The sequence below is a fragment of the Ascaphus truei genome, chromosome 7 (assembly GCF_040206685.1).
Source record: "Ascaphus truei isolate aAscTru1 chromosome 7, aAscTru1.hap1, whole genome shotgun sequence".
NCBI lineage: Eukaryota > Metazoa > Chordata > Amphibia > Anura > Ascaphidae > Ascaphus > Ascaphus truei.
In genome coordinates, this window is record NC_134489.1 from 99988901 (window position 1) to 100042885 (window position 53985).

At 48.9% G+C, this 53985-nt stretch overlaps 1 protein-coding gene and 1 long non-coding RNA gene across 2 annotated transcripts; one reads left to right on the forward strand and one right to left on the reverse strand.

Annotated features, from left to right (window-relative positions):
• The first annotated feature begins 25476 nt into the window (after nt 1–25476).
• On the forward strand, nt 25477–47900 carry LOC142499784 (sterol 26-hydroxylase, mitochondrial-like). The gene is made up of 9 exons (XM_075609646.1): nt 25477–25789; nt 36205–36395; nt 39732–39931; nt 41098–41295; nt 41920–42083; nt 42569–42735; nt 44018–44099; nt 45599–45799; nt 47265–47900. Exons 1-9 carry the CDS (start codon nt 25556–25558, stop codon nt 47400–47402), a joined length of 1575 nt encoding a protein of 524 aa, XP_075465761.1. The 5' UTR covers nt 25477–25555; the 3' UTR covers nt 47403–47900.
• On the reverse strand, nt 35742–42744 carry LOC142499788 (uncharacterized). The gene is made up of 2 exons (XR_012802740.1): nt 42529–42744; nt 35742–36446 (listed from the first exon to the last, which is right to left on the reverse strand). It is a non-coding gene; the product is annotated as an uncharacterized LOC142499788 (long non-coding RNA).
• Nucleotides 47901–53985: the final 6085 nt, after the last annotated feature.

Sequence of the window (53985 nt, forward strand, 5' to 3'; positions counted from 1 at the left end):
TTCCCACACATGCTTTAGCTAAGCTGAAACCTCTACCTTTGCAATGAATCTTTGGTGCGCTATGTTCACATAACACCTGTTTAATCATGATTTATTACCGTCTCCTCGGTGCACATTCTACCCGTACAGACCTCTCACATCTTACACCTTCTTTGCTCATTTCTGCGCACCTACCGAACTCTTCCTCCTAATATTCAGTGACTGCTGATTCCAGGTGCCCTTGCCCGCTCTTATTTGCACTTTTAATAAATGCACCTGTAATCCTCCCTACGCGGTTCTTAAGGAGTTTGCATCAGGTGATGCACATGGCTTGTCTCAGTCTCTCATACCTCGGGTGCTGGGTCCGTGCAGACTTGTCTCAGTCTCTCAGACCTCGGGTGCTGGGTCCGTGCAGGCTGGGCTCAATCTCTCAGACCTGGTCAGGGTGCTGGGTCCGTGCAGGCTGGGCTCAGTGTTTCATACCTCGGGTGCTGGGTCCGTGCAGGCTGGGCTCAGTCTCTCATACCTTGGGTGCTGGGTCCGTGCAGGCTGGGCTCAATCTCTCAGACCTGGTCAGGGTGCTGGGTCCGTGCAGGCTGGGCTCAGTCTCTCATACCTCGGGTGCTGGGTCCGTGCAGGCTGTGCTCGGCGTCTCATACCTTCGCAGGGTGCTGGGTGGGTGCAGGCTGTGCTCGGCGTCTCATACCTTCGCAGGGTGCTGGGTGGGTGCAGGCTGGGCTCAGTGTCTCATACCTTCGCAGGGTGCTGGGTCCGTGCAGGCTGGGCTCAGTCTCTCATACCTCGGGTGCTGGGTCCGTGCAGGCTGGGCTCAGTCTCTCATACCTCGGGTGCTGGGTCCGTGCAGGCTGGGCTCAGTCTCTCATACCTCGGGTGCTGGGTCCGTGCAGGCTGGGCTCAGTCTCTCATACCTCGGGTGCTGGGTCCGTGCAGGCTGGGCTCAGTCTCTCATACCTCGGGTGCTGGGTCCGTACGGGCTTGGAGTAGATATACTGATGGAATAATGAGGGTACCAGGAACATTTATAGTACAAACTTGCGCTTTATTAACAGCCGTTGATAATGCTCTTCACATAAAGACATTCGGTACTATATACACTTTAACTGGTGAGCAACCATGTTTGTTCTCTTTAATTCTTCCCTGGGCAATCCTTACTCTCCCATGCCAGGGAGGTGCTTGGGCTTGTTTCTGTTACTGTCATCTTAAGTGACCATCTTCTGCGTAGCGTCCGTAACTCTTTATCTCAACAGGACCTCATCTTAGGTTACCCTCACCACCATGAATGGTGGGAGCACTATCCTGGTGCAATGTACTTCGTGCTTCTCTTAAGCTCTCTGATTCAGAGACAACAGGGGGACTCCCAGCAGGGCCGCGCCGATTAGATCCCTGGGCTACTATTCTGAAAACCCCTATAAGACATAGGCTTCCTCTGTAGGAACCTGTCCGCTTCTGTACTTCCATGGCTATGGATAAGACACTTTCCCCAACTATAAAACAACAAACAGGGACAGGACATTACCTATACAAAATACACAGGTACATATACATACTGTATACATTACCAACTGTGAGGCTCCTCCAACTGTCACTCCCAGGAACTTAAGTTCAAGAAACGTCAGTCTCAGTATCTATACCCTGATAGTGACATCACTGGTCACCATGCATAGAGTGGGAGGAGGGGCTTCTTTCCTGCTACGTCACTCTATACCATGTGATGGGAGAGGAGCGTTACTCTGCGTGGGCCCTCACAGGTTAAAGCCCCTTAAAGCTGCAGTTCAAGCAATATCCTACATGTGCATTGTTTTAATAAATCAGTTCTGTACTATGATAAAATCCTTGTAGCATTTAAAAAAAAATTCAAAAACACAATTTTAAAGACATTTTGTAGGTATTATAATGTAACAGGCATTTCTGGTACTATAACATCAGGACATGGAAGAGAAGTAAAATACCAAATAGTGCAATATTGTCAACCCCAACAATGAAATCAATGCTGAAGGCTCTATAAAATTTGCACTCACGTGTACCACGTGATAGTAAGGCGTTGTAGTTATTAGAAGTTACCAACTTTAGTTTCCAGATAGGTACTCCAGATCCATAGAGAAGGAAGGGATATCCGTATACAAAAAAAGGAAAAAGCAAAATAGTATAATACTGCTCTTAATATTAAAAACACAAAGTATTTCACTTACATAAGTGACTTTGTGGTGAGCATTCAGACCACCCTGGGTCATATGGACAGACAATTGTTACTCACAGCAACAGCATCTGCTCCGCGGCCGTCACAGCATACACTGGGCTGATGTAGTTGTCCTCCACTCTGGATGTCACCAACAAAGTGCCACTCTGTAGTCAAATGATTCACCCAACGCGCGTTTCCACATAAATGTCTTCCTCAGGGAAGTAAGGGAAGAGCTAGGACTGCTCCTGGTGCCCTAGGCTGGGAGTGAAGGTCCAGGGACATCTTGAGGGTGAAGGCCTAAGCTCTGTGTGCTGTTCCTGTGTATGCTGTGAAGTGTACAGTGAGAATAAAGTGTTCCAGTTATTCAATATACCTCCTTGCCTGAGACTGAAATCTATCAGGGGGGAGAGTAAAAAGTTCTCCTGCAGGGATTTCACCCTATCATCACCTGGGGTCTGCACGAGATGGAGGCGCTGTCACCGTGAGTACGAATCAGTTATACCCCAGAAGCCTGTTCTGATATCCCTACCATCATGCGGGAGACTCAGGACAACTGTAAGCCAGCAGGTATGCACCACACACCATGTAGCAGCAGTGTAATCTCCCAGAGGCAGTGCTGTCTTAACACATGGGCACACTGGGCAGTTGCCCGGGGGCCCCACGAGCTTAGGGGCCTCACGCTAATCTATGCACAGACCAGAATTTAACACTAATTTTCCGATCACCCGCCTCAACATTCAAATCTCCCGCTAACTCGGTAGGAGAAAAATTACGACTTGTAGCGGAGAGTTGGCGGGGCCCAGTGCCCTGCTTTGCCCGGGGGCCTAGAATGCTGTTAAGACGGCCCTGCCCAGAGGGTTGGGGGGATGGGTTACATATATATTACCCATTGCATTGCAGTACTGTCCTAGAAAGCATGTTTGCGTATGTGAGACGATGCGTGCGAATATTCAGCCCGTCAGAGGTTTGCACATCCCTCACGCTGGAATATTGCTGCAGTAAGCTGCATCTATGTAATCATTTTTGTCATTTTCAGGTATATCCGTGGCGGTCTGCAACAAGTGGCAGGAGTTAGGGCGGAGGTCTGTGCGTCGGTTTCATCTGTGACCTTAAAGATGGCGTAAGCCTTTTTTAAGCAGAATGCCCAAATTCTACAACAGTACAAATACTCCTAATAATAAGCATGTCGCAGGCAGAAAAAATGCAGACCACTTTCTTGAGAAAAACTATATATATATATATATATATATATATACACACACAAACCTATATACATAAACACACAGTATTTATACTCTCAGTAAATGAGAAGTGTGGACACATTAATGGGGTCATGTATCAGCATAAAGAAAGTACCAAGAACATGCAGACTGTCCCACACGGGATAAAATTGGAGCCCGGCACCTGAACACCTTTATGCAGAATGCAAATGATCCTAATTGCTCCACGTGTGCCTTGATACATTCCCCTGTTAGCCTGTCACCAGCTTGTCTCTTCGGAAAGGATCACGGGAGGTGTGAATGTGGGAACCGACACAGACCCTCCTCTCGCCACTAAGCGAAATCCCTCCGTCCGGATCTTCAATGTGTTTCAGAGTCTGAACGCGGATGTTATTCGCGGAGGAACTTTATCAGCACTTGATGCCAGTGAATCAGTAGCATCTCATTGCTGAACCAGCCAGCAACATGTGTGGCCTGATCTGCCCCTAGCCCCTAATCTCTGCTGCTCGGGAAGCAACCCTTTAACCCACTCACCTCTGTGTATCATAGTTATCGCCCCTTGCAGGAGCATGCTTACCATGTCATCCTTATTATGATTGCTAATACCTGCTCGCTCATACCAGGGGGTAAATGAGTTACTGGGTTTTTCAGTTAGGCTTTAAATCCTAAATGTCCAAAGCTGTTACACATATGAATTATAGAGTAGTTGTTAAAAGTAGTGGAGAAGAGGTTACATGGCTAAATGCTTGCACTTATTGGTTACATTATTAAAGTGGCGCTAACCTTCGAAACATGGATTATCTGCTGGTGTTATGTGACTGCTAATGAAATCCCATCACAATCCATTTGGCATCAAAAGACCTCTGAAGGTGAACCAGTTATTGTTCTTTAATTCTATGGCCCCTTTTATAGCAGCAGCTATTATAGTTTGGGATCACCACTGTGCATTCACTATGACCACTTCTAAACACCCGTAAGCAGCAATGGACTATTCCTATTTGCTATCAACATGGGTTCAAGGCAAGTGGCTGTGGCTACTTCACAAACTCCCTGGAAAAGGTCTGTGAGTGGTATCTGGTTAAGGTTACTCCATGGGGCTTTGTATCAAGGGAGGTTATGTATCGAAGCCTGAGAGCTGAACACACACACCACACACACACACACACACCACACACACACACACACACACACACACACACACACACACGTGTCTTGTAGTCCTAAACAGGCCTCAATAAAAGTGTTATTGGAAAACCACACACATTTTTCCTGGCTCCTGGAGCACCTGGCAAAGGGAACGTGTGTTGGCGAAAACCAGATGCAAAACACAGCAAAGAAACTGCACCAGATTTAGCACCTGTTTTGCAGGCAGGAGACCAGGATAAATAAACTCCAATATCTCGTAGTCGACATACGATAGAACCAGGAGTTAAAGAGTAGCACTGGGGTTTATTTATGACCCTAGCAACAGTACTTTTTTTATTTACAAACTTACTAATCCACTTCCTTTTCAAAGAAAATTGTATATATTTTAGAAATCCTTCTTATTTTTACAACATAAATGTTTCTTTACATGCCCCCCCCCCTTTTTTATATATATGTAAAACATGTGACAATGTATCATTCTACATTCTCACCTAAGCGGGCGATTGTTTGGTGTTCCTGTTATAAATCTGTAAAAATCCTGATTGTGTGCCTAACTAAATGGCTGCCTTTCAGTTCCAATCAATCCTTCAGTCAGTGTAACTCAGCAGCTACAATGTATTCGGATATTACTAAGGTAACATTATCTATTGTTACAGTTTACAGCTCAAACTGCGGGGAATATTGGCAACTATTATCCAGTACTACAGAACTGATTTATTTTTAAATACAACTATAACTATAATTACAGCAGGGCCCTGCTTCTCAGCGTCCCGCTTTTCGGCGATCAGCCGATACCGAGAAGGGGGCCACCTTGTCTACGCATGCGCAGAACGGGTAAGTCAGAGGTCACGCATGCGCAGAACGAGTAAGTCAGAGGACGCGCATGGGCACAACGGAGGTCACGCATGCGCACAACGGAGGCGGCGCAAGCGGACACTGGGGAATTTCAGGTCTGCGCATGCGCACAAGCCAAAAATCGTCGGTTCCGCTTTCCGCCAATTTTCGCTTTGCGGCAGGGCCTTAGAACAGAACCCGACCATGCCCGGGGCCCTCCTGTATAACTATATATATATTTACACGATTTCACATGTTTTGCTGCTTTAAATCTTTCTAAAATACAGTCCAAGAAGCGTTGCCCTGATGTTTAATAACCGCGGATCTTACTGTATGAAAGTCAGCCACAGTATCACTGTGTATATCAGGAGGGCCAACTCCAGTCCTCAAGGGCCACCAACTGTCCAAACTTTCAGGTTATCCCAGCTTCAGCAAAGGTCGCTCAGTGGCTCAGTCAACGACTGCACAAACTGTGCTGAAGCAGGGATATCCTGAAAACCTGACCTGTTGGTGGCCCTTGAGGACTAGAGTTGGCCACTCCTGGTCTATATTGACTATGTATCTTCAAGGAGAAGGGCATGAAGGGTATAAAGATACTCGTTATCATTTAACAGTCTAGCAGGGGTGAGGCAAATACCGTATTCCTCTCAAATGTTAACTGCTGCTGGAAGTGATAGGATTAGCACCTTGGATAATACCATACATGTTACATAAAGCTTGGGCCCCTGCAGATGCACTTACCTGAATGCCCTCCTACTGTCTCTATACGTTTTCCCCATCAATTAGATTGTAAGCTCCTCGGAGCAGGGACTCCTCTTCCAAAATGTTACTTTTATGTCTGAAGCACTTATTCCCATTGTGTTATTTGTATTATTTGTTATTTATATGATTGTCACGTGTATTACTAATGGGAAGCGCTGTGTACATTAATGGCGCTATATAAATAAAGACATACAATACATACATACAAATGCAGGGACCGAGAGCATACAGTACAGACATTGTATAACCACATCGATATCTTCTGTGTATAGACAGTACTCTGAAGGGGTTAAAAGGGCTTCATTTGGTGGTAGAGATACCCACTAATGGACCACTCCACTCAGCACATTAAACAGAACTCAATAACATGTCTCAACACCTGCAAATATATCCCATTTTCTTCAGCAGTTCCATGGCTATTTATTACAAAGTCCTTAAAGTAACATGATATAAGTGTAATGACACCAATGCAGTATCACGGATTTCTGCTTTACAAATCTGCTCTTCCGACCGTACCTGTGGCGCGCCCTCACCCTCACTATACACAGGGATGCCACCTTCTACTGAAGGCCAACCCGGAGAAAAATGTTTTTAAATGCCGCGCTTACCTTCGGCGGCGTCTCCCGGCATCTTCCCCCTGAAACTCTTCTCAATATGGCTGCGCGGGGTGACGTGGCGCTGCGTTGCCGTGACAACGAGGACGCTATGTGATGTCACGCGGCATCAAGTTGCCATGGTAACGGGACGCCTTACGACGCGTTGCATCAGGACGTCACGTAGCGTCTTGTTGTCATGCCAATGGGCGTCACGTGACGCGGATACGTTGGCATGGCAACGTGGCGCCATTTGACCAAGCACCCTCTCTCCCTGCCTGTAAGTCAAACCTTAACACTCACCTCTTCAATGAAGCATTTCAATAGCCTAGGCTCGTGGCTACTGTCCCACACCCACGCTCACTCCAACTAACCAAGCACTGCCATCTCCTGCACTTAATCCCTCACCTGCTGTCTCCCAGCAAACCACTTAGATTGTAAGCTCTCCGGGGCAGGGATTTCCTTTCATACTCTCTCATTTTGTTTGTTGCACTTATTGTATGTATGATAATTTCATGTACTGTATTGTCTCTGTTGTAAAGCTCTGAGAACACTGTGGGTGCTATATGAATAAATATATACATACATGTATACATACAGTCATACATACATACATACAAGGGTTACCACCTCTCTTTTCTTATAGCAGAAACCATTGGGAAAATGGGTTATTTACACATTAATGTTATAGAACTGAGCTCTGCAGACATCTAGCACAGTACCACTACTTTCCTTCAGCCGATCGATAAAAGACACAATAATGCTGAAAAGTGATGTTCTGTCCAAGGGCATCTTATAGGGAGGGATTTTAGGCTAGGACTGTGACATGTTTTAATAACATGAATTCCTCCCATAAGAGGGCTGTTTGGGCTCTCAAAAGCTGTTCTTGCAAAGGGGAAATATTTCTCTCGCCACAATCTGCAAAGCATGGGAACACAATAGGAGTGAGCAAAAAGATTTTCTTTGACGCGCTGTGTTTTGGTAACCGGTATCACGCTGGGAGTCTGAGCACTTGTTTTCACGGGCATAGTGTTCCGTGTAACAGAGAGGCCTTTGGAATACAGATCCTCCTCATCAGTGCAATTCCGAGGCGTATCTGTATGACCTTGGAGCACACGGAGAGAAGGAGCGGGGGGGTGAGGATTGTGTCTTCCCATGGCCTCCCTTGCTGTGATCAGGACTTCCAAACATGTTTAACGCATTAGTCACTGGTTTAGGGAGGGTGTATGGGAGGGGTGGCCAAATCCAGTCCTCAAGGGCCACCTACCGGTCAGGTGTTAAGGATATTCCTGCTTCAGCACAGGTGGTTCAATCAGTGGCTCAGTCTTCGACTGATTGACCCACCTGTGCCAAAGCAGGGATATCCTTAACATCTGACCTGTTGGTGGCCCTTGAGGACTGGAGTTGGCCGCCAGTGATCAATAAGCGACACCTGCAGACCACCATATATCCAACCTTGGTGGGTTCCAATCATTATTACCCTGCGATACTTGTGTAGATGGTATCGTGCCCCTTTTCGTTTATGGTAGCAAAAGTGAAGCTGCCCAAAAAAGCTGCAGTCCCAAATAGGATCACAGGGGATTACTGGCAGGGACATGCATAATGGGTTAAATCCTGGCCATGGATGTCTATCTTTAAAAAAAAAAAATCTGATAACTGTAAATAATTGCATCTTCTAATAATTCCCAAGCAGAGCTGAGAGAAGATTAGTAAGGGACATCTTGGTATGTGTTACCTGTGAGACGTTGGCACAACATCAGCACTGTACAAAGACTGAGTAATAATCCCTGTTCTCTGAGGAGTCACCGGGTGGTCATATGCATCGGAAGAATCTGTGGTCAGAAAAGTCCGGTTCAGTTATCACGGGGGAAATGGGCTTTGGACCCCCTAGAAATGTAGTTCTAAGTTTGGGTGGCCCTATCGGTCATGGAGAAATGTAGCTTCATTGTAGGTTGGGGACAAACATTAAGGATCCTTTATAGATGACATTATAGTGCACAGATCATTCGAAACATTTTGAAGAAGAAACCTAGAACCCAATATAAGACACATACGGAATGTTCTATATATGCTTTTAACCAGACACAAAGAAAATTGTGCTGAGTAAATAGTGGCAAAACCCTCCACTGTACAGAAAATACAGTTCATGTCTCAGACGGGTCCAAAAACCTGCCTTTCCCCATTATCTCTTAGCAAACTGTGCTTCCACTGCAGCCAGGGATTCTGGGTAATGACATGCACATGAGCGCTCACAATGTGTCACTCTTTGCTTCTTATCTATTTTAACATGCGGCTGCCAGAATCGCTCTACCCCAGGCCTGCACAACATACGGCACGCTGCGTGACGCCATGGCAACGCGGCGTCGCTTTACACTGCGCGGCCATTTTTTCAGAACCTGTAGGGGAAAGAGTAGAATTTGCAGGGGAGAAGATGGATATCGCCACACCACCCTGCCGCACCCTGCTGCAGGTAAGAGTCGTGGGGGGAGGGGGGGAGGTTTTTTTTTATAACCCCGGAAATTAGATAATTTGAATTAAAGTGCGGCCCGAATCTGTTTTCCTTGCAGCAGTTTGGCCTGTCTCTCTTTACAAGATGTGCAGGCCTCCTCTTCTCTTTCCTAAATCTGTCTCAGCGTCTCCCCTGCTCAAAATCCCTCTCCTGGCTTCCTATCAAATCCCGTATCATACACTCCATTCTCCTCACTTTTAAAGCTTTACACTCTGCCCCTCTTAGCCCTAAATTCTCGCTATACACCACCCCGACCCTTGCGTTCTGCTCAAGGATGTCCTCTCTCTACCCCCTTTTGTGTCTAAAGCCCTCTCCCGCCATTACACTGTTCTCACCGACTGCCCCACACCTCTGGAATGCCCTTCCCCTCAATATCTGACTAGCACCCCCTCTATTCACCTTAAAACACACCTGCTTAAGGAAGCATGAGCAGCACAGTGGCTGATAATTAACACCTCATACATTAACCTTAGCCCCTTGCAGACGCACTTACCAGAACACCCTCCTACTGTCTCTGTACTACCAACAAATTAGATTGTAAGCTCTTCGGAGCAGGGACTCCTTTTTCCTAAATGTTACTTTTATGTCTGAAGCACTTCTCCCCTTTATGTGTTATTTATATGGTTATTTATATGATTGTCACGTGTATTACTCCTGTGAAGCACTACACTGGCGACACACTTTATCGCAGTGCGGCCAGATCCGCAAGCCGGGAGATTTCCCGGCTTGCTAGTGGCCGCCCCTCGGCGTGCCGCGCGTCATAGACGCGCGGTCACGCGTCTTCGGGAGCCTGCGCCCCCTGCACGCGCGTCCAGGGCTCCCCGAGGGAGCCCTGGTGTCCCGCGATCTGCGGGACGGCGGCAGGGGGTTCCGGGGGACCCGGCGGACCCGGCAGCGGGAGGGAGAGCGCCCCGATCGGAGGGCGCTCTTCCACTGCTTCGGCGCGCGCCCGTCACACTCGGGCGCGCGCCAGGCTACTGCTGCGGCACAGAACGGGCAAATGCTCGAATAAACTGTGCCGCAGCAGTATGTACTTTAATAGCGCTATATAAATAAAGACATGCATACATACATGGATTTAAGAGTATGCCTGACGCATTTCACAGCTTTTGCAGAACTGCCTGGGTTCAAAAAGTGCATAGCCAGAAAACCTACTCAGGCAGCTGCTTTAGACTTTTTAGGTCACATCAGTGGCCAGTTGGTTATTCTGGCTATGCAATGTGAGGCTGGTAGTGGCCACAAGAATATAGGCTTGTAAGAACAGTTGCTGTTCCCTCCGGCAGAATAGAGGTTAAAAAGGATGTGAAGGAAAGTGTAAACCAAAAAACCTGGCCTGTGTGCCTCACACATCCCCCGCTAGTTCTCACCAATCTAGAGATGAGAAAACAGAATTTCAGAATAAAGAAAATAGTCTATTTTTAATAAAGTGGGGTATACAAAAAGTAATCAATGTTTTATAAACTGCATTAGGTCATCACACCGGACAGGAGAGTGGGTTTGTCCGATTAACAAGTGACAGCAACGAAGAAGGATGAATACTCGACCACTAGGAGGCGCCTCCGACGTTGGCATCGTGCATATTACAGACACAGTTTTACTTAGCAGCATTTTGATAGCGGTGCAATAAAGTGAACGACCTCTTATAACACACCCAACACTACATTCAACTGTTGGCAAACCTAAACTTTCCTTTCTTTTAAGAAATGGGAAGTATTTAAAAAAAAAACTACTTTCCTATTTTGTTGTTAATGCAAATCAGACACAATGAAATGATGGTCGGGGTAACAGGGTAACTTCCCTGAGAGCTTGAACCCAGCACTGAGCAGGTTAATTCAGAGGACACTGTTCGTATTAACCTGCTCAGCTGGCTTGTTGGCTCCTTTACAAAGCCTGCAGCATTGGCGGCAGGGAGAATCTCTAGCACATGGAGGGTCTGTGCTGCCAGAGAGATCCCAGGGGAAGAGAGACTCTGTTCCAAGGAACACCGGTCCCTGGAACCCGCCAGAGGGAACACCGACCCTGGACTGACATGCAGAGCACCCTGCCTACAGGTCCCTCTCTTTGGACTGTGTCAATAGGTTGGTAAGAGACCTAGCCTTCCAGCCCTCAGATAGGGACTGCTGATTGTTGGCAAGTCCCCTTCATGGGGTTTGGCCTGGTTGTTATTTTCTGGTCTAGTTTTGGTTTTGCTGATATAAAGCTGGTTTCTGTTTAAAGCTGCTGGCTAACAAAGCCAGCGTTTATCTTCCCCTAAAACCATCTCCGGGCTGTTACCCTCTGCGCACATCTCCTACAGTCGGTAAAGCTAAAAATGACACGCCTATTGAACTAATTTGCATGTCACTAGCCAGATCTCCTGTCTATCTTTAAGCAACAGTCCCTAATTTTTTTTCCCCATGTACCTAATCTGTGGGGTCCCTCAGAGTTAATCTGGGATTCCTGACCTCGTTGGGACCCCCTGGTTCACCAGATATGTAATTTCTTGTTGTTGCCGGCGTGAAACCCCCCAAAAACACCAATATGGTCACAGGGTCACCGACAGAGTGTTGCACTTTTGTCAATCCCGATCATGTTTTAGTTTCTATTGGCAGCTGGAGTTAGGCTGATGCCGCCAGCATTTTGTGCCTAGTGGATAAAACCGCTTATATCTCAGGAACCGGAATTCCCCAGGATGTCGTAGGAACCATGGATCATCTCCAAGGGGCCCCTGTTCAGGGTGTGTATGTGTATCACCCAGCAGCGCAGACTTCTGCTTAAGTACTGTATGCTGTGGTAATGGGATGAAGGAAGCAGGTTCGGGAGGTTCATGGAACACATGTAGGGGTGGGCTCTCTCTTGGCTCTCCTTAATGCATAACTATAGTGTTACAACATAAATTAAAACACGGCGCGTAAAGAGCTTAGGCCTATTTTTTAAAGAGGGCCCTGCCCCTACATTTTCTTTACCTGAATGAGGGCCCCCCTTGAAGTGAAACTGCTGTATTCTAATAGTCGGGTATCCACAGGTGCCAATTTACTGGTCCTACGGGAAATTAAAATGGCTGCCAGATATCTTACCATCAAGCCAATCAGTGAAGGGAACGTGACTGTGAAGCGCAGCATTGCACTCACTGGCTGAGACAGTCAGAGCATCGAGACTCCTCTGTTAACCTGGCAGGATACCCAATAACTGCCGCTCAATTGGGGTGAGAGGGGGGTGGTTGCTGCATTTAAAACAGTGCTACAGGCAGTACTTCTGTACTGGAAGTAGCGTTGGATAGTGAAACCGTTGTAATGTGAGTCCCATGTTAATCAGTGGCGGTGAGCGTTGGATAACGCATTCCGGCGTCGAAAAACGGCCCTTAGGGTTGCATTGTAAAGCGTTGGAAATGCCATTCGTTGTAAAGTGAAACGTTCGATAACGAGGACTACCTGTTCTACTTTTTATTTAATGGCTCTTTTGCCACTAAGATACACAAGATCTTGATGGACCGCTCACTGTGTCACTGTAGGAAACGCCGCTATCAGTAGCTCTTAGGAGTCAGTGTAACACAGGCCTTGGACAGCCGAATACCTGGTTACAATTTGTACCTTTGTAAAAGGATTAGCGGATCGTTCTAATCCTACTTTAATCATCTAAGACCTCTGAGGAGGTGGTGGCTTCGGGCTGCTGAAACCTAACCCCGTTTCATTGCACTGCTGGCCGGTTCCAGCAACAAAGAGGTTAACGCTGGCCTCAATCAGAGCCAAAAAGGAACCGTTTCATTAAGAGAAAAGCCATTACTCAACCGCGGCTAATCTCCCGGAGCTTGTGTTGCTAGCAGAAGATAAACTGAATTGTTATCCAATCTAGGTGATCATGAATCCCGGCTACAAAGAGATGTAACCCATCCAGGGGGTGAAGAGGTGGGCGCAGCGGGACCGGTGCCTGTTTTATACCATGTCAAAAGCCCACAAGTATTTTAAAAATATCTTTTTCATTCCGTTTGTAAACGCGGGGAGCGGACGCTCGGGAGGGGGTTTTATTTCCTCTCACAAAAAAATCTTTGGCTTCTCCAAACCCTGCACAACAGGCTCGCCTAAAAAAGGGGAGAGAACAGGGCCCCGGGGGCTCTGTTCTCACTGCAAAACTACACACACTTTATAACTACACAATTCACCACAAACACAATTAGAACCCACAATAATCTACACAAATAGATTCCCCGGGGGACGTCTCGGGCCAAGAAGACATAAGGGGCCGGAGAGGTCAGGTTCTGACGTGCAGGTTTGGCCTGCCGGACCTCCTTCCCCACCCTCCAACTTTTTCTCACCCCCCCCCTCTCCCACCCTCCCTATCTCACCCCCCCCCCCTCCATCACCCCACCCTCCCCCATCCCTCTATTCTCTCTCCCCATCCCTCCATTCTCTCCCCCATCCCTCCATTCTCTCTCCCCACCATCCCTCCATTGTCTCCCCCATCCCTCCATTTTCTCTCCCCCCATCCCTCCATTCTCTCTCCCCCATCCCTCCATTCTTTTTCCCCATCCCTCCATTCTCTCTTCCCCCCCCCCCCCATCCCTTCATTCTCTCTTCCCCCCATCCCTCCATTCTGTCTCTTCCCCCCATCCCTCCATTCTCTCTCTCCCCACCCTTTCATTCTCTCTTCCCACCATCCCTCCATTCTGTCTCTTCCCCCCATCCCTCCATTCTCCCCACCCCCATCCCTCCATTCTCTCTCTCCCCCCCATCCCTCCATTTTCTCCCCCCCCCCCATCCCTCCATTCTCTCCCCCCCCCAATCCCTCCATTCTCTCTCCCCCCAATCCCTCCATTCTCTCTCCCCCATCCCTCCATTCTCGCCCCCATCCCTCCATTCTCTCCCCCCATCCCTCAATTCTCTCCCCCATCCCTCCATTCTCTCTTCCCCCCAATCCCTCCATTCTCTCTCCCCCATCTCTCCATTCTCTCCCCCATCCCTCCATTCTCTCCCCCCATCCCTCAATTCTCTCCCCCCATCCCTCCATTCTCTCTTCCCCCCCTTCCCATTCTCTGTGTCTCTCTCTCCATTCTCTGTCTCTCTCCCCATTCTTTGTGTGTCTCTCTCCCCATTCTGTGTCTCTCTCCCCATGCTGTGCGTCTCTCCCCATGCTGTGTGTCTCTCCCCATGCTGTGCGTCTCTCCACATGCTGTGTGTTTCTCCCCATGCTGTATCTCTCTCTCCCCCCATTCTGTCTGTCTTCCGATAGAGAGAGTGTGTGTGTGTGTGTGTGTGTGTCTTTTCTCTCCCCCCTCCTCCCCATTCTTCACCCTACCTGTCACTGGGGTGGAGCCAGGGTTGCCACCTTCGACTGACGGTCAACCCGGAGATTTTTTTTTTTTTAAATGACACTGTGTTGCCATGACAACGGGATGCTATGTAACGTCATGCGGCGTCAAGTCGCCATGACAACGTGGCACCGCATGACGTCGTGACATCATGTGGCGTCTCATTGTCATGGCAACGAGCATCACGTGATGCTGTTACGTCACGTGACATTCCCGTTGGCATGGCAACGCAGCGCCATTTGACGCCGCGGAGCCATAATGAGAGTAGTTGCAGGGGGAGATGGCGGGAGACTGCTATTGCGGGCACTATTGCTGCGTTAATGGTATATGGAATTATACCTTACATCATTTCTATTATTTATAACTAACGCTGATGACAATTGTTGCAAACAGAGTCGTCACTGATCAATATTAATTTATTACAATGTTTACCTCAGTTAACTTTACTTGAGTTAATTTAACAAAGACAAGGTTACCTCATTGCTATCAAAAGGGAGGAACTGAAGCAGCTTTACTGTAAAGAGAGAGAGGGGGAGAAGAGAGAGAGGGGGGGAGGAGGAGAGAGAGAGAGGGGGGAGGAGGAGAGAGAGAGAGGGGGGAGGAGAAGAGAGAGAGGAGGGAGGGAGGAGAAGAGAGAGAGAGGGGGGAGGAGAAGAGAGAGAGGGGGGAGGAGAAGAGAGAGAGGGGGGGGAGGAGAAGAGAGAGAGGGGGGAGGAGAAGAGAGAGAGGGGGGAGGAGAAGAGAGAGAGAGGGGGGAGGAGAAGAGAGAGAGAGGGGGGAGGAGAAGAGAGAGAGGGGGGAGGAGAAGAGAGAGGGGGGGGAGGAGAAGAGAGAGAGAGGGGGGAGGAGAAGAGAGAGAGAGGGGGGAGGAGAAGAGAGAGAGGGGGGGAGGAGAAGAGAGAGAGAGGGGGGAGGAGAAGAGAGAGAGGGGGGAGGAGAAGAGAGAGAGGGGGGAGGAGAAGAGAGAGAGGGGGGAGGAGAAGAGAGAGAGGGGGGAGGAGAAGAGAGAGAGAGGGGGGAGGAGAAGAGAGAGAGAGGGGGGAGGAGAAGAGAGAGAGGGGGGGGAGGAGAAGAGAGAGGGGGGGAGGAGAAGAGAGAGAGAGGGGGGAGGAGAAGAGAGAGAGAGGGGGGAGGAGAAAAGAGAGGGGGGGAGGAGAAGAGAGAGAGAGGGGGGAGGAGAAGAGAGAGAGGGGAGAAGAGAGAGAGAGGGGGGAGGAGAAGAGAGAGGGGGAGGAGAAGAGAGAGAGAGGGGGGAGGAGAAGAGAGAGAGAGGGGGGAGAAGAAGAGAGGGGGAGAAGAAGAGAGAGAGAAGGGAGAGGGGGGAGAGGGGAGAGGGGGGAGGGGAGAAGGGAGAGGGGGGGGAGAAGGGAGAGGGGGGGGAGAAGGGAGAGGGGGGGAGAAGGGAGAGGGGGGAGAAGGGAGAGGGGGGGAGAAGGGAGAGGGGGGGAGAAGGGAGAGGGGGGGAGAAGGGAGAGGGGGGAGAAGGGAGAGGGGGGAGAAGGGAGAGGGGAGGGAGAAGGGAGAGGGGGAGGGAGAAGGGAGAGGGGGGGAGGGAGAAGGGAGAGGGGGGGAGAAGGGAGAGGGGGGGGAGAAGGGAGAGGGGGGGGAGAAGGGAGAGGGGGGGGGAGGGAGAGGGGGGGGAAGGGAGAGGGGGGGAGAAGGGAGAGGGGGGGGAGAAGGGAGAGGGGGAGAGAGGGGGGGGGAGAAGGGAGAGGGGGGAGAAGGGAGAGAGGAGATAAGATACATGGGGGTGGTGTGTGTTCTCTAGCAGGGTTTCTAAGAATGTTACTGTGTTGCTTATGTGCCAATCGATCTTGTCTAATAAAAACTACAACTCCCATGATCCCCTGCGTGTGAGCATGTGCAGTAGAGCATAGGGCTGTGACCCGGATGTAGTAGTCAGTGAAGTGCACACAGATAGTCCCGTGAGAAATGCAGAGGATGTGTGAGTGATGTAGCAATGCGAACTCACTTACTGTGCTGCCCGGTCTGCAACAACCCGCCCACCCGGAGATTTCAGGGACAAACCCGGAGCCCGGAGAAGGGGATGCCAAACCCGGAGTCTCCGGGTGAAACCCGGAGAGGTGGCAACCCCGGTACCCACATTTCCATCTCTCAGATACTTGGCAGTGGAAGGGCAACACAACGTATTGCTAAGGAGTAACTTACTAGTGCAGTCCCATGAACCCCTCTGATTTGCAGCGTGTGCTGGTCCCCGTGTGAAGTGGGTAAAGCAGCAATACGGGTTAACTTTTACAAATAAATACATATAGAAAACAATTACTACAGGGTTGAAGCAGGGGGTCTCCGCAGCTGATCCCCATTCATTTCAGCTCAGAGGACCCCCTGCTTTAAAAGTGTAAATATATACTGTATATATTATTATTATTTTAATTAACCATATTGCTGCTTTAAGGCGCAGACTTTGGAGCTGTGTGATAGTCCATGGTTATCGCAAGTGCGAGCGCGCTCACGGCACGATCAAATTGATGTGCCTCTATGAGGTTGTCTTTAGAGCGCGCGGTGCCGCACGCGCAACCAGAAGCGCCGACGCTCACGATACGCGAGGAAACAAATAAATGTGTTTTCTCGCGCCACGGCCAGGTCACGTGAGCAGTTCGCCCAATGAGGGTGAACCAGCTCTGTGACGTCACGGCCACGCCCCCCGACACGTCCCCCCCATCATTTCTACCCAGGCCACAGATGGCTGCAGGTAAAGGCGCAAGTCACGTCATGCGAACGGTAGTGCGCACTCACACCATGGACGCGTCCTAATCCTGAGAACCCTGTAGCATTTGACATTGCTCAGTTGGATAACACAACGTGTGCGGTTATAACACAGAATGTCCCAGAGTGTCCCTGGAATTCTATTTATTTATAAAATGTGTTACCAGGAAGTAATACATTGAGAGTTGCCGCTCGTTTTCACGTATGTCCTGGGCACAGAGTTATGATGACAAATAATACATGGTTACAAATACAGTTACATAAGTGAGCAGGGTTATACATTATATGAAAGATGAAAGACATTGCATGCACAGTTAGAGATAATATATATTATAGGCGTATGTAACAGTTACAGACCAGATTAAAATGTGAGACAGCTTTAGTTTTGAAAGATGGCAGAAAATTCAGCGCTCGTTCTGCAGATGTGTAGTAATTTGGAAATGTAAATCCCCTTGCAGCGTGTGTGCGAAGCGTCTCCCCAATAGGCTCCTGAAGCGGGGTGTCCCCCAGAATGGGGGGCACCTTGGATGAAAAGAGAAAAATATGCACACAGTGCGCACCAGGGATTAGTATAGTAAATTATTTATTAATAAAAAATGACCGAGGGGATCCAACCCCACCTCAGTACATATGCATAGCAGAAAACCCAACCCTATGGTTAATTACTACTACCTAGTAAAACTGAGTTCGTCAAAAGCATAATACACAATAAGCAATAAAAATAATAAAAAGACAGTGTTAATATTAACTAAATCTGAATAGACTATAGTATGGTTAAACGACTGTCTATAAGTGACAGGGGGAGATGGAGACTTACACTAAAGCTCAGGACGGGTGCCGCGGCGAACATATAGGGATTCGGATCACGTCACTGCAGAGATCTGAACACCGCCGGAGCTTCCTGCAAACGCCGTCTCAGCCTGTCAGAACACGCGCAGAGTGACCTGGCGTGACCTCTACGCGTTTCGCACTACGTGCTTCGTCAGGAGGTCACGCACAAGGTCACGTACGCGTATTTACATAGAACTACAGCCAATCAAATGTCAGACTGTGAATTTGAACAGATAGGATACCAGACGTAAGTGTCCTCCCGGAAGCTATAATTTCATAAAGGCAACAAATATACCCAAACTAGACCATAGAACAGAAGAATGAAAAGTGAAAAACAACACATTTATACACAGTATATCCCAACATCACATCCAAATCTAACAGGTGCAATGTTAAACGCAGATGTAAAGCATGCTACACAGTATATCTCATTGTATTAGCAATCAAAACATGGAATAACGTATTTAATAAACTTACTAAGGTTACTTTCACACATATATCCAATAGGATACCTAGTTTGGAGTGTGTAAATCCAATATTGTTCTCGCTTTAATAGGTGAAGATCTCTATCACCTTGTCTAACGTTGGATAGTACACATTCCAATCCCTTAAATCTAATACAAGAAGGATCCTTATCATGCACCTCTTTGAAATGTTTACATAAGGGAGTAAGGGGCATAACTTTTTCTAAAGTTTTTGGTATATTTTTAACATTACGCAAATGTTCTAACATACGCATTTTAAATGGTCTCCTGGTCTTACCAATGTACTGTAAATTACAGCTGCATTGTAAAACATAGACCACATGCGTAGTGAGACAATTTATAAAACTTTTCATTTCATAGACATGATTAGTGGCACATGAAGTTACAGGTTTGGCTTTTGTAACATGATTACACGCCTTACATTTACCGCACTTGTATGTGCCTGTAATTCCTAGGCTAGTTCGCATATCCCCAAAAGATTTGTTCTTTCTTACAATCTGACTTGGAGCCAAAAGGCTTTTCAAATTGGGTGCACGCTTGAATACAACACCAGGTTGTGATGTCAAATGGGGTCCCAATATGGGGTCCATTTTGAGTACATTCCAGTGTTTATGTAACACTTTTATGATATTATTATGTGCCCCACTAAATTGAGTAATGAAAGAAGGTATACCATCCTTTTTCTTATTAGCCCCTTTTCTTTTTCCATGATCATATCTGAGTAGAGATTCCCATTGGTTTCTTCCGTCCTTGCTAATGAGTGATCTAACAAATCCTCATTATATTGTTTAGCAAGGAATCTATTTTTAAGGAATGAAGATTGTTCATCAAAGTCTTTGATCTTTGAATCATTCCTTTTAATTCTCAAAAACTGATAAAACGGGATATTCTGAACCCATCTCTTATCATGACAACTAAAGGGGTCCAAATATGAATTAACATTTGTATCTTTAAAATGAGTTCTAGTTTGAATAGTATTAGCTTCAATATAAATCTCTAATTCAAGGAAATTAATGCTTACATTACTATTCTCACCACTAAATTTCAAATTAAATTCATTAACATTCAAAAGAGAAACGAAGTCAAGATAAGACTCCTCACTTCCCTCCCAGACGATGATAATGTCATCAATGTACCTCCTCCACAGTTTAAGCTGTGGAGGAGGACACCCAACGACCATAAGGGACTCCCACTGTCCCATATACAAATTGGCGAATGGTGGGGCAAATGTAGTTCCCATCGCCGTCCCCAAGGTTTGTAAAAATATATAGAATCAAACATAAAATAATTGTGACACAAAATAAATTGTACAGAAGTGAGGAAAAATTCAATTTGTGATATAGGTAAAATTTGTGGTGTCATCAAAAAGTGCCTAACTGCCTCTATAAGTGGTTGTAAATAAAAATCAACGTATACGGACAAATTGGAAGTGAGGGAATTAATCCCTGAAATAATAGGGCATCCTGGTGGGGAAGTAAGTGATTTGTGTATCTTGGGGATTATTTACAACCACTTGTTATAACACTTCCCTCTCACTTAAAAGACACCACTATGGTTTTACAGATCCTGAACAATTTTAGTTGGCATGAAAATTATCGTTTGGCCACATTAGATGTCCAGGCCTTATACACAAGTATCCCTCACTTAAAAGGAATAGAGGCAGTTAGGCACTTTTTGATGACACCACAAATGTTACCTATATCACAAATTGAATTTATCCTCACTTCTGTACAATTTATTTTGAATCACAATTATTTTATGTTTGATTCTATATATTTTTTACAAACCTTGGGGACGGCGATGGGAACTACATTTGCCCCATCGTTAGCCAATTTGTATATGGGACAGTGGGAGTCCCTTATGGTCGTTGGGTGTCCTCCTCCGCAGCTTAAACTGTGGAGGAGGTACATTGATGACATTATCATCGTCTGGGAGGGAAGTGAGGAGTCTTATCTTGACTTCGTTTCTCTTTTGAATGTTAATGAATTTAATTTGAAATTTAGTGGTGAGAATAGTAACGTAAGCATTCATTTCCTTGACTTAGAGATTTATATTGAAGCTAATGCTATTCAAACTAGAACTCATTTTAAAGCTACAAATGTTAATTCATATTTGGACCCCTTTAGTTGTCATGATAAGAGATGGGTTCAGAATATCCCGTTTAATCAGCTTTTGAGAATTAAAAGGAATGATTCAAAGATCAAAGACTTTGATGAACAATCTTCATTCCTTAAAAATAGATTCCTTGCTAAACAATATAATGAGGATTTGTTCGATCACTCATTAGCAAGGACGGAAAAAATCCAACGGGAATCTCTACTCAGATATCATCATGGAAAAAGAAAAGGGGCTAATAAGAAAAAGGATGGTATACCTTCTTTCATTACTCAATTTAGTGGGGCACATAATAATATCATAAAAGTGTTACGTAAACACTGGAATGTACTCAAAATGGACCCCATATTGGGACCCCATTTGACATCACAACCTGGTGTTGTATTCAAGCGTGCACCCAATTTGAAAAGCCTATTGGCTCCAAGTCAGATTGTTAGAAAGAACAAATCTTTTGGTGATATGCGAACTAGCCTAGGAATTACAGGCACATACAAGTGCGGTACATGTAAGGCGTGTAATCATATTACAAAAGCCAAACCTGTAACTTCATGTGCCACTAATCATGTCTATGAAATGAAAAGCTTTATAAATTGTCTCACTACGCATGTGGTCTGTGTTTTACAAAGCAGCTGTAATTTACAGTACATTGGTAAGACCAAGAGACCATTTAAAATGCGTATGTTAGAACATTTGCATAATGTTAAAAATATACCAAAACCTTTAGAAAAAGGTATGCCCCTTACTCCCTTACTTAAACATTTCAAAGAGGTGCATGATAAGGATCCTTCTTGTATTAGATTTAAGGGATGGGAATGTGTACTATCCAACGTTAGACAAGGTGATAGAGATCTTCACCTATTAAAGCGAGAACAATATTGGATTTACACATTCCAAACTAGGTATCCTATTGGATTTAACGAGTTAATTGAACTTACACCGTTCCTTAAATAAAATATGTATGAAACGGTATGTAGTAACCTTAGTAAGTTTATTAAATACGTTATTCCATGTTTTGATTGCTAATACAATGAGATATACTGTGTAGCATGCTTTACATCTGCGTTTAACATTACACCTGTTAGATTTGGATGTGATGTTGGGATATACTGTGTATAAATGTGTTGTTTTTCACTTTTCATTCTTCTGTTCTATGGTTAGTTTGGGTATATTTGTTGCCTTTATGAAATTATAGATAGCTTCCGGGAGGACACTTACGTCTGGTATCCTTTCTGTTCAAATTCACAGTCTGACATTTGATTGGCTGTTGTTCTATGTAAATACGCGTACGTGACCTTGTGCGTGACCTCCTGACGAAGCACGTAGTGCGAAACGCGTAGAGGTCACGACAGGTCACTCTGCGCGTGTTCTGACAGGCTGAGACGGCGTTTGCAGGAAGCTCCGGCGGTGTTCAGATCTCTGCGGTGACGTGATCCGGATCCCTATACGTTCGCCGCGGCTCCCGTCCTGAGCTTTAGTGTAAGTCTCCGTCTCCCCCTGTCAGCTTATAGACAGTCGTTTAACCATACTATAGTCCAGGGGGGCGCAAACTTTTTTCCCTGCGCCCCCCTGACGGCTGTCCCCTCGCTCCCGCGCCCCCCCCCAACCCCAACTTACCCGCGCTCCGGCGTAATGACGTCACGTTGCCATAGCAACGTGACGTCACATGACCTCGCAGCGTCATTTTGACGCCGCGTTGCCATGGCGACGCCGGGAGGAAGCCACGGGTAAGTATGGTTTACAGAGGCCCTGCAGCTCCCCCGGCACTTAATTTAAGTGCCTTCGGGAAGCGCGCGGGGCCTCTGTAAACCCCGCGCCCCCCGTCGGCAGTCTCGCGCCCCCCCTGGGGGTCGCGCCCCACAGATTGCGCACCGCTGCTATAGTCTATTCAGATTTAGTTAATATTAACACTGTCTTTTTATTATTTTTATTGCCTATTGTGTGTTATGCTTTTGACGAACTCAGTTTTACTAGGTAGTAGTAATTAACCACAGGGTTTGGGTTCTCTGCAATCGAACTCAGTTCTGCTATGCATATGTACTGAGGTGGGGTTGGATCCCCTCGGTCATTTTTTATTAATAAATAATTTACTATACTAATCCCTGGTGCGCACTGTGCGCATATTTTTCTTTAGTTTTGAAAGAACTTAGACTGGCGGTTGCTGTGAGAGTCTCCGGTAGACTGTGACTATGGCTGTGATAGTGCAGAGTATCCCAACGAATCCCACCAGATCGGACAATGAAGTCCATAAGATTTGTAAAAAACAAGACCAAGAAAAAATATATGTAAACTGTATTACATACAATAACCTTTAGCCAGTTGGTTTACAGACTTAACGTCCCCTGATGCACACGCTTATGAAGCGCTCTGTTAATTTAATAAACCTAGAATTCTGAGAATCAACGCACAGAAAGTGTCATTTTGCTTAAAATGTTTATTTCCGTACCTGTGCAGAATGTGCCAGTGAAGAGTGGACCTCGATGCTAAAATGTTTATAGTCCACATACTCCCTCCAGGTCCTTCCATTCCCCCTCTAGGTCCTTCCGTACCCCGTCCCCTTTTGCGCCTCTGCTGTGCTATGGGTTCTGGGGCGCATTTCTCTCTGCCCAATAGTGATTGATTGCCGTTAAGCAGCGAGAAGTCACGCCCCAGAATTCTTCGCGCTGACGCCCCAGCACAAGGCCCACCAGGGAAAATGTCACCAAAACGTAACATCGGGGCCCGGACAAAGAGTCACTTACGATAGTGGGCCCCAGTGCCTGGTTACACCGGATCGTGTTCTGCCCCGGAACGCATGTTAAGGTTGGTGGAGATAATTACTCAGGGAAATGCTACAAATGTATCTAACAGATAAGCACCTACATTTGATTCCCATTTTTATTGATTTATTTTTCCATGTGGCACCTAAACGAATGAACAGCAACAAGAGTGCATGAGAAGTGTTGGTGTACACATCTTGGGGGTCTGCTCACATCAACCCCTATATATTTTCCATGAATCACATTCTGGCACTGAAAGGGTTATTTCCCTCAGAGCTGCAGGGGAGTGTGAAGACCAAAGCAAGAATATTACATGACATTGCAACATTACTGTAGCATGCACTGATTATAGGCAGTAAGGCAGCATGTATATTAATACTTGTTTATATGATGCAGCCAGACTGTACTGTCACATAAGCCACCTGCTGCAATGCAAAATCGTGTTTATTAACCCTTAGATGACAGATTATGATAGAACAATATTGTTTTATTTCTCCAGCTGCGTCAAAAATGATGTTTTTTCATTTGTTTTGGCGCGTAGAAATGGACTGTGCTTTGCAGACAGATATAAATAGCATTAAATGTTTAATTACATAGGTTAACCAAATGTATTATTTCCACAGTATGGCTATTATAAATAATATGACACTCCTAATTTATATTTACTAATACCAGTCATAAATAAACACAAATACACATCATTCTGTTTTATTTCAATTGTATCAGTCAGGTATTCAATATGAGAGATGCGCAGAATAATTACAAAAAATTATTTCAAACATCTATATGGAGGCTTCTACATACATACATACATTCTTCAATACATACATACATGCGTACATACATACATAATTACATCTATACTATAATTCTAAGTTGTTTGTTTGTTTGTTTGTTTGTATGTCAGAAGCATCGAAATCTCACAAACAGCACCATGTAGCACCACAAAACTTTCACTGTACATTCTGCAGCGGATTTGTAGGTCAACGCAACTATTTTGAGCTTCCAATGTCACTCACCTCCCACATTATGGGCATTCTAAGTTTCCCTCGGGTGTCCTGCAAATTCAATATTACATTCCCTGGGCGAAGCCGGGCACAAAAGCTAGTACTTACCTATATATGAGACAAAAGTTACATACATGCATACATACATGCATACATACATGCATGCATACATACCCAACGCACATTTACTGAAGTTTTGTATTGCTTTTTGCACTGACATTGTGACGCTCACATTTAATAAAAAAAAGAAATCTTAGTATGTCAGAGGTCTGGTTACTGGATACGCCAGGCTGCCAAACTAGAGCAGAACAGGCAGCATATTTACACAAAATAAATCAAAGGAATCCAGTTGGAGTTTGTCCTTTGATACATCTGGTGCAATTATGTTACAGTAGTTTTCTCTTAATTAAAGCAGCAAAACGTGACATGTTTTTTGTTTGTTTGTTTGTTTTTTAAATAAATTGGTAAATACTTACATTTTTTTTTAATTATTATTATTCAACTCTTAATGCCATTTTTTATGGGTTTTAAAGCATCCTTTCATTTCTATAGCACGTTTAGCCCACCTCCCCAGCAGTGCAAGATAATTGTAACACTTTCTTGTTTGTGATCATTTATTGTCAATGTTCCCAGCAGTTTGAGCTGCAGACTGTAACAATAGACAATGTTACCTTAGTAATATAAGGATACATTGTAGCTGTTGAGTGACACTGACTGAAGGATTGATTGAAACTGAAAGCGGCCATTATGTTGGTCACACAATCAGGATTGTGACAGATTTATAACAGTAGCACCAAACGACTGCCAGCTTCGGTAATAAAGGAGTATTATACATTGTCACACGCTTTACATATACAAATAAGAAAACAAGGGGGAATGTAGTATTCCTGCTTTAATATTGCAACTGGGAGACATTAGTAAATAACACCTGTGGCATTGGCCGTGGTTCTGTCTGTGGTCATGTGTAGAATGAACCTTGGCCTGCCCCATGCAGATTAAGTAGCACTTCCTCCTATCCAGCAGGGAAGCCGTTAAGAGTGGGAGTATCTCACGCTCTTGCCTGCCTGTGTATTGTATAACGAGAACAGCCTGCAGTATCTGTCAGCCATGATATCCCCTGCTAGCAGGCGCTGCTTCCTCCCCCTGAGCAGGGGAAGGGGCCGCCTGCTCCTGCAGACATGGAACCAGGGGAGAGGGGTCGCAGGAGCAGCGGCAGCCACCGGAGCAGCAGAACGAGACAAGAGGATCAAGACGTTCGAGGACCTGCCGGGACCCTCGCTGCTCACCAACATCTACTGGATTTTCCTGAGGGGTTACATCCTGCACTCGCATGAGTTACAAGTAAGTGTTAACCCCTTCTGTCCTGGCTACAAAGAATTACACAACAGGGAAACGTACCCTGGGAGGCACAAAGATCTCACCTTCCGGGGAGTTGAGACATTATAATGGGGGGAAAAAGCTGATTTGAAAGATTGAACCCTATTGGAATATATGAGAGCTGCGGTGCTGAGAGGCCTGGAAAGGGGTCACATTGTGATGGAATAGCCTCTACAGAGGTAGTAAAGCAGGGGTGGGCAACTCCAGTCCTCAAGGGCTACCAACCGGTCAGGTTTTAAGGATATCCCTGCTTCAGCACAGGTGGCTCAATCAGCGTCTCAGTCGAATACACCTGGCTTGCACAGTGTATTACCTTGTCAGGGTGCTGTGTCCGTGCAGCTGGGTGTTGAGGTAGAAAAGATGGGCGCCGGGAACTTTATAGTTACAAACAGGACAGGCTTTGTTTACAGAGTTTGAGGACGAACAACTTCCCCAGGTGGATTACTTAATTCCTGGAGAGGCACATGCTTGGAACAGTGGGGGTAGTTGTTTGGTCATAAAGGATAACTTAGTCATCATATAGCACAGCGGTGCGCAAACTGGGGGGCGCGCCCCCCTGGGGGGGCGCAAGATTGTTTAGGGGGGGCGCAGGAAGCAGCGGCGATTTTGCCAGGAGCAGAGGGAAAAAAGCCGTCTGCAGCTGCAATTTTTCTTTTGGCCATTAGGTGGCGCTGTGCTGCGCTGCGCTACAGTACACAGCAGCATCTCGTTGCTTCCTGCTTCCTGCGTGTGTGACATGGGGAGAGGGGGTGAGTGAGTGAGACTGGGACATGGGGGGGGGGGAGTGAGTGAGACTGGGACATGGGGGGGGGTATTGAGTGAGACTGGGACATGGGGGGGGGAGTGAGTGAGACTGGGACATGGGGGGGGGGGAGTGAGTGAGACTGGGACATGGGGGGGGGGGTGAGTGAGACTGGGACATGGGGGGGGGGGTGAGTGAGACTGGGACATGGGGGGGGGGTGAGTGAGACTGGGACATGGGGGGGGGTGAGTGAGACTGGAACATGGGGGGGGGGGTGAGTGAGACTGGAACATGGGGGGGGGGTGAGTGAGACTGGGACATGGGGGGGGGGTGAGTGAGACTGGGACATGGGGGGGGGGGTGAGTGAGACTGGGACATGGGGGGGGGTGAGTGAGACTGGGACATGGGGGGGGGGTGAGTGAGACTGGGACATGGGGGGGGTGAGTGAGACTGGGACATGGGGGGGGGGTGAGTGAGACTGGGACATGGGGGGGGGGTGAGTGAGACTGGGACATGGGGGGGGGGGTGAGTGAGACTGGGACATGGGGGGGGTGAGTGAGACTGGGACATGAGGGGGGAGTGAGACTGGGACATGGGGGGGAGTGAGACTGGGACGGGGGGGGAGTGAGACTGGGACATGGGGGGGGGGTGAGTGAGACTGGGACATGGGGGGGGGTGAGACTGGGACATGGGGGGGATGAGACTGGGACATGGGGGGGTGAGACTGGGACATGGGGGGGGTGAGACTGGGACATGGGGGGGTGAGACTGGGACATGGGGGAGTGAGACTGGGACATGGGGGAGTGAGACTGGGACATGGGGGAGTGAGACTGGGACATGGGGGAGTGAGACTGGGACATGGGGGGGTGAGACTGGGACATGGGGGGGAGTGAGACTGGCACATGGGGGGGGAGTGAGACTGGCACATGGGGGGGGAGGGAGACTGGCACATGGGGGGGGAGTGAGACTGGGACATGGGGGGGAGTGAGACTGGGACATGGGGGGGGGGACTGGGACATGTGGGGGGAGTGAGACTGGGACATGGGGGGGGAGTGAGACTGGGACATGGGGGGGGAGTGAGACTGGGACATGGGGGGGGTGGGAGAGTGAGACTGGGACATGGGGGAGTGAGTGTGAGACTGGGACATGGGGGAGTGAGTGTGAGACTGAGGCATGGGGAGGGTGTGAGTGACATGAGGGGGGTGAGAGTGTGAGATGGGGAGGGGGGTGAGAGTGAGTGTGACATGGGGAGGGGGGGTGAAAGAGCTACATGGGGATGGGGATGAGAGAGACATTGGTGGGAGGGAGGGAGACACTGGCAGGAGGGAGAGTGACACACAATGGCTGGAGGGAGAGTGTGAGAGAGACACCGGGTGGAGGGAGAAACAATAGCTGGTTGGAGAGTGCAAGAGAGACACTGGGGGGAGGGAGAGGCAATGGCTGGAAGGAGAGTGAGAGACAATGGAGGGAGGGGGACACTAGGGGGAGGGAGAAAGAAAGAGAGACACACGGGGGGAGGGAAAGAGAGTGGGGGGAGACACTGAGGGGAGGGATAGAGAGGGACTGGAGGGGGAGTGAGAAATACAGGGAGTTGGAGAGACTGGAAGAGGAGTGTGAGACTGGAAGAGGGGAGAGAGTGAGAGACAATGGGGGGAGGGAGAGAGTGAGAGACAATGGGGGGAGGGAGAAAGAGACACACACTGGGGGGAGGGAAAGAGAGTGGGGGGGGAGGGGGAGACACTGAGGGGAGGAATAGAGAGGGACTGGAGGGGGGGTGAGAAATACAGGGAGAGACTGGAAGAGGTTAGAGAGGTCCTGAGGTGTTCTAATGTGGCGGGAAGAGAGAGATTAATAATACAGCAGAAATGGGAACGCTATTAGACAAATATTATAATATTTATTTTTAAGTTATGTAATTTGTGCTATAAATACTTTTTTTGTAGACGCGTGGCGGGGGCGTTACAAAGCTGGTTCGCCCTCAATGGCTGAACCAGCTCACGTGCGCTCACGTCATGTGATTTTGATTACATCAGGCAGGGGGGGCCCGAGAAATTTCATGGATGAAAAGGGGGGCTCGGCATAAAAAGTTTGCTCACCCCTGATATAGCATACTCTTCTGGGTCCCTGCTTGGGCTGCCCCTTTATATCTTTAGTACAGAGAGGTCTTAGATCTCTATCTGGTTCTGACCATCTTTTTAGTAGCGCTTCAATGCTGGGATGCAAGAGGTGATCCCTTTCTATTGGGCTCAATATTATACTCCCCTGGAATGCTCCTAGCAGGAGGGTGCCCACGGCTACCTGGTCCCCTCTGCTGTGAGAGCAGAGGAACCCAGGAACGGCAGGAACAGAACTCCGCACAAGGCTCAGCCAGGACGGGTGTTCTTGACTCAGCAGAATAATAAGAGACTGAGCAGGAGCAGATATGTAATCTGTGCTACTTCATTTCACATCAATCCTGTGTTGGTGATATTCACAGGCTTTTTGTACTGCTTCCAGTTATTGATTACTTATTTGTACTTTTGTAAAGACCTGTGCATATATTTGTCAGCTGTGCACACTGCTGAAGCTGCAGGTTTGGTGAGGAAGGCCGTGATTATACCGGAAATCTCACGCGACGCAGCGCAGCTTCAAAACAATAAAGTGCAATGAAAGCGCACATACCAATCGCGACGGTAGCGCCACGACGTGCTGCAAAGCTTCTGTCACATGAAGAGATTTGAAATGTTGTTTTTCACAGGCGACTGTCACCACCAATCACAGTGCATCTTAAACAAAACACACACGCACGTACTTCAGTATTAGGTGATACCTTTATCACCTAATGCTGAAGTACTCATTTATTTTGTACTATCGCAACTGGACTAACACGGCTTTTTCCGTTTTATAGTGATACCATCCGGTATCTCTAGGTGCTGGAACAGTGCAGTAAGTGTGCTTTCCGGTCTACACAGAGTTAATCTTCCCCAGAGTAGCCAGTAACAGCTGCTGCCTAATTGAGAAGGCTGAACTCCTGATTGCTCACAGAGTTTTAATAGTCAGGAAGGGACTACAGAGAGCTGCCAGAGAGACAATGCTGAGTCACAGAGTGAGAGATTGCTGTCGCAGAGAAGGGGACAGAGAAGTGCTCCCCAGCTAAAGAAGGAAGGCTGGCACAGCCCTTGACAGTGGACCCACAGAGGAGAATTTCTCTGAGCTCACGTGGGGCCAAGTTCCCCTAGGCGGAAAGGACGCAAGGCCGTGCTGAAGCGGAGACGTCTGCTTCAAACAGATAAGGAAAACACTTTATTGTTGTCTACAGAGACTGTGTACATGGTTGCTTATGCCAGGGCATGTTTTGGGTGTGGGAACCAGCTTACCTGGCCATCCAAGTAGTGAGGGCGACAGCTACGGTGTAGTTAGCTTTCCATAAAGGGAATAGGTATTTTATTTTATGATTTGTTTGACTTAAAGGGCAGGTTGGTGTATGATTTAATCCCTTTAAATAAAACCCCATATAGAGAAATACAGTATTTCCGGCCTTAAATTGGGACTAAAAGATACTGCAATGTGGTGTGGGCATAAATATATATATATATTTATATATATGTATAACAGAATTCCTTGCCAGGCAGACCAGGAGATCCAAGACCTGGTCTGTCTGGTAAGGAATTATGTTACCTATTGTAACAGAGGACTTATCCCTGTTCACAAATGTGCCTCTAATCCAGCAGTGTGGTGGTTAACTGCTGGTAGCAAATTAACTAACACCACCTGCCTGATTAGAGGTGGTAGAAAAAGCCTGGCTTTGAGACAGGAAGTAACTTCTTAGCTCTGACTGAGAGAGAGCAGAGATTGTCTTTGACTCTCACAACAGTCTTGAGCAATGCCAGAAGAAACAGCAGAGCTGCTTACAAGACACAGGGAAAACTTCTGAACCTGAAGCTGACACACCCTGAGGGAAGGGAGCTGAACCAGAGAAGATTTTCCCTCCAAGGAACAGATATTTTTTTATTCTTAAGAGACTGCTTATATCTGCTTATTTCATGCTATATGTTTTGGGGCTGCGAGAAATGCTTGACTTAGGGAGTTGTGAATTAATTGCATGGTATTTTCACTAGAGATACTCCCAAGTGAATAGAAGCTTTGTTTCCCCCCTGTGTTTGGATGATTTCCTGATGAAAAGGAAAAGGCACAATAAAGCCTATTATAATTTCACCTTATAAAGTCTCCAATTGTGTACCTCTGTGAACGTCCGTCTACACCTATTCATTCCTATGGGACAAGAACCTACCTTCAATGCTTATGTGAGTGCCACCTGTTTCTGTACCTTCTCCTCAGCGTCCAGTCATCGTGGCTCTGCAACGTGAAATGGCATCGCGTTGACATGACCCTGCGGTGTCACAGTGTCATGGCAACGTGGCCCCACAGGGTGTCCCTTTGTCATAGCAGCGTGATGCCACATGACGTCGTGACATCCGACATGACAATGCGACACCATTTGACGTCAGAGTGCCATGATGATAAGACCCTGCAGGAGGAGATGCCGTCGGAGAAGGTAAGAGAGTTACCAAGGCCCCGCGCCCTCCCCCGGCAATCAGTTTAATTGTTGTGGGGGAGAGCACGGACGTCTGTAACTGGTGGGGTTTGGTGTGACGGCAACGCCATCAAGCCGGCCCAGCCATCGAGCCAGCCCTGCCATCAAGCCGGCCCTGCCCTCAAGCCGGCCCTGCCATCAACCGGCCCCGCCATCGAGCCGGCCCTGCCATCGAGCCGGCCCTGCCATTAACCGGCCCTGCCATCAAGCCGGCCCTGCCATCAAGCCGGACCTACCATCAAGCCGTCCCTGCCATCAAGCCGGCTCTGCCATCAAGCCGGCCCTGCCATCAAGCCGGACCTACCAACAAGCCGTCCCTGCCATCAATCCGTCCCTGCCATCAAGCCGGCCCTGCCATCAATCTGGCCCTGCCATCAAGCCATCAATCCGGCCCTGCCATCAATCCGGCCCTGCCATCAATCCTGCCCTGCCATCAAGCCGGCCCTGCCATCAATCCGTCCCTGCCATCAATCTGTCCCTGCCATCAATCCGTCCCTGCCATCAATCCTGCCCTGCCATCAAGCTGGCCCTGCCATCAATCCTGCCCTGCCATCAAGCTGGCCCTGCCATCAATCCTGCCCTGCCATCAATCCTGCCCTGCCATCAATCCTGCCCTGCCATCAATCCGGCCCTGCCATCAATCCGGCCCTGCCATCAAACCGTCCCTGCCATCAATCCGGCCCTGCCATCAATCCGGCCCTGCCATCAATCCGGCCCTGCCATCAATCCGGCCCTGCCATCAATCCGTCCCTGCCATCAATCCGTCCCTGCCATCAATCCGGCTCTGCCATCAATCCGTCCCTGCCATCACGCCGTCCCTGCCATTAATCCATCCCTGCCATCACGCCGTCCCTGCCATCAATCCGTCCCTGCCATCAATCCGGCTCTGCCATCAATCCGGCCCTGCCATCAAACCGTCCCTGCCATCAATCCGGCCCTGCCATCAATCCGGCCCTGCCATCAATCCGGCCCTGCCATCAATCCGTCCCTGCCATCAAGCCGGCCCTGCCATCAATCCGTCCCTGCCATCAATCCGGCCCTGCCATCAATCCGGCCCTGCCATCAATCCGGCCCTGCCATCAATCCGGCCCTGCCATCAATCCGGCCCTGCCATCAATCCGGCCCTGCCTTCATTCCGGCCCTGCCATCAATCCGGCCCTGCCATCAATCCGGCCCTGCCATCAATCCGGCCCTGCCATCAATCCGGCCCTGCCATCAATCCGGCCCTGCCATCAATCCGTCCCTGCCATCAATCCGTCCCTGCCATCAATCCGGCCCTGCCATCAATCCGTCCCTGCCATCAATCCGTCCCTGCCATCAAGCCGGCCCTGCCATCAAGCCGGCCCTGCCATCAATCCGGCCCTGCCATCAATCCGGCCCTGCCATCACGCCGTCTCTGCCATCAATCCGTCCCTGCCATCAATCAGGCCCTGCCATCAATCCGTCCCTGCCATCAATCCGTCCCTGCCATCAATCCGGCCCTGCCATCAATCCGGCCCTGCCATCAATCCGGCCCTGCCATCAATCCGTCCCTGCCATCAATCCGGCCCTGCCATCAATCCGTCCCTGCCATCAATCCGGCCCTGCCATTAATCCGGCCCTGCCATCAATCCGTCCCTGCCATCAATCAGGCCCTGCCATCAATCCGTCCCTGCCATCAATCCGTCCCTGCCATCAATCCGGCCCTGCCATCAATCCGGCCCTGCCATCAATCCGGCCCTGCCATCAATCCGTCCCTGCCATCAATCCGGCCCTGCCATTAATCCGTCCCTGCCATCAATCAGGCCCTGCCATCAATCCGTCCCTGCCATCAATCCGTCCCTGCCATCAATCCGGCCCTGCCATCAATCCGGCCCTGCCATCAATCCGGCCCTGCCATCAATCCGTCCCTGCCATCAATCCGGCCCTGCCATTAATCCGGCCCTGCCATCAAGCTGTCCCTGCCATCAAGCCGGCCCTGCCATCAAGCCGGCCCTGCCATCAAGCCGGCCCTGCCATCAAGCCGGCCCTGCCATCAATCCATCCCTGCCATCAATCCGGCCCTGCCATCAATCCGGCCCTGCCATCAATCCGTCCCTGCCATCAATCCGGCCCTGCCATCAATCTGTCCCTGCCATCAATCCGTCCCTGCCATCAATCCGGCCCTGCCATGAAGCTGTCCCTGCCATCATTCCGGCCCTGCCATCAATCCGGCCCTGCCATCAATCCGGCCCTGCCATCAATCCAGCCCTGCCATCAATCCGTCCCTGCCATCAATCCGGCCCTGCCATCATTCCGTCCCTGCCATCAAGTCGGCCCTGCCATCAATCCGGCCCTGCCATCAAGCTGTCCCTGCCATCAAGCCGGCCCTGCCATCAATCCGGCCCTGCCATCAATCCGGCCCTGCCATCAATCCTGCCCTGCCATCAAGCCGGCCCTGCCATCAATCCGTCCCTGCCATCAATCTGTCCCTGCCATCAATCCGTCCCTGCCATCAATCCTGCCCTGCCATCAAGCTGGCCCTGCCATCAATCCTGCCCTGCCATCAAGCTGGCCCTGCCATCAATCCTGCCCTGCCATCAATCCTGCCCTGCCATCAATCCTGCCCTGCCATCAATCCGGCCCTGCCATCAATCCGTCCCTGCCATCAATCCGGCCCTGCCATCAATCCGGCTCTGCCATCAATCCGTCCCTGCCATCATGCCGTCCCTGCCATCAATCCATCCCTGCCATCACGCCGTCCCTGCCATCAATCCGTCCCTGCCATCAATCCGGCTCTGCCATCAATCCGGCCCTGCCATCAAACCGTCCCTGCCATCAATCCGGCCCTGCCATCAATCCGGCCCTGCCATCAATCCGTCCCTGCCATCAATCCGTCCCTGCCATCAATCCGGCCCTGCCATCAAACCGTCCCTGCCATCAATCCGGCCCTGCCATCAATCCGGCCCTGCCATCAATTCGGCCCTGCCATCATTCCGGCCCTGCCATCAATCCGGCCCTGCCATCAATCCGGCCCTGCCATCAATCCGTCCCTGCCATCAATCCATCCCTGCCATCAATCCGGCCCTGCCACCAATCCGGCCCTGCCATCAATCCGGCCCTGCCATCAATCCGGCCCTGCCATCAAACCGTCCCTGCCATCAATCCGGCCCTGCCATCAATCCGGCCCTGCCATCAATCCGGCCCTGCCATCAATCCGTCCCTGCCATCAATCCGGCCCTGCCATCAAACCGTCCCTGCCATCAATCCGGCCCTGCCATCAATCCGGCCCTGCCATCAATTCGGCCCTGCCATCATTCCGGCCCTGCCATCAATCCGGCCCTGCCATCAATCCGTCCCCGCCATCAAGCCGGCCCCGCCATCAATCCGGCCCCGCCATCAATCCGGCCCCGCCATCAATCCGTCCCCGCCATCAATCCGGCCCTGCCATCAATCCGGCCCTGCCATCAATCCGGCCCTGCCATCAATCCGGCCCTGCCATCAATCCGTCCCCGCCATCAATCCGGCCCTGCCATCAATCCGGCCCTGCCATCACGCCGTCCCTGCCATCACGCCGGCCCCGCCATCATGCCGTCCCTGCGATATGACCATTCCAACTGGCTGTTGTTTGAATCTGCTTCTCTCACTGGGTATGTAATTTAGTACAAGATATTCTCATTGACAGGACCAATTAAACAGTGTTCTTCACAGCTAAAAAAAACTGGTAACAAGATATTTTTAGGTCCTCAGTGGTTTACGTTAGAAGCTATTTTAGAAACACTGTAACACTTAAATAATTGTATTTATATTTCAATGTCCCCTTGTCCGCACTTGCTATTTTACTGCTGGCAGAGCTGAGCTCGCCGCTGTTATTGTGCCCGTTATCTGTCTGTGCAGCTAGACGTCAAAAACTTCTTTCAAATAGTCTTTGGCAACAGATCCGGACTCCATTTTGCTGGCAAATCTGCTTTGGGGAAAAAAAGCACAAAATGCACGTATCGATCTGCCAAATCGGAAGTAGTATAATGCATTGTCACCGGCGCTTATTGTGGACGCGACGGAGAGACAGCGCTACCAAAATTCTGGTAGTCAGTCGAATTTGATTTTTGGAGAGACAGTCTCCACATGTGACTGGCTATAAGCCAATCAGAGTGCTTCTGCGCCCTCACTGCCTTCCCCCTTGCTGACGTCACTGGCCTTGCAGCCAGCGATGTCTCCAAAATATACAATACAACTTTCGCAATGGCGACGGCAACGGGTGACGTCATCGGTTGTGTCGCCAGCTGTATAAGCGCAGCCTAAACCTCTCCGGCTAAAAGTGTTGAGGGAAATGTTGTTAACTTGTTTTTAAATGTTTCATTTAAAGCAGCAGTAAGAACAAATAAAAGTTGGATGTGCTTATCAGGAGATGCATGATACATGGGGAGGCATTCTAGTAGCCGTGAGTTCCATGCGGAAACAGCTCTGTCCAAACCGTGCAGGAAACAGCCCTGTACAAACCGTGCTGAAAAGGGTTTACTTTTTTTGCAGCGTTTTCATTCCAGCTGTGCAAATCCGGTGGGAATGACCAAAAAGGTTCAAACGCGCATTTGTTGACAACTAGCTGAATTGGTAGGTCCGCTAAGTGCAAAAGACAAAACCGCTTGTAATAACTTGTATTTATTTCTCGCGTCCTTCAGAGTGAGTGGCGAGATTGGTCTTGCGAGTTTCATTCAGAGCCGGAAATATGGGTTTTGCCAAGAGAGAGCAAACCCATATCTCGGCAGAACCCCATATCTCGGCAGAACCCCATAAGTCAGACTGGGGATGGAGTTAGCATTATCTCAGGTCATGCCACTTCACAAGCCCCTACAATCTGAGTGTATGGGCTCTTAAACCGCGCGGTTTGTCATTTTTAATAGACGCGGTTTAAACAATGCGATTTGTAATACAGAATATGGATTTTTGGCTAGTTGTAATCCGCTACTTTGGACCATGTCAAACCGCGTGGTTTTACAAGGGCAAGCTCGCAGTTACTAGAAAATCCCCCCACAGTTTGAATCCCCACCGCGGAGAAATGACAAGGTCTTCGTGTTCTGCTGACTTTCTTTCACTTGTATCTTTCAGTTTATCTATAAGAAGAATTACGGCCCCATGTGGAAGTCTTCTCTGGGACAGTACACAAGTGTGAACATTGCTGATGTAGAAATTCTGGAGACTTTGCTGAGGCAGGAGGGGAAGTATCCCATGAGGAGTGATATGGAGCACTGGAAGGAACATCGGCGCCAGAGGGACCTGTCTTACGGACCTTTCACAGAGTAAGTTCCCGGCATTAATATTACCAAAGCAAACTTCAGAGAGGACAGGACCTGTAAATACATAAAGAGAAAGAATCCATGTGAACAAGCACTCTTCCTCCAGTGAAATAAAATAAGAAATTGTTTAATGTGGAAAAGAAAACAAAAAAGTTCAAACCTATAAGATGCGAAAAAGCTACCACCCATTCTGTGCCAAATGTAAGTGGTACAGAAATACGGATGCCACGTGTAAATGACACTGATTTGTGTTCCTGTCTTCTATAGGATAGAGGCAGACACTGGTAACTACCACAGGTCAAAATATATTGAACACTCTTAAATATCTTACCCTGAAAAAGGATGTTTTAAGTCACTCTATATAGTGTATATGCATCACTGCATATACTGACGTGACAGTGATCTACAGATCTAATTCTGATCCCTTACAGTGGTAAATCACCCAATTGGGCAGACAGCCTCATAGACCACTGGGTTGACCCACTAATTGAGGAGAGTGATCATGTAGGTAACCAGTATGTAGTAGATTAAACAATGCTACCCCTGTTCAGGCAGTAGCTTGATGTTTGCTGCTAAGCACAGAATATATGCATGAGAGTGAGTGCTGGCACACAAGGGCTGGAACTCAGCACTGCCTCACTGAATGTCACTTCCAGGTAGAGACCGTGGACCCCACCAATATGGTAATGTAGTACACACACACACACATATAACTAGCTAGTGGGTGCCTCCTAGGGCCCACAACTTAGTTTAACTACCTCACAGCATGCAAGAGCGGTAGTAACACAGGGCTATTTTCGCCAAACAGGAACTCTGATGGATAGTAAAAGTACCACAGCACTGTGGTCGCATCTAGTGACGTCAGAGACTTAGCGTCATCTACACCCGACGTACGTTTCGTCCCACGTGGGGAATTCGTCTGGGGTCTTCTTTCTCAGGACTGGACCTGGTCTGAGAGCCTTGGCACTTCTAATTACAGCAGGGGTGTGCAAACTGGGGGGTGTGCATCCCAGGGGAGGTGCAAAATTTTCTGGGGGGGGACGGACCACGGTGGTTGCAGAGGTCCCGCACTGTCCCCAAAGGCATTTAAATTAAATGCCGGAGGACCGCGCGAGGCCTCTGTAACTTACTTACCTTGGCTTCTAGCGATGCATCGTCATGGTAACGTGACATCACATGACCCCACAGCGTTATTTGTCGCGGGAGCCGAGCAGGGGGGACGAAAGCAGGCAGGGGGGCGCAGGGGGAAAAGATTGTGCACCCCTGCGTTACAGTATATGAGAGTAATAGGTCTCCATAGTGGCGATTTCTTGTGATACAGAGCCAAATATCTGGAACAGAATGTGTATAATTAAATGATGCGTAAACTGAGAAGGTGCCCTGCTCCACTCAGCTTGATTCAGATTACAATTGTAAAGGAGGGGTGGGATTTAGGGTGTAGTGAAGCAGAAACAGGACCCTATTTACAGAAGTGCAGTTAAAAGACAACCTCCTAACAATAAATACAAAAATAATACATCTTTATTTCATTCCAAACTCATCGTTAGAAATTGAGCTGAAAGCAAATTCTCTGGTACTAGGATATCGATAAATGCCAGGTCTCTGTAAAATAGCAGTCCTTGTATAAATATTCAGTATTATCTCTCAATAAAATATTTATATATGTATAAGTATGAATTACTGTGTTATTTGTTGAGTTATTCAGTCTCTTCTTTAAATCTAAAAGTTTGAGCCACCAATAGTTTGCAATCGATGTGTCTCCTCGCTCAATTCTCATACTTAAAGTGCAGGGAAGTCTCCAAAAAATAAATGACAAAGGAGAGACGCTCCCAATGAATAGAACGGCTTTTCTAAGCTATACAGCGTTGTTGTTATTTATCACTAGCTGACACAACGATGAGTTTTGAATGAAATAAAGATGTATTATGTTTGTGTTTATAGTTAGGAGGTTGTCGTTTGAATGCACTGCATAGGTTCTGTTTCCCTTGGGTATACACTAATTAAACGATAGCACTGTTTTGACGTTCTGCAGCTACTCTGTGAGTGTAATTGTGCTACATACACAACTGCTGATATTGGTAACAAACCATCCAGTCAAAATACAACTATAGTCCCAGCACTCACTGACTATATGAAAAAAAAAAAAAACTGATGGAATGTCACAAGCAAAAAAATGATTTAATATAAGCACAAGGTAACTCCCAATTGGAGTGATGCCGGTACAAGCGAGTATATATGGACCCTATTAATACAGTGGAAAGTGTAATATTACACAGGGGCAAGAAGTGGGGTAAACAAAACCATAAAAGTGGGGAGAGAGGGGGGGGGAGAAACAAGTTCTTGGGGGGGGTGTTAAGGTTTACAAAGGGGGCAACGACCGTTTACAAGGGGGGCAAGACCATAAGGTACTTCCCTTGACCCAATACCTAACCACCGGACCAGCACACAGTAATCAAAAACACCAATCTATTACACTAATTCACGCCCAATTGGCAAAGTCCAGAGTACACAGGAGTTAAATAATGAAAATGGAAAGGGTTCAAAGCGTCAGCTTTACTGCCACTAAGGGCCTCATGCAGAGAGCAGCGGTGGAATTAATTGGAGAAAGTAAAAAATAGTACCTTTTTTGGCGTGATTTAATCTCCATATGCAGAAAGGTCATAAAACTGCATTTAAAATCCTGTCTGCATATGGAGAGTTTCAACCGGCGATATGAGCGCTGTTGAAACTTGTTGTAAAAAAATCGCTTTTTTTTTTCTCCCCCACCGGCCGCCGAGCTCCAGCTTCTTGCCAACTTTTGTTGGCGAAGCAAAATGTTGAAAATCGCGCCATTTTTTTGGGCGCGAACAGCCGCTAGATGGCGATCGCGCCTCTCTGAATACGGCCGTTTTCAACACTGGAGAGATTTAGGTTCTCGCCAGCCGCGCGGCGAGATTTGCAAATAAAAAAAAATGGCGCTTCTTTCAAAACTCGCCATTACCTGCCGTTCTAAAGGCAGATTTCGCCAAAAAATGCCGCTTTTCCTGTTAGCGCTGCTCTCTGCATGAGGCCCTAAGTCTCTCTTCTCCCACCACTCCTGCAGATGTGTGAGCAGTCAATGCTTTATCCTCTCCCAGGAGGAGCATTTAGCTCTCTGTGATATTAACCTCTAGTAACCCAACTCCTCGCTGCCCCCGCTGGCAGAACATTGGAACACTTTTCATGTTTGCCAAATATTGATCAGGTCCTGTCAGTACTATTGATTGGTGCCTTTGTACTGTCAGTGCAGTGTGTAAACCATACAGTAAGTAACATGTGCGCCCCTGAATAATGTTACACGTCTCTCTCTCTCTCCCCCAGGGAGGGGCATCGCTGGCACAACCTGCGCTCGGTGCTGAACAAGAGGATGCTGAAGCCAGCAGAAGCCGTGCTCTACTCGGGGGTCGTTAACGAAGTGGTAACGGACTTTCTGGTCAGGCTTCGGGAGATCCGAAAAGAAACACCATCTGGGGACATGGTGAATGACGTAGCAAACCACCTGTACAGATTCGCCTTTGAAGGTACTCCAAGTTCTGCAAGGCTTTGCAGGTCCCTCCAGCACTTATGGAGTTAAAATGCAATGTATATTTTATATATAGTAGTTAAAGTACATTACACATGGGCTAAGCGCCAGTCCTCAAGCCGCCCCCCCCCCCCCTCCCCTCCAACAGGGCAGGTTTTCAGGATACCCCTGCTTCAGCACAGGTGGCTCAATCAGAGGCTCATTGAGCCACCTGTGCTGAAGCAGGGGTATCCTGAAATCCTGACCTGTTGAGGGGGCTTGAGGACTGGAATTGAGCCCCCTGCATTACATTATAAACATTTTAAATATATAGCAAGCATAATATATCAATTTGATTTTCTTCTGCATATCTTTACTGAGTGACACTACATTATAAAGCAACAGCCCCCCACAAACTGAACGATGATATCTTCAGCAACCTGGAGCCTCAGACGTCTGAGATGCAAAGGCCACTGAATAGAAAGCCACGAAATCACGTCCCAAAGACAACACCACTTTCTATTGGCCAACTGAGTCACCCGGTTATGAAAATGTTTCCATTTTCTAGGATTTCTTTCAGTTTCGGGTTGCATTTGTGTATCCTTCTAAGGCTGCATCCATGGTACCTGAGACCGCGCCGAAAATAATACCTTAAGGCAGTGTTCGCGTATATGCGGCGTGCGGGCGCATGCGTGTGGAGGCAGGAGGGGGCCCGCGCTACGCGAGAATTCTCGTGCGACAGGGCGGTCACGTGAGCGGTCCACCCAATGAGGGGGCCCAATGAGGACGAACCAGCTCCGTGACATCACTAGGAACGCCCCCCACGGCTGGAGTACTATGGCCAGGGAAAGCACCCGCTTTCCCTCAGCCTCCGCGCGTTTCCGCACGGGCTGCGTCACCATGTCCGCAGCCTAAATGTTGACAGCCCCTATATATGTGTATAACTCACCTGGCTTGGGGTTTGTTATCCAAGTATGTTGAACATTACTGATCTAGATGGACTTTCCAGGAGGTTGATGCATAACCCCATAATATCCGCAATGCAATCATTTGTTTTTAACTTCCTAATTCTTTTTGGAAGTCATAAGAGAGGGTTCTGCACTCGAGAAGGAGAGAATATTGCCACGTACAATGAACATAGGACATCTGACCACCTGCATTGTCCCCCTCTTCCTTCTATATTAGGTATCTCGTACATTCTGTTTGAGACCCGGATCGGATGTTTGGAGAAGGAAATCCCGACGGAAACCCAGAAGTTTATTGATTCCATTGGTTCCATGCTGAGAAATTCTGTCTATGTCACCGTTCTTCCAAAATGGACCAAGGAGGTGTTTCCGTACTGGAAACGTTACATAGACAGCTCGGACAACATCTTTGCCTTTGGTGAGCATTGTCGCATGAAGAATATCCTTTCTTAAATAATTAGCGCTGGCAACATTGTGTTTTTGAATTTGACTACCTTGTAGTCACAGATCCCCGATTGGAAATGAACAAGCCAGCTGGGCAATGTGATTCTTACCGGGCATTAAATGTTTCTGCCTTAAGTGCCTGCTCTTCACTATTTAATTAGAACTATTTTATACTTTCCTGCAGGGGGGCTCAACTCCAATCCTCAAGCCCCCCCCCCCCCATTCCCCCAACAGGGCAGGTTTTCAGGATCACCCTGCATCAACACAGGTGTCCCCATCAGTCCCGGCATCAGCATAGGTAGCTCAATCAGTCCCTGCTTCAGCAAAGGTGTCTCCATCAGTCCTTGCATCAGCACAGGTAGCTCAGTCAGTCTATGCTACGGCTCAGGTGGCTCAATCAGTCCCTGCTTCAGCAAAGGTGGCTCAATCAGGGCCTCTGATTGAGCCACCTGTGCTGAAGCAGGGATATCTTCAAAACCTGACCTGTTGGAGGGGTTGACGACTGGAGTTGAGCACCCCTGCCTTACTGTGCAGGTTTATTTCATAAGTAAAGATAAACTAAGAAAGTTGTCCCCTCTTTTGGGTCTTATTGCTTTAGGGAAGAAGCTGATTGACCAGAAAATGGAGAAGGTTCAGGCTCAATTGGAGCGTGGTGAGGAGGTGGAGGGGGAGTACCTCACATATCTGCTCTCCAGTGGCAAACTGACCAGTAAGGAGGTGTATGGCAGTGTGGCTGAGTTGCTACTAGCCGGAGTGGACACAGTACGTAGTATGATACCCTTACATTGTTAAAAGAACCAGTGTGTACAAGTGGGATGTTGAAGGGACCACAAAGAACAGGAATAGAAGCTACCATCCTCAGTCACGCAGCATTACTACCATGCCTGGAGGAGAAGGGATTTGCATAGAGACAAGCCTGGAGATATTTATTCATTGGGTTTCTCCCTTCGATATCCTTGAAAACCAGAGGGACCAGCACTCCATTGTTATACTATAGAAACTGTAGACAGTACAACAGGGAAAGATAACAAATGATCATTTTATGCATGTGTGAGTGTTGCTCAGAACTGGAATTGTTCTGCAGAGAGGGACGGAGTGCCAGAACATATTATTATTATTATAATATGTCATTTTTATGTAGCACTAATATTGTATGAGCCTCCCCTTGCAGCTATGGGTTTAACAAGTGGCCTTTCGTTGTGCTTACCTTGTAATTGCGCTGTGATAACGCACTCCCCTCTCCGCAGACATCCAACACATTGTCCTGGTCCCTTTATCACCTGGCAAGAAACCCTGAGATTCAGAACGCCCTTTATCAGGAGGTGATCAGTGTGGCGCCCGGAGAGAGTATTCCCAGCGCTGAAGATATCTCCAGAATGCCGCTGCTGAAGGCGGTGATTAAGGAGACCTTGCGGTAGGTTCTCTGAGCAAACGTCACCGTTTAACAGCAGCATAAACAGACAACACATTTTATCTGGGATGATACTGCTGCCCAAAACAGCACAAAGTGTCCAAAATGTTATCGTTATGCTAAAAGTAATTAGGATTTTTGACTTTCATCAATTTTGTTATTTTTGTAAATGTATTACACAAGATACACGATCCCAGGTGTGTGAAGGAATAACGGCTTGTCAATGTGTTATTCATGGGGGAACCAGGATATCAATGTATGAGGTGCTCTTACAGAAAATCATATCACTGTGTGAGGAGCCCCCACAAGTGCAAAAGCTGCCAGCTCCCCAATGGCTGAGCCACTGATTGAGCCGCCTGTGCTGATGCAGGGATATCCTGAAAACCTGACCTGTTGGTGGCCCTTGAGGACTGGAGTTGGTCATCCCTTGCTCTAGTGGAAAGAATGGGGTATAGGTATATCCCTCCGAAGGGAGGAAGATAAAAGTGACACACCGACCACCAGATTCAGCCAGCTCGGTTACGGGTGTTAACGCCTCTTACTGACTTGACGGGAAGATAACTTGTGCGTTAACCTCTAACGGGGCTCTCTGAATAACCCATTGAGAGAGCTATTTATCGATGTCTCCTTACTGAAAAACTGGCACAAAAACAGCATCACATTTGTCAGAGAATACAGAAAAAATATGATTTATTTGCTTCAATAACTCTGGAGCTATTTTCTTGCATCAGATTGCTAGATAATTGATCGCCTAATTTGCTCAATTGTTAAGACGAGAAACTTGATATTTGACTAAGGAACCTGCGCACTGTGGAGATTTTGAGCCATGTTTACTAAGCAGTGCTAAACCATATGGCACATTACGGCATGCACACTTTAATGGGCCTACAGGTGCCTTACTGCTTAGCACTACCTAGGACATTTGTGTCTTTAATTAGCTACTTTCAAGGGAAACAACATGGCATCCGAGTGTGCAACATTGCATGAAGAGGAATATGGCGGAGTATCACTAGTGAAAGGAAAGTGATATTTGCTCTGAAATAGGTTGTGTATGAGGTGTGGGCTACTAAAATGGAGGAGCTTCCCATTGCAAATGAGTAGGATGTTAGTTTGTGTGAATTCACGCCCATTGCACCTTCCGGCTGTATCATTTTACGATGGTAATATTTATTGAAGATTTTGGTGTTGCCATATTATTAACATGCAATCAGGATTATGAAAGTACCTTTCGATTGGTCTAAAGCTTTGATGGAATCCGTCCTGTTCCACTTTACTTCCCTTGTAGGATGTACCCCGTTGTGCCAACCAATTCCAGAGTCGCTGTTGACAAGCCGATAATCATTGGAGACTATTGCTTCCCGAAAGATGTAAGTGTGGCACTTTGAGGAGTTACGGCTGAGTTCGAGCCAGTGGTCAGAGCGTTGACAATGGTCAGCAAACATACAGAGCTCGAAGGTACTACCATTCAAAGCTAAAGGGCGGCAGAGAGGGAAAGGGAGGTTGATAGAAATATTTTGCATCATGATAAGCCAAGGAAGGGACTAACACATAAAATACATACTGTAAAGCTGCAGGGTACTTCAACATAAAAATAATCCACAATTACACTTACATAGAGTAACAAAGGAGGGAGAGGGAGTACTGTGGGTAGTATTATACCTTTAATTGGACCACCAAGTAGTTTATATGTTACAAGCTTTCCAACCTGTCCGGGTCCTTCATCGGAGAACCCTGACCCTGAGAGGTTGGAAAGCTTATAACATACCTGTTATTGGACCAACAAGTTGTTATCATACCTCCTACTCCTTGTCACCGGAGACCAGGACTATTGCACCAGGGATCAAATCGCCAGACAGAAACAGAGTTTATCAAATTAATTTATTGGAAAAAGAAATATACACAACTGTACAGATACCCAACACACATACCCACTCCCCACCTTTTTTTTATACCTTATATGCCACAATATTGAAACATTCAATGCCAGGTGCTGTCAATATGCCCAGCCCCTGATTGGTGGGTTTAATAGCAACAGAAAGAGAGTTACTTGGAAAGGTCAGGCACCTTTGCAACATTCCCGCTGAACATAACATTAACCCCTGGTCCCTGACGTGCTGGAACCAGGCTTCATAATACATAGATATACATACACATAATACGACTATTACTGACAGGTAAGGGTAATGGCAGGCTTTACCTTTATTAAAAGCAGTCCCGTTTACCCCTACCGCCACACTCCCTCCCCCTCCTTTGTTACTACATGGAAGAAAGGAGCGACACGGCCCCCCTTCTCTGCCCACGTTACACGGAGAAGCATTTTCTGACTACCGGAAGAAGAGCGAGAGAGCCTGTTTACATCTGTGTCACCGAACATGTAACAGTTTTAGCTGCAGTGAAAGAGGAGGCTAGTCTGTAAGAGAGGAGTATCTCATTCTGTCCCGGGTGGCTTACACCTCTGAATCAAGTTCCTCCTTGGCCTGAATGAACTGAATTTGATATATTACGCTATATGTCACTGTTGGGGCACATGATAACGATTTATTTCATATTGGCAAATTAACTGAATGTTAAATAAATATATTTGTCATTTTTACCTATCTGACACTACGTAGTTACATTTTTACATTGCTTAACCAAGGGCTCCCAAAGTTAATTATTGTAAGATTTCTCTAATCAACACTTAATTACCCAATTGACCTAAGTATCAGTAAGATAACTTGCTCATATACAGTGTGTGTTGCCCTGAAAACGTGGCCTTTCGTTTGCTCGAGGGCTTAACCGCTTAATTCCCAGAGGCATCTGCTTCACAATGAATTAAGTCAGATTAGCTTTTGAGAACTACGTTGTCCTGTTTTCCCATTTGCAGACGCTCTTTGCTCTGAGTCACTATGCCATATCCCGTGATGAGACCAATTTCCCCGAACCAAACAAGTTTAATCCCCAACGCTGGTTTCGGGACGGTCAGATGAAGCACCATCCCTTCAGCTCAATCCCCTTCGGATACGGGGTCCGAGCTTGCGTTGGGCGGCGGATCGCTGAGCTGGAAATGCACATGGCGTTATCGCGGGTGAGTTTTATGATGGTTCTAAGGGCTGAGACTGACCAGTCAAAATGTCCCTTTGAGGACCAATCACACAATCTTTTCACCAGAGGTGTCTGAACCACAGAACATTCACAAGTGGACTACACTGTTTCCTCGCACAGAAATAATGTTTTCCAGCATTGGTGATTAGGGTGAATTAGAATACAGAAGGTTACATGTTTTCAAATGTATACATTCGTTGTGTTCTCCCCAAAAGTATTCTTGGAGCACTTTTTGAAGGTTTAGTCCCAAATGAACTCATTGCAGTGATAGATTTAAAGCTGCCGTTCAAGCTGCCGTTTAAATAAATAAATACATTTGCCATTCAATATGTGCATCAATACAATCTGCACACTGACAAGTGATTAGCTAAGCTGCAGATCGATCCGCTCTCCTGTAATCGTCGCGTGCTCGGGGTTATTTAATTCAGTTCTTGCACAGCATTGTGGGCAATGTAGTCCAGCAATATTATGTGACAGAGCAATTACTAGATACAATTGGTTCACTGCTAGAAAGAGGGCGGGGCTCCAGAGCCTGTCAGAAGGGGATTGGGGCTGTCACTTTGGAAATGCTTCCTACATTAGAAACATTAAAAATGTCTTTAAAACATTTTTTTTTTTTAAATTAAATGCTACAAGTATTTTCTCATAGTACAGAACTGATTTATTTAAAAAAAAATACACGTAGGATATTGCCTGAGCGGCTGCTTTAAAAGGTAAAATTCAGATGCCTAATGCCAATTAATTAACTTAATCAAATATGTGTTCAAATAATTATGTAAAGTTGCCCTTGAAATATCAGCAAACATTGTACAGTACATGGTTTTAGTTGCGTTATATTTTTCTTTGTGTGTTACTGCATGTTAAGTACCTGTCACCTTTCTTAGTTATCTGACAAAGGAGCAGTATGTCTCATTATGGTTTTGTTCTGACTGGGCTGGATCACATAACAAGCAGTATCCTCCCTCTCAGAGTTCCTACCGTCAATGTGAACTTTGAAACTTTACTGTAAGATTGTAAATACTCAGACTGGGCTCACCCCCATCGCAGGCTGTAACATTACCTCCGTACAAATATAATAGGGAGGGTAAGATAAACCTGAATTAACATTAAAAGATAACTGAGTCTGAAGTATATTTTCTTAGTAACTTAGCTCTACACCTCGTGACTCTACAATATGCTTTGTGACGAAATGACAAGGCTGCTGGCTCCTGCCTCTTACTGATTCGCACGTGCATCGCTTGTGACATTCATGGAAGGCAGAGATCTCGTAATCATTGTCACTGGGGGTATTCAATACCACGTATGTTACATTGTGTGCAGGTATTACTGCACACTGCATTTTGGCTAGTGACACCGAGCTGTAGTGCAGAAAATACAAAGTCTGCACTAGGACACAACCACACCGGTTATATGGATTTACTTTTCCTTCCCTCTACCTTCGTCCTCAGATAATCCAGAAGTTTGAGCTCAGACCCGAGCCTCTGGCGGGAGAGATTAAAGCCATTGCCAGGATCGTCCTGACCCCTCAGAAACCCATCAACCTGCAGTTCCTGGAGAGAACAGCTGCAACTCGCCAATCGGCTTGACCATCCTCTTACTGCGCTGCTATAGAACAGACCTGGAACCAAGGGGTTAACAGTGGCACTTAACGCTTTCACAGCCACAGACTTTAACTCGTTTGGTGCTGAAGAGACCGTCCGTGAGGAAAACGCACAATAAAACAAAGCAATTTAAATGTAAATAACAAGTAATTTAAAAATTAGAAGTAATAAAATAAATGTATAATGTCTCTATGAGGGACCAGCCCCCTATGTAATAGGCCCCATCAAATCTGACAGATGTTTGGAAACGCTAAGTTATGGGTTTCCCCTTTCACTGCATAAACCCCCCTGTAGTGAAGGGCTAAATCCCTAACCCCCACTTAGATTGTGAGCTCTTCAGGGCAGGGATTTCCTCTTCTTTTGTCTGATTTTGTTTATCATATTGTATTATAACTTCCTGCTCCGTCTCTTTTGTAAAGCGCCGAGTATACCGTGGGCGCTATATAAATAACGATATATATATACGTCCCAACTCATCACAAATGGATGCATTTTATTAGATACTAGCTGAGAGCCCCGGCGTTGCCCGGGATGTTTGTGGTGTGGGTGTGGCATTTGGGTGAGGAGTGGTCAACGCGGCCCATGTGCGGTGGTAGTGCTGCTGTGGCTGTACTGATGGTGATTGTATCGGTGTGCTGATTTTGGAGGGTTTGGTGCTGATGTGGGGGTGCGGATGTGGGGGTGCGGATGTGGGTGTGCCGATGGGGGAGGTGCAAAGGTGCCGATGTGTGGGTGCTGATGGTGTTGATGGGGGCTGGGAATGGCGGGGAGCCGAGAATGCCAGTGTGCTGGGGGGGCATGGGATAGCGGTGTGCTGATGTGGTTTTGCTGGGGATAGTGTGTGTGTGTATACGTGTGTGTGTGTATACATGTTTGTGTGTGTGTATACATGTTTGTGTGTATACATTGTATGTGTGTGTGTGTGTGTATACATGTGTACGTGTGTGTGTGTGTGTACGTGTGTGTGTGTATACGTGTGTGTATACACATGTGTGTGTAGACATTGTGTGTATGTATATATTGTGTGTGTGTGTGTATACATGTGTACGTGTGTGTATACACATGTGTGTATACATGTTTGTGTGTGTCTATACATGTTTGTGTGTATACATAGTATGTGTGTGTGTGTGTGTACATGTGTGTGTGTGTACATTTGTGTGTGTGTATACATGTTTGTGTGTGTGTATACATGTTTGTGTGTGTGTATACATGTTTGTGTGTGTGTATACGTGTGTGTATACACGTGTGTGTGTGTGTGTGTGTATACATGTGTGTGTGTATACAGTATGTGTACATGTGCGTGTGTGTATGTCTCCATGTGTGTGTATACACATGTGTATATACACGTGTATACACGTGTGTATACACGTGTGTATACATGTTTGTGTGTATACATAGTATGTGTGTGTGTGTATACATGTGTGTGTGTACATTTGTGTGTATACATGTTTGTGTGTGTATACACGTGTGTATGTGTGTGTATGTGTGTGTGTGTGTGTGTGTGTATACATGTGTGTGTGTATACATGTGTGTGTGTATACATTATGTGTATGTATACATGTGTGTGTGTGTGTGTGTACATGTGCGTGTGTGTATGTCTCCATGTGTGTGTGTATGTCTCCATGTGTGTGTGTACGTGTACATGTGTGTGAGTATACGTGTACATGTGTGTGTGTGTACGTGTCTACGTGTACATGTGTGTGTGTGTCTACGTGTACATGTGTGTGTGTCTACGTGCGTGTGTCTACGTGTGTGTGTGTCTACGTGTGTGTCTACGTGTGTGTGTGTGTGTGTGTATACGTGTGTGTGCGTATACGTGTGTGTGTCTACGTGTGTGTGTCTACGTGTGAGTGCGTATACGTGTGTGTGTGTGTCTACGTCTGTGTGTGTGTCTACGTGTGTGTGTGTACACGTGTGTCTACGTGTGTGTTTGTACGTGTGTGTTTGTACGTGTGTGTGTGTCTACGTGTGTGTGTGTGTGTGTGTGTGTGTATACGTGTGTGTACGTGTGTGTGTGTGTAAACGTGTGTGTCTGTGTGTATACGTGTGTGTCTGTGTGTATACGTGTGTGTCTGTGTGTATACGTGTGTGTCTGTGTGTATACGTGTGTGTCTGTGTGTATACGTGTGTGTCTGTGTGTATAGGTGTGTGTCTGTGTGTATAGGTGTGTGTCTGTGTGTATAGGTGTGTGTGTGTGTGTATAGGTGTGTGTGTGTGTGTGTGTATAGGTGTGTGTGTGTGTGTGTGTATAGGTGTGCGTGTGTGTGTGTATAGGTGTGTGTCTGTGTGTATAGGTGTGTCTGTGTGTCTACGTGTTTCTTTGTGTCTACGTGTGTCTACGTGTCTACGTGTGCCTGTGTGTATACGTGTGTGTGTGTATACGTGTGTCTGTATAGGTGTGTGTGTATAGGTGTGTGTGTCTGTCTACGTGTGTGTGTCTGTCTACATGTGTGTGTGTGTCTACATGTGTGTGTCTGTGGACGTGTGTGTGTGCCTACATGTGTGTGTGTGTGTGCCTACATGTGTGTGTGTGTGCGCCTACATGTGTGTGTGTGTGTGGTCTCTGTGTGTGTGTGTGTCTCTGTGTATGTGTATGTATATATATATATATATATATATAGTGTGTGTGTGTGTATGGAGGGTTGAGGCTGGCAATGAAGGAATGGGGGGGTGTGGGGGGAGAGCTGCTTACCTTGCAGTCGGCAGCATGTTCCTCGAGGTGAGGCCTCCTGCAGGGCGGGAGCCCCCCCGCTGCCTCCGGCTCGAGGTGAGGCCTCCTGCAGGGCGGGAGCCCCCCCGCTGCCCTCCGGCTCGAGGTGAGGCCTCCTGCAGGGCGGGAGCCCCCCCGCTGGCCTCCGGCTCCAGGTGAGGCCTCCTGCAGGGCGGGAGCCCCCCCCGCAGCCCCCCGGCTCGAGGTGAGGCCTCCTGCAGGGCGGGGCGGGAGCCCCCCCCCCGCTGCCTCCGGCTCGAGGTGAGGCCTCCTGCAGGGCGGGAGCCCCCCCCGCTGCCCTCCGGCTCGAGGTGAGGCCTCCTGCAGGGCGGGAGCCCCCCCGCTGCCCCCCGGCTCGAGGTGAGGCCTCCTGCAGGGCGGGAGCCCCCCCGCTGCCCTCCGGCTCGAGGTGAGGCCTCCTGCAGGGCGGGAGCCCCCCCGCTGCCCTCCGGCTCGAGGTGAGGCGGCGGTGCCGAGGAGCGTTGCAGGCGGCGCCGGGTAGGCTGGTCTTTGCTGTGAGGGGGGTGGGAGAGGTGAGCCGGTGCCGAGGAGCGTGCGGCGAGGCCCGTGGGTATGCTGCCTCACCCATCCGGCCGCTCCCACGTGGATGTGAGGCGGGAGGCAGCGTGTTGTGGCCGCTCCCCCGCGTGTGTCCCGGGCGCTCGCTCCGCTGACTGTAGCGGCGCCGGGGTGTGAGCTTGGGGGGGGGGGGTGTGAGCTTGGGGGGGGGGTAAACTTGGGGGGGGGGGGGTGAGGTGTGTGTGAGCTTGGGGGGGTGGGAATATGTGTGTGTGTGTGTGTGTGTGTGTGTGTGTGTGTGTGTGTGTGTGTGTGTGTGTGTGTGTGTGTGTGTGTGTGTGTGTGTGTGTGTGTGTGTGTGTGTGTGTGTGTGTGTGTGTGTGTGTGTTTTTTTTTTTTTTTGTGGACCTTTGGCCCGTCACTCCGCCTCAGGGGCGGGCCAAGGGGGTGGTGTGAGTGTGTGAGGCCAATGAGAGGTGTGCGGGGGCGGGCGGCCCAAGGGACCAATGAGATTGCCGCTAGGGACACCGGACATCCAGGCAGGCAAACATACAGTGCTTTCACTAATCTTATACTATACTAGCTGAGAGACCCGGCGTTGCCCGGGATGTAATGTTCCCGTTCCTCTCTCTCCTCCCCCCTCTCTCTGTTTGTCCCCCATTCACATCAATCCAGTCCCCCCCCTCCCTCCCTCCTTTACAGCTTCATGTAGCGTGTGTGCGTCAGTCACTGTGTGTTTGCTCGCGCGTCAGTGAGTCTGAGGCAGAAACACAAACACACACAGACTGACTGACGCACACACAGTCAGTGTGTGCCTCAGTCAGTGTGTGCGTGCGTCAGTCAGGCTTTGTGTGCGCGTCAGTCAGTGTGTGCGTGCGTGCGGCAGTCAGTCAGTGTGTGCGCGCGGGGCGTCAAAGGCAGGGGGGGGCGTCAAAGGGAGGGGGGGGCGTCAAAGGGGGGGGGGGGCGTCAAAGGGGGGGGGGGGGCGTCAAAGGGAGGGGGGGGGCGTCAAAGGGAGGGGGGGGGCGTCAAAGGGAGGGGGGGGCGTCAAAGGGAGGGGGGGGGCGTCAAAGGGAGGGGGGGGCGTCAAAGGGAGGGGGGGGCGTCAAAGGGAGGGGGGGGGGCGTCAAAGGGAGGGGGGGGGGCGTCAAAGGGAGGGGGGGGGCGTCAAAGGGAGGGGGGGGCGTCAAAGGGAGAGGGGGGGGCGTCAAAGGGAGAGGGGGGGGCGTCAAAGGGAGAGGGGGGGGGCCTCAAAGGGAGAGGGGGGGGGCCTCAAAGGGAGAGGGGGGGGGCCTCAAAGGGAGAGGGGGGGGCGTCAAAGGGAGGGGGGGGCGTCAAAGGGAGGGGGGGGGCGTCAAAGGGAGGGGGGGGGCGTCAAAGGGAGGGGGGGCGTCAAAGGGAGGGGGGGGCGTCAAAGGGAGGGGGGGGGGCGTCAAAGGGAGGGGGGGCGTCAAAGGGAGGGGGGGGGCGTCAAAGGGAGGGGGGGGGGGCGTCAAAGGGAGGGGGGGGCGCCTCAAAGGCATGGATTCCTCCCCCTGCATTTCCTGCAGTGGACAGGAGGGGGGGGGCAGTGGACAGGAGGGGAGGGGGCAGTGGACAGGAGGGGGGGGGCAGTGGACAGGAGGGGGGGGGCAGTGGACAGGAGGGGGGGGGGCAGTGGACAGGAGGGGGGGGGCAGTGGACAGGAGGGGGGGGGCAGTGGACAGGAGGGGGGGGGCAGTGGACAGGAGGGGGGGGGCAGTGGACAGGAGGGGGGGGGGCAGTGGACAGGAGGGGGGGGCAGTGGACAGGAGGGGGGGGCAGTGGACAGGAGGGGGGGGGCAGTGGACAGGAGGGGGGGGGCAGTGGACAGGAGGGGGGGGGCAGTGGACAGGAGGGGGGGGGCAGTGGACAGGAGGGGGGGGCAGTGGACAGGAGGGGGGACAGGAGGGGGGACGCAGTGGACAGGAGGGGGGACGCAGTGGACAGGAGGGGGGGGCAGTGGACAGGAGGGGGGGGCAGTGGATAGGAGGGGGGGGCAGTGGATAGGAGGGGGGGGCAGTGGACAGTGACACACACACACACACACACACACACACACACACACACACCTCAGTTGATGCGCCCTTTCTCAGTTCCGTTTGGCGCCGGAGGTGGGGAGCGACACCTACCTGTACTTCCGGGCGCCGCCACCGTCTGACTCGGCGCCGCGAGGGAGGAAGGGGGTCCGCCATCTTACGCGCCGCGTGGCAGCTGCGGGAAGCGAGGTGATTTGGAGCTGGGAGAGGTGATTTGGAGCGGGGAGAGGTGATGCCGCTGGGGAGGGGGAAGAGGTGATGCCGCTGGGGAGGGGGAAGAGGTGATGCCGCTGGGGAGGGGGAAGAGGTGATGCCGCTGGGGAGGGGGAAGAGGTGATGCCGCTGGGGAGGGGGAAGAGGTGATGCCGCTGGGGAGGGGGAAGAGGTGATGCCGCTGGGGAGGGGGAAGAGGTGATGCCGCTGGGGAGGGGGAAGAGGTGATGCCGCTGGTGAGGGGGAAGAGGTGATGCCGCTGGGGAGGGGGAAGAGGTGATGCCGCTGGGGAGGGGGAAGAGGTGATGCCGCTGGGGAGGGGGAAGAGGTGATGCCGCTGGGGAGGGGGAAGAGGTGATGCCGCTGGGGAGGGGGAAGAGGTGATGCCGCTGGGGAGGGGGAAGAGGTGATGCCGCTGGGGAGGGGGAAGAGGTGATGCCGCTGGGGAGGGGGAAGAGGTGATGCCGCTGGTGAGGGGGAAAAGGTGATTTGGAGAGGGGAGAGGGGAGAGAGAGGTGTGTGTGTGTGTGTGTGTGTGTGTGTGTGTGTGTGTGTGTGTGTGTGTGTGTGTGTGTGTGTGTGTGTGTGTGTGTGTGTGTGTGTGTGTGTGTGTGTGTGTGTGTGATTTATTTTTTTGGACCTTTGGCCCGTCACTCCGCCTCAGGCCAATGAGAGGTGTGGGGGGCGGGCCAAGGGGGTGGTGTGAGTGTGTGAGGCCAATGAGAGGTGTGCGGGGGCGGGCGGGCCAAGGGACCAATGAGATTGCCGCTAGGGACACCGGACATCCAGCAGGCAGGCATGCATGCATGCATGCAGGCAGGCAGGCAAACATACAGTGCTTTCACTAATATAGTATAAGATTAGTGAAAGCACTGTATGTTTGCCTGCCTGCCTGCATGCATGCATGCATGCCTGCCTGCTGGATGTCCGGTGTCCCTAGCGGCAATCTCATTGGTCCCTTGGCCCGCCCGCCCCCGCACACCTCTCATTGGCCTCACACACTCACACCACCCCCTTGGCCCGCCCCCCACACCTCTCATTGGCCTGAGGCGGAGTGACGGGCCAAAGG

Coding starts and splice junctions, on each gene's coding strand:
- LOC142499784 (XM_075609646.1), top strand. CDS start 25,556: ATGATATCCCCTGCTAGCAGGCGCTGCTTCCTCCCCCTGAGCAGGGGA. Junction 36,396..39,731: donor TCTTACGGACCTTTCACAGA/GTAAGTTCCCGG, acceptor TCTCTCCCCCAG/GGAGGGGCATCGCTGGCACA. Junction 41,296..41,919: donor GGACAACATCTTTGCCTTTG/GTGAGCATTGTC, acceptor TTATTGCTTTAG/GGAAGAAGCTGATTGACCAG.